This window comes from Anopheles marshallii, chromosome 3 (genome assembly GCF_943734725.1).
Source record: "Anopheles marshallii chromosome 3, idAnoMarsDA_429_01, whole genome shotgun sequence".
Taxonomy (NCBI): Eukaryota; Metazoa; Arthropoda; class Insecta; order Diptera; family Culicidae; genus Anopheles; species Anopheles marshallii.
This window is the reverse complement of record NC_071327.1, coordinates 52,911,194-52,983,282: the sequence shown is the minus strand read 5'-3', so window position 1 is coordinate 52,983,282 and position 72,089 is coordinate 52,911,194. Positions and strand designations below refer to the sequence as shown.

At 42.8% G+C, this 72,089-nt stretch overlaps 3 protein-coding genes and 1 non-coding gene across 4 annotated transcripts in view; 2 read left to right on the top strand and 2 right to left on the bottom strand.

Moving 5' to 3' along the window:
• The window catches only part of LOC128713433 (rho-related BTB domain-containing protein 1), a 10,334-nt gene extending 3,502 nt beyond the window's left edge, over window positions 1–6,832 (top strand). Inside the window, exons 2-14 of the mRNA XM_053808293.1 lie at window positions 1,166–1,269; window positions 1,352–1,757; window positions 1,831–2,012; window positions 2,151–2,303; window positions 2,371–2,488; window positions 2,558–2,695; window positions 3,532–3,555; window positions 4,828–4,941; window positions 5,014–5,184; window positions 5,264–5,506; window positions 5,573–5,837; window positions 6,408–6,618; window positions 6,692–6,832. Of these exons, the coding sequence (XP_053664268.1) occupies window positions 1,166–1,269; window positions 1,352–1,757; window positions 1,831–2,012; window positions 2,151–2,303; window positions 2,371–2,488; window positions 2,558–2,695; window positions 3,532–3,555; window positions 4,828–4,941; window positions 5,014–5,184; window positions 5,264–5,506; window positions 5,573–5,837; window positions 6,408–6,595 (2,106 nt within the window). The 3' untranslated portion in view covers window positions 6,596–6,618; window positions 6,692–6,832. The remainder of the gene's footprint in view (window positions 1–1,165; window positions 1,270–1,351; window positions 1,758–1,830; window positions 2,013–2,150; window positions 2,304–2,370; window positions 2,489–2,557; window positions 2,696–3,531; window positions 3,556–4,827; window positions 4,942–5,013; window positions 5,185–5,263; window positions 5,507–5,572; window positions 5,838–6,407; window positions 6,619–6,691) is intronic.
• Window positions 6,833–12,731: 5,899 nt separating this feature from the next.
• LOC128713432 (inositol 1,4,5-trisphosphate receptor) lies at window positions 12,732–24,936 on the bottom strand. The gene is made up of 15 exons (XM_053808292.1): window positions 24,836–24,936; window positions 24,522–24,708; window positions 21,907–23,832; window positions 21,506–21,837; window positions 21,131–21,429; window positions 19,413–19,691; window positions 18,675–19,169; window positions 18,208–18,551; window positions 17,431–18,135; window positions 15,104–16,980; window positions 14,865–15,034; window positions 14,364–14,780; window positions 13,951–14,288; window positions 12,943–13,881; window positions 12,732–12,872 (listed from the first exon to the last, which is right to left on the bottom strand). The coding sequence occupies exons 1-15, from the start codon at window positions 24,934–24,936 to the stop codon at window positions 12,786–12,788; spliced, it is 8,496 nt and encodes a 2,831-aa protein (XP_053664267.1). The 3' UTR covers window positions 12,732–12,785.
• A 13,216-nt stretch (window positions 24,937–38,152) lies between these two features.
• Window positions 38,153–38,225, bottom strand: Trnat-ugu (transfer RNA threonine (anticodon UGU)). Its single transcript has one exon. It is a non-coding gene; the product is annotated as a tRNA-Thr (tRNA).
• Window positions 38,226–48,920: 10,695 nt separating this feature from the next.
• On the top strand, window positions 48,921–61,102 carry LOC128713661 (retinoblastoma family protein-like). Its single transcript, XM_053808523.1, has 9 exons — window positions 48,921–49,085; window positions 56,888–57,024; window positions 57,101–58,532; window positions 58,615–58,792; window positions 59,010–59,279; window positions 59,865–59,989; window positions 60,061–60,564; window positions 60,658–60,843; window positions 60,929–61,102. The coding sequence occupies exons 1-9, from the start codon at window positions 48,921–48,923 to the stop codon at window positions 61,100–61,102; spliced, it is 3,171 nt and encodes a 1,056-aa protein (XP_053664498.1).
• The last annotated feature ends 10,987 nt before the right edge of the window (window positions 61,103–72,089 follow it).

Below are 72,089 nucleotides of genomic sequence, written 5' to 3'. Positions count from 1 at the left end.
AATTAATTAGCTTTTAATTATCAGTCATCACATTTGAATTTCAATGTGCATTTATAATCATTTACATAATAATGCGCAGCAAGCTAAGTTGAGCTAAAGTTAAGTATTTTGTTGCACTTGGCACAAATGTCTTGTATTTCGGTTATTTTTAAGCTTGTTATTTTTTTTTTGACAGTGTGTCACTGTGTCGTGTTTTGGCTGTTTGCGCCTGAAGATATGCAATATATAATTTTCCTTTTTTGTTAACATTTAAACCAACATTTTCCTATGTTAAGAGGTGTAAAAATATTTGTTTAAAATTTTAGGTTCATTGACTAATACTGCTAGACGATGCAAATGGGTAATAAAAATGGTAATGCCTCTCCGAATTGCTTCCATAATTTGATACTTGCCAAAAACGCTCGCAATTAGCGTACCGTGAGTAATGCCCTAATTAGCACTACAATGGTGTGTACGGTACCGTATTTTCGGGTCAGAAGATTTGTCACGCTCGCATGATCATACATCGCGCACAATTATGACCACAGCTATCGCCGGCAAACAAAACGTGTTTCCAGAGTCGGTTGTTTGGCTGGAGCCGATGATCATAACTAGAACCGGGAGGTGGGAATGATTAGTATTCCAACAGGGCCTGTTTTTTATTTACTTTATATCAGCGGAACCGCATACAAATGGTTGCTGATCGTGCACGTCGCTATTATTGTAGCTAGGGTAAGTTTTGCTGCTTCGTACTTTCTGTAACGCAATATGGCGCAGCGGGAAAATGCATTGAATGCAGTTTGAATCTTTCGAGTGGGTTTCTTACTCCGTCGGTTCTAAAGCGATGATGTGTGAGTCAAATGATACGTAAAGATGGTGAAGGCAGTGGATCGTGGTGACGAGATCTTGTATCTGGCCATTGCCGCATTGTGGCGCTTGAATGCTTCCACTTCAAGAAACATTAGGATGCATTAATCTTGTTTTATGATCGTTTCGCGCATACATTATTCCGGTGAGACATTTGTTGATCGATGGGCGAGAAGATCGTGCAATTGGTGACGCATCTACACGATCATCAATAATAGTTTTTAATGGAGCGGCCCCTCTATATTGCAGAATGTTCCGTTTATTATTAAAAAAATCTGCTGTGCAATGGATAACTGACTCGAAAATTTTCTATTTACAGGTCCTCGAACGTTCGTGGGAAATTGTGGACGGTGTTAATGTTTCGTTACGGCTCTGGGACACATTCGGCGATCACGACAAGGATCGACGGTTTGCCTACGGACGGTAAGCATCCCAGTGGGAACTAAATCGTCATCATGATCTTCACTTGCAATGCATTCTAACAGAGTTCCCCGTTCTTTTCCAGCTCGGACGTGGTGTTGCTATGCTTTTCGATAGCAAATCCCGTATCATTGCGAAACTGTCGCGCCATGTGGTACCCGGAGATACGGAAGTTTTGTCCAGACACACCCGTCATACTGGTCGGCTGTAAGAACGATCTACGGTACATGTACCGTGATGAAACGTATCTGTCCTACTTCGGTGAACGAAGCCCGTTCGTTAGGGCGGCGCGCAAATCCGATCTGGTAATGCCGGATGAGGCACGGGCCGTGGCAAAGGAACTAGGCGTTGCCTACTACGAGACGAGCGTGTTCACGTACTTTGGCGTGAACGAGGTGTTCGAGAATGCGATCCGGGCGGCATTAATTGCGCGCCGCGAGCATCGTTTCTGGATGACCAACCTGAAGCGTGTTCAGAGGCCGCTGCTGCAGGTGAGATACTTTGCGATGGGATGACATTTCAACATGTATTTCATTAATTGCTTTCCGTCTTGCCCATTTACAGGCCCCATTTCGACCGCCAAAACCTCCGCCGCCGGAAGTAACCGTTATTACCGGCACGCATACGAAGGACATGCTTAACATGTTCAATTCCCAGTGCTATACAGATCTAGTATTAATTGTCGGTACTATCCGTTTTTCCGTACATAGATTTATGTTAGCTAGTAGTTCTAATGCATTTCATAGGTTAGCAACAATTCCAATTACTCTCGCCGCCCTACCCTATCCCGAACGAACATCGAAATCTATTAAGCGGTGCGCCACTTTCTTCTTTTTTCCATGCTTTATTTTTCGGAACGGAACTGTGGACACATGGCGGTGTAGGCTATTAATGATGGACATCAGTGACATTGGTGCAAGAAGCAGCAGTGAGTCTAGTATGGTAAGTTCGACGTTTGGCGAATCGACGACGGCCGATTTTAACGAGGATACAGAGTGTCTAATACGGCTCGAGCAGAACAAAGTGGCTCCCAATCGGTAGGTGCATTCGCTTGTAGTAGAAACGATCCACTCACTAACATTGTTTTCTCGTGTTTGTGATCAGCATGTGGGAGCAACTGAAACGACGATCCAGCTATCAGGCATTGCCAACGGTAGAACCGAAGAAAGATCTCTATCGGGAATTGCATCATCCCGTGTTTCAAAGTATTAGAGTATTCCAGGTAAGTGTTGGAGAATTGCCTTTCAAGGTTGCTTTTTGTTAAACGAAGTTTTACTCTATTTTTTTTTAGATTGAAAGTGGAAGACATAGCTACACGCAAACGCAGACAGTCGTGCAAATTAGCAAGGTGATCACACCGCAAGCAATGCAGCAGTGTTTGAAGTTTATCTATACGGGCACGATCGATCGAGACTGTCTCGATTTGCAGGTTAGTTCGCACAGCCGCCAACTGCGCTATTACGCTCAATCTCTTTCATTCATCGAGCACAAAAAAGGAAAGCACAATACAATACGAAAGCAATCCCATTTTGAATTCTGTACACAATGACCCACCGCTTTCAGTAGTTGTGCTACACAAAATTTTCTTCAAACGTTCACCTCTTTATTCACCTGTTGCACAGAGAGGTCACTGCTACATCTCCGCACCAGACACATTTTCGATCATTAAAAATAGATTTCTCTCCTTTTGTTTCAATATTAATCTTCTCTTTCCTCTTTTTCTTCATCTTGTATCGCAAACGTTTTTTATTTCATAAAAAGTGTACATAATTTTAATACTTAATATAAGTGGAGCAAAAATGCATGTTTGTCGCTGTTTGTCATCGATTATACATCTATTTTTTGTTGTTGTGATTGTTTTGTTTGTCGCTCGTAGTTGGTTTCTGTTACGTTTGCTTTCCGTATCCCATCGGTTTACGTTGTTGTATTTGCCGTCTTCCTTTATGCCCGTACTCATTGCGGTATATTATGTTAAGATCATCATATTATTTTTTCACTCGACCACTTGATACCTGCGAAAGGTTCATACATCATCTGTTGATCGCCTAGAATACGTGTTTTTTTTGTTTTAAGAGCAAACTTTGAGCAGTGTTAAAATGTTTGAAACATTCCGTTTTTCCGGATTCCTCCTTTTCCCTGCATTTCCCTTCCCTTCACGCTGGTTGGTTTCCCACAATTTATGTTGTACATTTTCTTCTGACTATATTCTTCACTTTTCGCCCACGAAATATCTTCACCTTCTGCCGCTGCTCTTCAACGCTGCAGACTGCGTCGATAGGATTGATACTGGTAAATGCAAAACAGAAACACACGAAAAAAACACAAAACAATAATAGTACAATGCGTTACAAGAATGCCATGTTCTTTGTTAAAGATGGTTTTGTTTTGTTGGGCTGAGTGCCCGCTGCACTAATGCGCAGCAAGACTGTAGAATAGGTCAGCATTAACGAAGCTAATTTAATGCATTTTGTTGAAAGTTGATGAGTTATGTGTTTGTATTTTATTTTATTTTCTCCAAGTAATACTTTAAACCTGTTGGTTGTAATGTTTTGTTGTGTTTCGATGTGAATGGGTTGTATTGCAATATGGAAGTGGCAATGCGGTGTGCATATCGCGATATCCTTCTAACAGACAATATAGGATGCTTTTAAGTTTGCTTGCCAAATTCGGTTTGCTATTGCCAATATTTGTTAATTGTTTTCGGTTGCGTTTATCTTAGAAAAATTATTAAAACGACAAACGTTTCGCTTTAATATGAACAAGTAAAGGAATACGATCAATCACTGTTATATGACTAGTGATTTATTTACTATAGCTTCTCATACTGCTAGTGCATTAGACTCTAATTTGATTCGTGGCAATTTGGAAGGATCGCATCTGTATTTAAAAACAAAACGATTTTTTTTTTCAATAAAGGTTCAATTTCCAGCAGTAACAAATTTACTAAAATACGTTCCGTTTCGTCAAATTGCGTTGACTCCAATACTGGAGCGCAAAGGAACGGCTTCGCCATACAATTGTGATCCCGGAGTATTTGATAGCATATTCTTGAATCGGACCGGTTTTTTGAAAAGTTTGTTTAAGGTCCGACCAATAGTTTCTCACGCAACTTCATTCATTCAGATAACTTCAAACAGTTCAGGAAAACAATTTTTTTACCTTTCAGCAGTGGAAGTTTAATTAGATTCGAAGATGAGAAGAAAGATTAATTATTTACTATCTAATAAAAACTTAAGTTTTAGCAAGAGCATAGTGGTTATGTACTGTTAAACGCCACGGATTAAATTATGAATCTAATATCCCTTCTAATGCACCTTTAATTAATCTCTTTCTAATAAAGTCTTGCTGTGTAAAAAAGAACTTTTGTCTGTCTTATTACAAACAATGGTTTTGTACTCTTTCAATAGTTTCGAATCTGTTTTTCTTATTTGTTTTAATATTTTGTTTCGCTCCTATTCTAGGAAACTTTTCGTAGCCGTTAACTTAGCTTTTGATGAAATATTTAAGCTTTGGAGGAAGAATGTAAACTAATCTCGTTTGTTCAATTCTACATTATTGCAGGAAATACGACAAGCGGCTGAATTTCTGGAGCTACCCCAGCTGATGGTGCTGCTGTCCAACACGCAGGCAAATCAAAGTTTCATGAACGATGAAACGATTCAACACTATTCGACGGTAGTAACAAAATTTGAGTTAGCTGAAAGCTTAGATTACTAAAAAAACAAAATTTTACATTTTCCATTCCAGTGCATGAAGCAAAATTTGGAGAAATATTGTGTTCAGAACGGTATCTTTGGTGATATTACGTTCGAGCTGGACGATGGCCATATGAAGGCGCATCGTGCCATGCTGGTCGCGCGCTGTGATGTTATGAAGGCGATGCTAAACGGCGATTTTCGCGAGGCGCATGCCAATTTGGTAGGGGTTGTGGTTTGTGGTGCACGACTACCAAACCTTTCTATTGTTTTGATTCGTCTATCACCTTCTTGCCCAACAGATCGTACTTCCCGGTGTGACGGAATATACCTTCCACAAGCTGCTGTGCTATCTGTACACCGATGAGATACCGCCCATCTCGGCGGACAAATGTCTCAACCTGCTCGAGCTGGCGAATCGGTTATGTTTGCCCCGGTTGCTGAACCTGGTCGAGTGCCGTGTGATCGAAGATTTGCTTCGCATGTCACAGAATGAAACGAGCGAAGCGGTTGAACACTGTCTTCGGCTACTGGAACCGGTGAAGGTAATATTGTATATTTTCTGTTGTCGTACACTTTGGTCAAATAGTAATCCTTGTGTCCGGTTTTAGCTGCACAACGCACACCAGCTAGCGGAATGGTGCATGTCGTATCTGTGCGTCAACTACAACAGCATCTGCCGGCTGTCACCGCGCAGCCTGAAAAGCCTTCATCCCGACAATCAGGACTATCTGCGGGAGCACCGTTGGCCACCGGTTTGGTATCTGAAGGACTACGACTACTATCAGCGCTGTATGAACGAGATGAACCGCGAGCTGAACAATGGCAAAAAAGACTGTACCGCAGACGATAAGGGATGTCTGTGCTTTTCGGGAGGTAGGTGTCCTGTGACATTTTTAAACGGACGGTAAAGAGTTACACAGCATTCATGCATCTCTAGAGTTACCTGATGTGGATATGTGCGCGTATTTTAGAAAAAGATTTACGCATGTTTAGGCACAAGCTCAATTTTTTTTTGCACGGATTGATTTCAACGCGTTATTATTATGTTCATTAAGAAAAAGGCCCTTTATCTTTTTTTATTCTACGGATACAATCATATAAAAAATAAGCTACAAATCACTCGCTATTGTATTTCACTAAGTTTATCTTTATTAAACCGCACGTCGCTAGTTTTTATTTCTAATTTGTTTTTTTTTCTTTTTTTCCCCCTTTCATTTATTTCCCACTCTTTATGTTTTTTTTTAACTTCTTCTGATTACCAATCATTTCCCTTGTTCTATTTGTGGATATGTGTGCATTAATTTAATGATTTCTCATACGATACATCATTGTACATTCTACTCATGTATCGCTCATCGTCATCATCCAAATCGTGCACATAATCTGGGGCCACATCACATTCCGCCTTGGGAAATGGTTTTCGAATTGTCCTACTGGGAACAGTGTTTTTCTGGCTATTAGGTAAATCGAAGCGTTCAGCTGCTACGGCCAAATCGGCGATACAGGCGTCCGGTAAAGGGTCGGCCACTGCCGGCAACGATCAGCAGGACGCAGTTAGCACCAGTCTCTTCCAATCAAACGCCAACTCGGTCAACCAGCTCGATCCGGAACACGATGCCGGCGATCTTTGACATCCAGCCGACGGCCCGTGGAGGTAACAAATGACTCTCTCATAAAACTTTCATACTACGTTGCATCTCAAGCAATAATCAATCGATTTGTTTTAGATCGCTCCGCTTCATCGTCATCCTGCCGGTGCTTATCTGCTTCATCTGCACGATCCTTAGCATCCTGATCATCTTCCAGATCTATACATAATATTTGCTACAACGGTAGCCACCGTTGGACGGCTATTGACGAAGGTTAGCCGAATAAGATTCGTCCCGGCATAGAGAGATTGTCCTTTGCATTATCACACCCTGTCAAAACAAATGCATCACGTAACGTAAAAAAAAATCGAATAGGCTGATTGAAAGGGTGGAATAAGCCTTTCTGTCTTGATTTATCTTAACATTAATGTCCCTTTCACACAAAAAAAAACAACCCCCAATCATACAAACACACGGGTCCGTCGAGAACAACGCGTTGGAGCATGTTAGTAAATGTTAAACTTAAGTTCTCACACACACTGTAACTCGTCGCAGTGGGAAAACGTGTGGGGGTTCTTAACTATGACTGGTTCACCTCTCAGGAGACACACATTTGATACCGCGGATACATCCTGCAACTAGGATGCGCCCCAAAAAGGCCCTCAAATCGGGTGTGTATTTATCAACTTGTGCTAAGCATTTGGACGCTTTTACTGTGGTGCCGAAGCGAAGTAAAAAATACAGCATTATGATGTACTGTGCGACATGGACGAGTACGCGAAGAAAATATATTATTTTCTAATTCTTTCTTTAAATTTTTCGTTGTGTAGACATGTTTTGTATGTGCATGTTCGGCAGCGATTCATCCATATTCGCATTTTCGTTTATCGATTCGAGCGAAGCATTCCACAATGGCATTCATACAAAGAGGGAGTATAACTTTGCTACACTAAACAAACAACAAAAAAAAACAATCACCGAAACGTACGTAACAAAAAGCAAACAAACCAAACGAACAAATTAACATTATTCTTATAAAACTCTTACTTTGTGTTTGCTCTTACAATTAAGTAATAGAAATATTCATTGCTGAATTATTTCACATCACTTCCATCAATACCAAAACCTGTAAAACAAATCTTATCGCGATCGGCCAACAAAGCCACAGCAGGTTTGTACGTTATACTATGGTGGTGCAGTTTTTGTTTTACAAAGCAAGCTAATATCGTTCTCCTTTTACGATTATTTTACATGTAAGTAACGATGTATAAAAGCAAACAACATAAATGTGTGAAAAGAATATACACTTTTAACACTTATTTGTTCCAAGCGCGACGCTACGAAAACGGGAAAGACTTGCAATAAAAGTCGCATAGCATGAAACAGTGCGTGCTTTATGTTTGAGTTCGGTGAAATAAGATATTATTTTTATGTTTCATTTTTTCGAACATAAATTGATTTGTTCAATAAATATTACGTTTATTCTGGTATGTTTTATTTATCTTTTTTTATCCTTTAAAACCTTTTATTTTCTATTTTTTAATTATTTAATTGCGCCTCACACATATACAGCCTGTGACAGATTTACTTCCTTGTCAGAGCAGCTGGTTCTACTACTGACAGATAGTGAAATTTAGTTTAAACGACGGTAATAGTGGTAGCGATCCGATCGTAACGTGTCCGTAGACGATTGTAAGCTGGCTTTCGATCGATTTCTTAACGTAACTGATCCATCTAGGGGGTTGTCAATTGTAGGCGCTGAACGGCATTAGTCTAAATGTGCAGTGCACCCTTACGTGGCATGAGGGGAGGGAGAAAAATGGTGCCGCTACAGTTCGTTGCTTTTAGTGTAGAACAGATAGGATAAATGGTGGAAGGCGAAACCTTAGCAGAACCGGGAAAGGCAGAAGCCTCATAAGTGTAGTTCGCAACTAGTAGTTACGAGTGTAAGCAGCTGTAGATGAAACGTGGCAAATAAGGATGACAGTGAAGCGGAAACAGAATAAAACAACAGCCAAGCTAAAACGCTATGGAAACTGCCTCATTTTTTATAACGAAAAATAATACAACACACGCATTTGAACGGTGGTAGTATGAATGGTAGCAGCACATGAGTAGAAGTTTTCGCCCCTATGCCATTTTGTCCTGCGCGTTTGTGTCTACATGTGTGTCTGTGCATTCTTGGGGGATGAGTAAAGAATAAGTTAAGGCTGCGGCACAGCAACCTTACTCCAGCAGATGCACGCACATTCCTCAACCGTAGCATGTAAACGATAGAGTCTGTCGGGTCTGTAGTAGAACAGGGAGCTTACAGATAGAAACTGGAGCTTTTGAGCGTCTTGCATAGCCACTAAGGAATGATTTGTTTTTAAACACTATTCCCGTGATACAATTTCTAGCTTCACACCCACAAGCAGTAAATAAGCAACAATTGAAGGAAGGAACCTGTTTATTTGAAACATAATTTCCGAGAAAGCATAAGCACTCTACTAAGCTAACACTACTAAGCTCGGGCTAATATGATGTCGCTTGCAGACTTTTAGAACGGTTGCACACACTAAATTTTGAAAACCGGTTCTTTATGCGCGCCATGATCAGGTTGCAACGTTACGAAAATGCGCTCCTGTAATGTAGCGGTAGTGCCCATCATTTTAATATTGTACATTGTTCATTTGAATGGTTCGAAGAAGGTTTTAATTGAGGAATTCAAAGGAAACCAACTATTCGAACTAAACTAGAAACAAAATTTATAAGTTTTATTCGTTTTTTTTACTTACTCTACCACTAAACATTTCGAAATAATTCCAAAATTGTGTACAAGATTTAAAAAAGAGGCACCTACAGTTATGTTGCACACTGTATTGAATCATTCAGACCGTGCTTTTCACACTTCACTTTTTCCTATCGTCACAGTTATAAAGAAAGAAGAAATAAAAAAAAACAATAGAAAGAAAATCTCTTTCTCTGTAGACAATTCCTTCCAACACTCCCGTACCGTATATATGCCTGCCCGATGGCTAAAAGCCATAAGTGAAGACTAAACCGGGAGTATAATATAAAAGAAGCGAATAAAAGTTGCTTACCACAAATCGTGATACATAGAAAGGCAAGCATTTCACATAAAAAAGAGGCCAAAGGGAAGTAAATGGTTTGTGCGATCGATGGAGCAAATTCAAGAGCGAACGTGAGGTGGTTATTGAGCAGCAATGTAATTGCACCTATACAAGGGTATAAATTCGGCTTTTGTGTAATATAATAAAAGGAATAGAAATGAGCATTGTAAATGTCGCTCTACTAGCGCAGCACACACTCAGCTGGTGAATAGAGGAGAGAAAAGATATTTGCTAGATTTGAACGGTAGTTGATTAAGCTGATTAGAATGATAGGACACCCAACAACAGTATTGTGATTAATCCACTGCGCTCTAGCATGATCGTAACGATAGTGCATAAGATGAAAAAGAAAACGTGGCATTTCCCGAACGACCTACTCTAGCAGCCCAAATGGCTTAAACTGATCGATCGTCTATGTAAATAGAGTACACACCGGGCAGTAGTTAAGGTAGGAGAATCATAGAACACTCTACAGCAGCACTAATGAGACTGTTTGTGGGTTTTAAGCATAACGATTCTCTCCGTCTCACGATTCATTCGCCTCTCCAGCAGCTCCCTTCTCCTCAAGCCGCTGATGGCCGCTCCGTAATTGTAATTGTAATGACCAAGAAGCGCGGTGCAAGCGCGATCAAGGGTGATGATACACAACAGGAAACAATTTTGCTTCTTCCTCCTTAATACTGATGTAATGTGAATTATTTGTCCTAATTAACACATCCGAAAGACACGATCCATGCAGTGCTATTGCTCTTTCTTTCCACTTACATAAAAACACGCAACACTTTTCTTCGTTTGTTTTTGCTCATTCGGTTTGCTTTGTTTCCCTTACAATTGTTTAGAAGTAAATTTTGTAGAATAGATTCATTTATACTCCCTCACTCTCCCGTACACTAATTTTCATATCTATTTTGCTACTATCATTTTTCTCTTTTGCTAAGTAATGTGTTTTCTTTTTTGTGTACAATGAGCTATATATCTTTGCATTTCCAGGTGATAAATATAACAAGAAAGTAGAGAAAAAGGAGTTATTTTTTTATAATAAGAACATAAATATTCATAAACAGGAACATAAAAGATGTAATGTAGAGAAAACGTTTAATAAATATGAATTGTTTAAAGTTTTTTTTTCTTCAAAAAGGGTAATTAATTTTTGAAAAAGTTTACTTCAGGAAAGATTTAACTTATGCTTCAGAAACGATATTTTTTTTTATCATTGAGTCGTTCATTAAACTGGTACAGTTCCTGGCCCATATCACCACCTCATTCGTTTTGTGGTGTGAAACATTATTTTACTCATCAAATCCCGTTTTTATATTTCATTTCTCTGCGTTTTTATTCCCAGCTGTGTTCGGTTACGGTTTGATTACGCTCAGTTTCTTTATCACGTGGCAACATTATTTATTCATAGGGGTTGTATTTATTAATTTAATTCATTATCATTCCTCCCTCCCCCTCCCCCCTTTTGTTCTTCACTAAATAATCGTGCTCTTAAAGTACTTTATGATATACAATGCAGTATTGACTAATCTAACAATAGTAACGGTGACACAACACTAGTATTTGTTTGTTTCTCACTATGTAAAAACGCTTGGCGGGAAGAACGAACCATCAATCAGTGCTTTGCAAGGCAATTTATTTTAGTGACACGGTATAATATATGCTAAACAAAACGCAACATTTTGTACAAGTATAACAAAACAGGCGATAAGTAACGAAATTGAAGGAACAACAACTACACCGAGTGTGCAAATTGGATATTCATAAAGGAAATATGCATTCAGCACAGTAGAAAACAAGTAACAAGTGCGCATTCAAGTTTAGCGGTGCGATGCGATGTGTTGTAAATACAATTGATTACACATATTACGCTATGCTTGTGATAAAAATGAAGCGAAAAAAAACCGGATAACAATTATTCGTTGCTTTACGTTGCGCCGGTGCTACTTAAGGTTTAGTGTAATACGTGTAACTTGCTTTAAAAGGCTTTCGGGTTGGGATATTCCTATTCCTAGATTGCGTGAAGTGGACAGCTATTACTTACACACTAAATAGACTTACACTTTCAAACAATCACAACAAAGTGGTATAGGCGGTTACGATCCTTTTGTTTGTTTGTTTGTCTGTTTGCCAGTAAACGCAAACTAGGCAGCAATTTGTTTCGAGCGAGAGTAGATAAGAAACTATTTAACTAGAGTTAGAGACACTCACAATCACAATTATTGTCGAAGAAAGTGGGATTTCGAGTTCGTGTGTTTTTTGGGTGAAATGGAATACGTTCCTTTCGCAGCTCTCAGTGGCGGGAAACAGTGAAATAGTACAACAAGTCAGTCTAGGGGGGTTTTTCTGTTACTAGCGTGGGTATACATAGGGATATTAAATGTTAAAAGAGATTCATCCCAAAGTCACGGTTAGTTTTGATTTTAAGCGATAGAGACAACAGCAACAGGCAGATCACAAACAATTCAAAATGCGAATTCGAAACAGAAACACAATCCGCATTTAAAAACGGGAATGATTTTCTTCACTTGCTGTTCACGTTTTTATACACACTGAAGAAAATTGCATGCCTTGCAAGCGTTTTGTGAGTGTGTGCTTTCTTTTTAAACCGTACCGTAATTGTATTAGTGAACGGGTTAACTATTTACGTTAAGTGCTTCTATAACTGCTTTTAAACTATACCATAAATAACATGCAGCTTAACCTACACCGACCATCATTACGCTTATTACGTTTAAACGTTCTAAAAAGACAAAAGTGAACGTCTCGATTTTCCTTTTCATCAATGATTGAGCATCGAGTAAACAGCAACAGGACATTTAATTCCTTACCCAACCATACATGGGCAGACACGGGAAGGCAGTATCTCACCTTCGCTGACGTCTTGCAAATTCTTTAAAAATAATAAAAGCGTTACCAAACACAAACACCAAACTAAACACAAAAATCAAGCACACAGTAAGACAACTGAGCTTATCACAAATAATCGTCCGCGTTTCTGACAATTCCACCAGAGCGTGCGCGTGTTGGCGAACGTACAAAACAGACCGTACGGGGGCTGCATTTGTTTAGGCCATCAGTTTCCGACGGCCATCATCACCGAGCAGCGCGGACGATGAGCATCAGAGCTGCGGGTAGAACTGGTACGAGGTGGACGTGGTTGGGTTGAGCAGGGCGTGCCTTTGCCGCTGTTTGCGCTGTTCCGTCATCTGCAAAATTAAAGCAAGTATGCAATTAGACTACTTCACACGACAAACTCAGCAAGGTTGCTTTTGTAACCTTATTCTCCAGCTCCATTATCTGTGTCATCAGCTCTCGCACCGCAATGTGGTTCGTTTCGAGCAGATTCTTCAAGCTGCGCAGCTCTATCTGCTCACCATCCCCGTCAACCGCTGCCAGCGACATCGCCCGCAACCGTGGGAACCAATCCTGTATGTTTGCCTTTACCATGGCGTGCACGTAACTTTCCGGCCCGGTAAACTCGGTCGGATCCTTCACCTTGACCAGCACGATAAAGTACAGATAGTGCCACATGTTGTGCTCGTTCTTAATGTGCTCCTCGAAGCTGACCGTCTTGTTATCGAACGCGGAACGATTCAGCCCACAGACGAAGCAGGTGTTCTTCAGTATCAGCTCCTTCTGCTGCTTTTCGCTTCTCAGATCGGCAAACGTATCGATGATCACACCGAAGATCAGATTCAGCACGATAATGATGACGATGAAGAAGAACAGCAAATCGTAGACGACACGCGGCACGAACAGCGTTTCCTTTCTGCTCGGTGCGCGCAATATGTCGCCGATGCCGCCACCATTACGTAAGCCCTGATTGAGCGTCGTGATGATGCACATGATCATCGAATCGCAACCGCGCTCCTTCATTTCACCGCCGTCATTCGAATCGGCCAGGTCGCTGCCGGACGTGGGAAGCTTGGAACAAGTTTGCTGAACCACTTGCTCCACTACGTCCGGTGGCACCATGTGGCTGACGGTTGACGGTTCCCCATTACAGTCGGTTTCTTCGGTGGAAGATGAAGTGATACCGTACTCTTCATCGACGGGCACTAGGAAATCATCGCGGAAAAACATGTACCCAATGATGGAGAACATGTAGACGAGGATGAGCGCCAGGACGGCAGTTAATATGATCGAGCGTCCGTTGCGCGTTACGGAGCGTATTACATTGAGGAGCGTTTCTTCCCGATAAACCACATCGAACAGCTGTAATGAAATGGTTCCACAAGTCATCAGTACTACGTTAAGGGTATTAGAGCTGTTTAAAACACTTACCAAAATGGAGAAGAAAAATGGATGTAACAGTACACCGAACACGCAGAACAGCAGATAGAAAAAGTGGTACAGCAGTTCCGCGTCCGTAATGATCGACACGAAATGCTTCTCCAGCGTACCATAGTTGCCCATGAGGCTGATAATGTGCACACCCTTCATGATCACGGTAATACAACCCAGCAGCCAGAGTGTCGGTTCGGGACCGCAGGAAAAGATGAGCCTTAGTATCAACGCCACCACGAACGTCCTAATGCCCGACTGGCGCGGCAGTGTAATTACGATCGCTAACGACACCAACATCACCATCCAGATCAGTGACGAAAGATGGAAGCTTAATTCTGACGAGAAGAAAGGGAAAACATTAGAATAACCTCAGCGAAAAGCGTTTGCACTACTCGGCTGAGCATCCCTACCTGGAAGTGCATTCTCAAAGGGATAGAAAAACGCCACAATCAAGTTGATCAGCACGGCCAGATTGAACAGAATGTTGCTCCACAGTGACATGTAGCTACTGACCCAGAACAGGGCCGGCTGTCCGCGCAGCTTCTTCTGCCACTTCATCTCGTTAAACATTGCCTCGTGTCGATCGAAGAAATCTGCCACCTTACTGCCCTGATCGTCCCGTTCCGCCGTGTTCAGCACACGCACCTTCGTATCCTTCGTCAGGTACTCGCAGATCTCCGGAATCGGAAACACGATCTGCTCCAGCGTACGATCGTGCCGAACAATTTCAATCTGTGCCGTGTGGGTCTGATAGTACAGCAGTGCTTGATTTGTTTTGCTGTTTGCTTTGCTCGTAGCGCTACTGCTGCTGCTACTACTGGGCGGTCCTCCACCGAGACTGCTCGGATTGGCACCGGGGAACGTGGGCACGCTGGGCGCAGCACCGTTCCCGGCCGTGCTGCTGTTATAGCTATCGATCTTTAACAATCCCGCCAGCTCCTTATTATGCTGTGCCAGCTGATGGCACAGGATGTAGATGTTGTGACCGACTTCCTTCGGCGATACACCGACATCATCATCATCGTGCCCATCGTCACCGAGCTCGTGCCGTAAGCTCCCGTACCCATCATCACTGGCGCCACTTCCACCGGTTCCTCCACCACCTCCAACACCACCGCCGCCACTCCCACCGTCGCTCTGATTCAGCAGCATCAGTATGTTCTCATCCTGATGGTACGCTCGGCAGGCTACTTCAACCAGCTGCTTCGGATTCATGTTCGCTAGGATGCGTTCCGCATTCTCACTATCACCACGCGACTCCATGATTGCCAGCAGTAGCTTCGATGCATTGTTTTTCAGCTCCAGCACCAAATCCATTCGATTCTTCCCGAGCGGATTGATGTCATTCAGGATAAGTGCGGTTATGATGTCCAACCCGTTCGATTCATGCGTTGCAATACAGTTCTGATTGTCGTGACACGGTCCCTGGCAGTACTCGGTGAGCGTTTCCAGCGTCTGGTTGATCAGCGACACGTTGTTTTCGTTGATATAAAGCCCAAGCAGTCCCAGTCCACCGGTCGTCGAACCGCATATACAATCCAGAAACATAAGCGTCTCTGACACCAGGTTATAGTTCGTCTTGTTGTTCTGATTGCGCAGCAAATTCTGTAGCTCGGGATTGTGATTCTCGCAGAGTAGCTGGAGAAAGCGCAAGATTGGCTGCATCACAAGCACTTTGTTGGAAAGTTTATTGTTCTCGTCCTTATCCTTATGCTTCTCGAGCTTCTCCGCCAGGATGTCTTCCAGTGCCGAACTGCCGATGCTCATCATTGAATTTTCATCCCCATTATCCGAACCCGTCCCATCGGAGGTAGCCGCAAGATTGCGCGCATTTATGTACGACTGTTGCGTCATCAGGGCAGCATTCTGAAGCTCCTCCTTAAAATCTTCCGTAATGACGATCCCATTTACCTTGTTCACGTTCTTCCGCTGGCCTATCTTGTCCAGATCCTTTCCTTCCACCTTGCTTTCACTCGCCTTATTCGCGGCCATATCGGACGTGTTCACCGTTACGGTTGACTTGATTTCCTGTTGTGCATCTTTCATCTTGTCGAAGAACACCTTAAAGAACGATTGGCTAAGATCGTTGCTCAGGAACTTGTTGTACATTCCCTTCTGAATGATGGGGTTACCACCCTCTAGCAGCGCAATTCCCAGCTCGATCGCTTCGACGAAGATCGACGGCGAGTTGATGGACTTTATTACCAGCTCAATCACCAGATCACTTGCTCCCTCCTTGTCCAGATGGTTTTGTACCTCGTGCAATGTGCGTCCGGCCCGAATGAGATACTTCGCTCCCGGGCCGTGTGATACGCTTGCCAACGGGCTACTGACGACGGCCGATACGTTGACCGGTTGTAAGACGGCTGGTCCTACCGCTCCCGGAAGCGCTGCTACCGGTGCCTGTAGCGTAAAATCGTGTCCAAAGTAACGCTTCAGCAGTATCGTACGCAGATGATCGCCTTTATCACCATAATCACAGTCGATCGTCATCATCTCTTTGAGCGTTTTCAGTATCTTCACGCACAGCTTCTCCTCCTTCTCTTCGAGTAGCTTCTCCGTGTGCTTTATGAGATGCCGTATGAAATCACCTGTTTCACACTTTTTGCGAGATTCCGTGTTGAGCGGGAACAGTAACTCCGAGCGATAGAGGATATCCACCAGCAGGGACTGTTCGGCTTCGACGAGCGGTTTTAGTTTGTCTTCCAGCAGCGAAACGATATCCTGCAGACCCTCGATAATGCTACGATCCATACGCATAATTTGTGATTGTGATCGTTCCATTTTGGTTTGTTTTGTCACCAACAACCATTTGCTGGTTTGGCGCGATAACATAGCCGTCTTGTTGAACATCTTCACTACCTGATTCTCGAGATCGATCGGGATCGCTATACCACGCGGTTTCGCTTTTTCCGACAATGTACGTATACAATTTTCCACGTTGAAACGCTGTGACGGCGTGAGCCCTTTGCATTGTGTAAGTTTGAAGGAATTCTGCAGGATCTTCACGAAGATAAGCTGCCGTTTCTGTGGAGATAGAGTGATGGAGAAAACAAAAAAATTAAATAGTTTATAATTTTGTCACTGAAAACGTCCATTACGAAGCGTTCAAATTGTAAAATAAAGTGAATCTCTCTAGCGGTTTTTTCGGTTCTATCCAATTGCAAATTCTAGCATACATTCGATCGCATCAATACTAAAGCACACAATTTCTTGCCTGACTGAGCACCAATTTCTTTAGCATTGGTAACCGAACTTCGTTCAAGCTGTTTTGTCGCAACAATCGCTTGATCTGATAACGCTGACCTAAGATTAATCGATTCAGTTGCAGTTCCCAGGCGCCAGGCGATCCCTCCTCCTCGACTCGTGGTTCTTCCAAAAGTGTATGCTTCTTTAGATGTGTAATCGTTTGGGGAAATAATATCCTTTCATTACCAGAGCACTGAACAGAATATTTCAAGCACCCACAGTACTAACCTGCAAAGCCGTGCTCTGGTCCGAAAACTGACTATTGAAGAAGGTCGTCAGAATGTTCATCACCTCATTGCAGACGTAGTTCTCCAGCTGCCGGTTGGTGAATGAACCACCCTTCACCACATTGTTAATATCGATCAGGAACGACTTCTCGAACAGACACCACATATGGTTGGAGGAATAGATCTCCTTCACTTCCACCTCCGTGTCGATGTAACAGTGGCACAGGAAGTCCACGTACGCTACCTTCACCTCCGGAATACAGTCCGGGTGCGATATCATCGCTACGATGTCATCCAGCGCTAGCAAACTGTTGCACTTAATCTCCGTGTACACGTTCTTTCCCATCGTACAGCAGGCAAGCAGCTTTACCAGCTCGATATGGTACATGAGCGGGCTCGAGTCGGCAAGCGTACCCGCGCTGTACGATCGCATCAATTCAACGAAGTAGTTAAATGAAGCTTTATCGTTGTAGAAAACGAGCACCTCCTCGCCGGCGTTGACAAGCTCCTGCATTACCATATCCTGACACTTGCGGATGAACTGATTCTCCGCCTTGATGATCGTCTGCAGGAACTTCAGGTACTCCACGTGACGGCCGTGTATTTCGATACAGTGCACAAAGTGTTGCACCACCTTATCGCTCACCTCATTGCAGAGGTTTAGATTATCCTTGAAGATGGCACACACCGTTTCCGCCTCGAGAATCTGTGAAATAACGGATGGTTGTTACATTTATGTTCCCACACACAAACAAGATCTTGCACGTGATCATCTTACCCCAGGATTTAAGAACAGATCCAACTGCTTGTGCAGCAGTATCTGATTTTGCTGATTTCCCAAGCAGAAATTCTGCAGGAATTCGTGTGCCAGACGCATCAGTTCATTCATGCGGTAGTCATCCTTTTCGTCGTACGGGATTTGAAGCAAATCCAGCACAACTGTGTGAACTCCAACGTTTCGTAGCAGACGTTGTTCGTGCTTCCGGGGCTTCACGAAACCATCCGGTCCGGTCGCCGTGATGCAGAGCTTGTTCATCCGTATCAGTATCTGTTGAATCTTCTTGTACTCGAGCGACTGTTCCGGATTCAACTCGGGACCCTGGTCAAAGTTAAGCTGCGATTCTTGTTTCACCAGTTCCGGTTTACCTTTCGTATTGCCTGCGCCCGATTTACTACCACCTCCTGTTCCACCTTCACCCTGCTCATTGCCACCCTTGCTTCCTCCTCCTCCATCACCACCTTCACCACCTTCTCCACCGCCAGCAAGTAAATCATCCGTCTGTTTCGACTTGTACACCCACAGTTCGGACTTTTCCACACTTTGCCGCAAAACGTCCAGGTCCGATTTGATCTGCTTGTACGATTCTACATCACTGTCCGATACGAGCAGCTGCACCTGTCGGAAAGCGTGCAGCACCTCATGACGTTGACTAAAGTGTCGGAAAAGTAGGTGCAGCGCACCGGACACTAGGGCCGGATATTCGTGCATGATGAGATGTAACAGTACGCGCAAGAACGTGCGCCCACCTTGACCGTCCAGATCGAGCGGATTGTAGGTGTCCTCGGTACATCCAAAGATACCTTCCGCCTGATATCCGATCGATTCAAGGTCAATGTTTTTCTGGCGCAAATTTATATTCTCCGCAGTTGGTGGAAGGGTACTGTCCGTTTTGGAAGTGTTACTACTACTGTGTCCTTCCGTTACGGACGTACTCTCGCTGGACATCGTACCATGCCCTTCTGAGGTAGAATCCGATGTGTTCGTAGTTGTCGTTTCTGTCGTAGTGCTACTCAACGTTAGTGACACTTCCGATGTGGTGTCTCCTCCGATGCTACTGTTAGCGTCCTGCGGTACAGTTTCGGTTGGCACCACCACTGAAACCGTTGGAGACGGATCAACCGCTGTAGCAGGTACAACGGCACTTGGTTGCACGATTGTTGGTGCTTCAGGAACGATAACGGACGGTGGTAGTACCGGTAGACTAGCAGTAGATGCCGTTTGCTCATTTTCATCAAATTCGCGCTTGAATATCGAAAGCAAACAGCTTATCCGATAGTCCAGACGAACGTCCAGAATGAACTGTAGAATTTCGATTATCTTCAGCTTCGTGTCCATTACCAGCGGGTATTCTTTCATCAGCTGCGAGACAGATTTGCGATGCTGTATAGTGGGCGATACGATGGCGGTCGAGATGGGACCGAGGGTAAGCGATGTCATCACGGCACCCATATCACCGATGCGCCGTAATACGCCTCCTTCCGCTGGAAAACAGTTTGCATAGAAGCAGATTAATATTGCCATCAAGTTACAGAGATCTTTTTCAAGTTTCTACACTCCATAGGAAGTTTTATAATTTTGAACACCATTTAAAATACCAATTAGAGGAAGTCACACGCACACATCTAGATGTATAAATTAAAAAAAATGTATAAATTTCTATTCGTATATCTTAAATAAAAAAGAAAATAAATGTTTCAATTAGCTATTCCAATTGTGCAGTTGGAAGCAGCTCTGGGGACAGAGGATAGAAACAAAGATGATGTCAAAGACAGTATCATCCCGCATATTCTACCAACGTGTACCGGTCATAGGACTAGATAACGTCCATACTATCTGGCATAGATTCAATTATTCTCAAGAGAGATAACGAATGCCCGAAATGTGCGTATCGTTGTAAAAGCAAACGATGTTTCGTAGGGATGGGAATGGGTAAAGTTTTGGTGCAGATTATGCCATTAGACGCGTGGTGCTTGGGAATCACGGCGGAACATGGAGAGGATAAAATATAATGAATGATAATCAATAATCACATTACCTAAACGACTTAATTATGTTCCGAAACATTGAGAGTAGCTTTATGTGATGCGTTAATAGAAATCAAGCCATTTTGGATACCTACATCTTGTGTATATTGTGTACAGCCATCGGTTTGGTTTTGAGGGTACAATTAGCGAGTGCAACTACGTCTACTTTAAAACGTCAAAGCTACATGCAACACTAACCCCAGCAAGCACACAACATCAGAACTTACCGCCAGCATTACCACCACCTCCACCACTATCATTGCTCCCAGGGCCACTGATGTTCGCTTCCGGTATACTACCGGAGCGAAACTTCGACACAACCTTCGTTGCCTCGATGGCGGCCAGTACGGCCACCGTTGAAGCGGACCGGTTAAACTTTTTCGGCAGCCCAAACTCAGTCGTTAACAATACCCCACTATCATTAGAATCTTTGCGTACGTTCGTGTCCTTACTAGCCGCGGACGCCGGTACCCCACCACCGGCTTCATCTTGTACCGCGATTCCGGGCACTGACGTTCCCTTTTCAGCCGCTGCTGCATTCCATGTTGCAAAATACGCGGGCGAACGTCAGAATGTTAGTCAATGAAAGATGGTTGCGAATCAAAGATGAGTGCGTGCAGTGAATGAGACCGTTGCGCCAGAAGATGTATCATGTGTCGTGTACTAGGTTAATAACAAACATTTAGTAAAAGGCGCATAATAAATACCAAAAACAAAAAACCTCGAACAAACAACCTCCACCGACGAATGCAGTAAGCTTTCCGAACGAAAAAGCAATTAATGTATAACCTGGTATCTATACTAACATGAAGACTTAAACGTAGCTTAACAGTAGTAATGAAGAAAATAACTGCATTGAAAAAAGTGAGTCCACAGCCGCAGTTTCACACACTTACAATCAATATGCCCTGTCGGTAGTCCCGTCCCGTCCGCTTCACTGCTCGAAACACAGTCCAATATGTTCAGCAGCGTTTTGGTGAGGCGCAACAAATCGCTAAAGCTATAAAAGCCGAAATAGATGAGATCACGGGCCAACTTAACCACCTCGAACGTCAGCTTGTTCTGGTCCTGGTCGGCGAACCACATCTTCGAGACGACATGATTGCACAGATAGTCCTCCACGAAGGCGATAGTTTTGTTGAAGCGTGCCCGTACCGCTTCCTTATTGCTGTCCGGTTGCTTTTCGATGTCGTAACTACCAGAAGAGAAACGAAGCGAGATGTTACGAGACCGCTTCAGATGCCACCGTAATTGTACACCCTCACACTTACTCATTAATCGACATGACGGTCGGTATCTCGGACCAGAGCCGTGCGTACTTGACCGGTGTTACCGGTTCCTGTGGGTCGCGATCGACGTGAAGGTGTAGCATCAGCCGACAGAACGAAGCACGCAGATCGTACGGCACAGTCTTATCGGACATGCAGCGCAATATCAGATCGATGTCGAGGTGTGGAGAGAGATTGTTCAACGCAAGGTACTGCCGGTTGAGGCACATGTTGGAGAACAGGTTTAGCTGGTGGCGATAATAGTCGAGAATGGCCGTATCGACTGTACGTCCGATCTTCAATCCCTGCGCAAGTCGGCTCATTGATTTCGATTGCTGCAATGGTTTAACAAACAATCAAGCTGGGCGACCACTACTTTGCTCTTTAATTAAGAATTCACTTACCGTTCGATTTTGCCACATCAGTACCACCTCGTATCGCTTCTTTTCGTCTAACTTTCGCTTCCAGTTTGGGGCAGACGTTCCTTTCAAGTCGCCATCACCAGGCGGGACCCCAGAGCTCGATTCATCCACTTCCCGAATTTCGGTAAATTCCCGATTACCGCGCTCGAGCTCATTCAGATACCCGAGCGGATCGTCATCCACCTCTCGCAGGAACGTTTCAATCAAAATATCGGCATTCTTCGTGCTCAGTACACTCTTGCAGATCAGCTCTTGCGTTACGGCAATCGCTTTCTTGTTCGAAACACACAAATCGGACAGATAGTCCAGAAATCGGGATTGCCAGCTTTGCATGTTCTTGCGCACCAATCCCACGAACGTTTCAATCTCTGCGGCCGTAATGTGTTTTTCAAGCAGTTTACGATTATTGTGCAGCAGGGCGGTAATAGTGTCCTCAGCCAGAATGTCATATCCGATCTGTTTCTGCATCAGCCCAAAGTGTTTGGCGATGTACTCCTGATTTTTGCGGTAGTCCTGTTGACTGAGCTTTAATATCCGGTAGCACAGTCGAAAGATGTTCTTGAACGGTGCATTCTTCGGATCGCCCAGCTCGTCAATCTTCAGGAACGGGCCATCGTTGTTTTTCGTCTCCTGAAACGGACCCTGCAGTATCTTAAACAGCTGCTTCAGGATGTACTGTTCGCGCAGCAGCTTCTGGCGATCACGGTTCGGATTGTTGATCGTAAGATCGAGTGCGTCCGATTTGTTCTGATCGTTCTCCTGTCCCGCAATGAAGAATACAATGTCCTGCAGGAGTGCTATCAAAGATCGTCGCTCGTTGGAGGATATCGTTCCATTTTCGAGCTTAGTGCTCATCGCTAATAGCAACTTGCAGGCATCGTTGGCAAAGTCTAGATCACGCACCTCCACCGGAGACACTGGGATCAGCTGGAACGCTTCCTTATCTTCCTTGATCGCCGAACAGCCCACCTTCGACATTACCGGTTTATCATCGTCGATATCGATCGGGACGGAGGTCGCATGTACCCAGGTGTTGGAGCAGAGATGCCGCAACCGTACGTAGCTCGACTGTGGCACTAACCCTTCCGGCCTGGTAATCGTCGTCGAGTCGAGCTCAAACACAGACGCAATATCGGTCGAGTGTGGTACCGGCACCAAGCGAAACGAGTCACCACCCTGCGGATGGCTGGAGCTGCTGGACTTTTCCGTCCGCGAGATATCTTCATCGATTTCCGCCGCCAGATAGTAACCCGTGGCCAAATGTTTGAACCGAAACAGTGAATTCCAATGGCCTGCTCCACCGCGGCAACTGTCGTGCTGTACCACTTCCACCTCCCACAGGGCTTTACTGCTGGTGGCCGCAGTCGCGCTACTTCTACCGGTCGTACGCAAAAACACGTGCTGCTGCTTCTTGTACTCGTCCATCGTGAGGAACTTTTCCTGCTCGGCATGAAACAACCGCACCACATCGCCACCCTTCAACACATCCTCCTGGTTTTCGCGCTGCTCCATGAACAGCGTTATCTTCCAGGAGGTGGAAGAGTTCAGCACGTTCACCTCCTTGCTGCCCGGGTTGTCCGGCAGTTCGTAGGTGGCGGCCACGTGCAGATTCTGTCGGTTAGCATTCACCGGCTTCAGGATGACCTTATCACTCACCACCACATTGTCACCGGCCGACCGTAGCTTGTAGAACGGCATAATGTAGAACCAGGAACCCTCGTTACCGTTCGCGTCCAGGTACACGCGCATCGCATTCTTCTCCAGCAGTGCCGGCAACCGGATGTTAACCGTGACGTACTTGTTCGATTTGAGATGCAGCAGCTGGACGACACTGCCGTACTGGACGACCGTGCCGAGTAGCTTCTTGTTTTCTGACTCATTTTGTTTCTTCTCTATTTCGGCGGCATGCTGGTGGGGGATGGGAAGAAACGAAATTGGTTTGAGAGTCAGTACGAAAACTTCCCAACCATCATCACCTGTTGGGCGTTAAAACATCTAAACTGACATGCAAATGATACTCTGGGGAGGCATTAAACTTTTAAAACGAACTCATCGCCAAAAGTTCCACTGACACTCAGGGAGTTGCTCAACAAGACGGAAAGTAAGAAGAAAGTTATGAACAATTTTAAAGTTGAAGCGAACAGTTTCGTCATTCTTCTTTTCACATTAACGAATTGGACACGATTCCAGCTCGACTCAGTGGCAATTGGCACTTGGCGAAATGAGACCAAAATTCCCGAAATCATCACACTGCTAACTACCAGTGGCCAAAAGCAGTAAAGCGATAAACGTGATATGTTTGTGAATTCTGAGTGTCGATAATTTTCAAGTAGTTTTTAAGATTAGATTTAAGCTTTAAGAGGTTTTAAGAGCAACCTATAGTGGAAAGGATAGCAAAAGAAAATATTAAGGGATATCAATGCAGACTCTATTCGAAGTCATGATTCATGATTTATTAGGCTGAATAAAGCACTATACAGCTAAGTTATTATTGCTGCCTATATCTTTTCTGGAAAATACATGCTATCAAAACCTACCCCGTCAGCCTACAGAAACGAGATTGATAGCTAAAAGGAAAACCGAAACAAAAAACTTACGTGCAACCGCTTGAGCAAGCTCGTGTCGGTGTTCGTTGTTGTGCTCTGTTTGGCCGCCTTCCAGAACTGCTTCTGGGCGGAGTAACGATTCATGGGACATATTTTGATGAGACAGTCGCGAAACTTCTCCGGCGGATCGTTAAGATCACCTGCCCCGGGACACACGACCACGCGATCATCGACCAGGCTTGAATGGAGAATGGACAGGCACGAAAAATGGTTAGAATCAGGTTACATGAACGACAATTCACGTCGTAACAAAAGCTCCAAGTGTCTCCAACAGCTAGCAAAACACAGCACAAAGCGAAACTTACCCGAGGGTACTAAGAAACCCAGACACGCTTCCTTCCGAATAGAGGGACACAATGTCACCGAGATGCAGGAAGCTCACCGATCCAATCGTGCTGTCACCCATTGTGTTGGTTTGTGTGTTTCTGTGCTCTCTGTATCTCTGTTACGGACAGAAATCGCTCCCCCCCTTTTAACGGATTTCGCCGAGAGCGCTTGTATTGTTTCTTCAAGCTGATTTTGCTGCTTCGGGAAAAATGAATAAGGACAAATCGCAAGAATCCCACCCTGTCGGCTTTGTGGGGGATTAGACCCCTAACCGGAAGTCACTTAACCTATCTTTTCCCTTTCGTTTCTCGAATACGCTTTCACTAGCGATTGTGTGATGTAAAAAAAAACCGAGGACACTCAGTTCTATCCGAACTATCCGAACTAGCACTTTGTACGGCACTTTTTATCTATTCACTTTACAACATCACGGATCGATGGATGGTTTATTCCAGTGGTAAAACATCTGCAAGAAGAAAGAATAAAATAAGGTTACTCATAAGGAATTGTCTCGGGAAAGACTGCATAAGTGGCATCAAAAGTAGCATTTGGTTTGGACGTTTTTTGTTCAAGACGGTTTAGCGCAAATAGATGTATGGTTCAAGCGAGAATATATGCCACAGAAAATGACAGCGATCATAAAGTACAGCATAGTGCAATGAATATTTTACCCAATAGCAGCACCACCTGGTGGAAAACATGAACTTTGGAATCGTACCGGTCGTAAAGTACGCACCTATTCGATGACTTAATGTTCCATATGGAAAAACAACAGAAAACGGATCGAGCGAAATGTGTTTCATTTCTACGGGTAATGGGGAAAATAAAAGAAAATACTGTGCCATAAATTCGTTTTCCACGTTTTGAGTTTCGTGGAAAACAGTTGTTGGGATGATAAACCGAATTCCAAGAAGTATATGCGGCTATAAACGACATTCATAAACCATATGGCGACGAAGTGTGAGTGTTGTTTAGGCGAATAATGGGCAAAAACAAATGAGAAACTCTGGCTAGTAGAAGGAGGTTTTGATTGTCCAGCAAGAATTGTTTTATGAAATTTTAAGAAATAAAGATCATTTATTGATCGTTATACATACACTAACATTTGCATACTTCATCCTGAATGGAGGTGCATGGTACTTTTCGATTTGAACGATTAATTGGCTTTTGTATTCATATTTTACTTTATTTAAAGATCGACACGTTCTATACTTTATCTTTAAGTGTATTGATGCTCTTTTTGAGTTTGCAATTTTAAGAACATAAAACCCCTGTTAACAAATGTAAACAGTCCGACCGAGATTGTTATACCCAGCCGATCGAGGTAGCGTTATTTGCCGATAGAGAGCGCCACAGTCGACTTGCAAAACCCGAAGGAGCCCGAAGCAGCGTTGGAGCGATGACCGGAGAGGCTGGGTTGACGACCGAGGATCGCATATAAGCACGTGTCGGCGCTCATTCGAGCCTCTTTTTTGACTGGCAAAACAAGTACAAGTGAATTTTTTAAACCTGATGTACCCTGGTGCCGTAACGGGTACCGAATAAGCGTGTTAAAAGGACTTGTGGTGTCGAAAGCGAGTATTAAAATACATTCGAAACAACATTCGAAACATTCGAAAAGTCTGTTGCGGTAACGCAACAACCCCAATGAATGTTTTTGATTTTTTTCATATTATGAAATCATGTCCATTATCCTTTTTCATCATTCCGACCACTCACAACAAAAAAAAATGAATATTTTTGGCAGGTTTCCAGCAGCTCATCATCAAATCGGTCTGAAACCCAAATGAGGAAATGATTGAAATGGTTCACATATTGATATTTCGACATTTCAAAGACTCCATACACTTTATTGACAGCTGTCAACAATTGTATTGATTAGGGTTTTTTGATATCTGATATCTGAATGATGAGTTTATTTGTCGCTAGTTGCTTATTGATTATTTTGGCGTTATATACCCTCAAATAACGGAAACTAGCACATATTAGATAGTTTTCTTTTAGCGCCGGATCGGACCAAAATCCCATCCGGACCAATCCCCGGAACAATCGTAGGCAGGACTGACTATCTAGATACGAGTAAATAAAGTGACAGAAAGCCAGAAATGACAGGACTCTTGAGGTTGTTCATTGATTGGATGGTTCTTTTAAGCCTTCCTCCTGGTGGGCTTTTGTGCCTATGACTCCTCATATGACTGCAAGGAGTGTACATAGTACATGCACGTCGGTTTTGCTTAAAAATGTGAAAAAAACCGTTGAAAATGTGTCTTTTTGTGTTCGTATCAAACTTTCTAAACTAATAGAATTTTCTATAAACTAATTATTTAGTATATTAAATCGAACTGAAAAAATAGAGTATAGAAATTAATAAAAAAGGAGCTTGAAAATTTGTATTTGAAATTAAATTAAAAAACAGAACAAACATTTACCAAAACAAAAAAAACCAAATGAATTATACCGAAATCATCAAATAAAGGAATATCATTGTGATGTGATAAATTGTCAGAAATATTTATAGATATATCAACGATTTGGATTCGACAATAATAAAAAAAAAAAAATTGAATATAATAACAAGCATTGTGATCAAATCACTGATGAGCTACGTAAAACAAGTAGTTCGCATCGTGATTCCTTTGTACGTAAAATGCATAATAAAGCCAAACGCCAACTTACCGATTGACTGACTTGATTTAAATAAATAGAACATCATCACCTGCGGCTATTGAGCGAAACTGCTCGAAAGCAATGCCCCCCCCCCCCCCCCCCCCCCTCACGGGCACGCGGGCACCAACAAGCACAGCAGATAAACAAACAAAAGCTAACGAGTGAATGGATTTATCTCGCGCGAGATGCATTCGCGGGCAGCACCACCTTGCAAGGAAACTGATCACACCTTCGACGGCGTGTGTGTGCGAAGATTGCGTTCATTGCGTCAATCTCCATCGTGCTTTTGCGGTTCGAGCGAACAGATAAATTGGAATCATTGAATACGATTAGCAGCGAAAACCTACGTCACGGAGCGCAGTTTCCCGTGTGTGCCTGTCCTGAGGTTATTAAATTAGTAAATAGATTGAAATAAGAAAACCTAGCGATTCTAGCAAGGTGCACAATAAATTCGCTTTCCATTCGCGATATGAAATTCAAACCAGTTTAGATGTGATTTCATCGTTCCGAACGAACAATTCATCTCCGAGCCAGAGCGGCCAGAGCGAGGCAGATCGAGGATATAAAAATCAATCGTAAACAACGATTGATTTCAAATCGATTTTGATATCGTTAGAATCCGAGGCAGTAAAATACTCGCAAACCCCGAAAAAAAACCCCCGCAGAGGTTCATAAAAATACCGTGTCTGTTTGCAATGTGTGTACATGCTTTTTCTTCCATTTTTCACCCAATCTCAAGGTTCGCCGGATATAGTCTCTTCCTTGGAAGTCGGTTTAAAATGGAGTTCTCGTTTGACCCTAATTATTTGCTCGTTGGTAGGAAATTGAGATGAATCTGGAGCGTGTTTCCCGTGTTCCCCAATTCCCTGCTAGTTGTTGGGAGGAAAAACGGCAACGGGATGATTACAATTGCTTCTCACTTTCTTTAATCTCCTGTTGGCCATTGATTCAATCTGCCCGTGGCATTGGCTTCAAGTCGAATTTTTGGATAAACATTAGTTGAGCGTCAGCTATGTGGAACCACTCTGCTTTGGTTTCATTCCCTGGAAAACAGGTTGCAAGAAATACAAAAAAAAAGATCAGTTCCGTGTTTTTTACCGGAGCCATTTCATTTGTAGCACAGCGCGCCCGGGACGATCGAGTCGGAATCGAAACTCCAAAATAGACAACCGTGACTATCTAAACAAACGCTTCGAAATCGGGAGGAAGCTTCGTTTGCCTGCCGATGTGTGTAGTGGCGTGCAATACCTACACAGCAACCGTACTTGCACACATTGTACTGTGGTTTGCTAATGCTTCGACCTGGTTCGTACAAGGAATAATAAACATTTTTACCCACACAGTGCCAGCGTGCAGCGTGCGGAACAACGTCGTGACATCATGGCGAGTTGGTGGAGATTTCTGTCCGTTCAGTGAGGACGGCTCCGGGAAGGAGGAAAATGCGCTAGGAGACCGAGGGTTGGTGAGTAATTGGACATGATTGTGCTAATAAATCAAGCTAGCAAAAGGTATTGGAGGAGGATGGAAGAGTTGCGAGATGGTTGTTGGAAGTTTTTATAATCAACTGCAATCGGAAAAGGAGAAGGAGAGTTTGCTATAAAGGGAAAAACATGTGAATTACCGTGATTTTTTTATGAGAATCTCTTAGAAAATTAAACATAAATGATGTTGTAAAATAAAATTGAATGCATGTCAATAATAAGATAGTCACAACACCGAATTATTAATTGTTTAGTTATTATAAAAATCAGTTCGAATATTTAACAAGAATAAAAATTAAAACTAAATAAATAAATAATCAAATGATAACACATCATTTGAATTATTCGCAACACGTATAACATTTATCGCTCCATCAAACCCGGAACGAACAAACCAGATTTCATATGACCTACATCCGGCCGGACCGGGCACGGAAGTGACCGGTGTACGAGCAGATAGGGCAAGAAAAAAATCAATAACCGATTTTCCCATCACCAGAACCAAGGCAAGAGAACGGAATCGGCAAACATTCTGTTGCGCTCCACTCCATTCATACATGCACACACCAACGACCCGTCCAAATGGAGACGCATGGTCACGGTTTCACTGACGGTTAAGTAGTGTGGCGCGTAGTTTATAAACATTGTGCACAAACGAACAAGTTACAAGTGGCCGGGCGATGGGGTTGTTTTTTGGATGTTTTGGATGAAAGGGAACCCCATACCGAGTGGAGTGATCCGTTTCGACTAGCTGTTTAACATCTTTTGCCGCCGGGCAGGAGATCTTGCCCGTTAAAACCGGGGATCGTGTGTGTGCTGAAAGTTCAGTAAACGATCAATTGAACATCAATTACGTCCAATTGAGTGCGTCGGTACGTTTGGCACAGCCCGGGCTTCAATTGATCGTTCGTTTTTTGGGATGCAACCGTGTATTGAAAATGTTTCTAGTGAACCTAGATATGAACAGTAATTGATACGAATGCAACAAAAACCTTGAAAATAAAAGTACAAAAATTAGAAACAGTGCTTTTATAAAGCAAATTATCAAGAGCTTATTTAGCAGTAAAAACTTATTAAAAAAGGATAAAAGCTACACTACAATGTGCTGAGAATCTTCCTTTACATTTGCCATTCCTTCCGCATAGCAGCCACTAGACAACAGTAGTCAGTTTCATGCTAGTTTCATGATATGCCTTTACTACCATCACGAACACAATGTATTCGGAAAATAGGGAGCCAACGTGGGTTGGAAAAAGTGTTCGAACAACCACCGCACTGTACGGTCCTCGATGTGTTTCACAACCATTTGCCTATGCCTAATTGGCATTTCCGTATGGTTTCCGTGCTTATTCCCTGCACGTTACGTTCAGTTTTTATCCCTGCTTCCGTCCATTATTTCACCGTACAGAGCGACTACCACTGGCAACCTTGTGATGGTGCGGTGTGAGCATTGGTTGTTGCAACGAGTTATGTTGTGAAGTGCAGATTATCTAACGGTAGAAAAAAAATATATACACCAACACACTCTATTGTGTGTATTATACGCGTCGGACACGCTTTTACAGGGATGTTCTCGTTTGTCAGCATAAACCATAGTTCTGAAGCACTGCTCCGTTGGAATGATACTACTCGGACCAATAGTGGAGTAAAAATAGACTAAAGTTTCTGGCACGGTAGCTGCTCAAGAGTGGTTGCATTCCCCGGCAGCTTGCATGGTCCAGCTGTCAAGTGCAAGATAACACACGTACGCCGCTCCTTTGTACTGCAGCGAGCAGTGACTAGGTTATAGGTAGTTTCCCAGCAACATCCAAAGATACACGGGAAATGGACGAATCGATTTAAGCTTCATTCGGGAAGTAGAGCTGTGGAGCTTTATAGAACCCGTTTCAACAACTAATTCTCCCATACCTCGGATAGAGAAAATCCAACACCAGCAGGAACTAGCCTTGCGTTACCTAATCGCCAACAACCACCCGGTTTGATTGAGCAATTTCTCACCTTTCGAGGTATGGAAATGGAAAGAGCTCACGCTTCACGCACAGGCCGTCAGGTTCGAAAACCGAGCAACGTACACAAGCACGTTCGCTCCGAAAGCAGACTACAAATGTGATCATTAGAGGACAGCTTCTCGTGCGGCTTTACCCGATACCAAGTTCCCTGTCACCGGGCAGACGGCATCAAACTTCAACCCGGGGTCGTCTAACAGCAGGAAGTCACACATCAGAAGCTTCACCGCACACCAGTGACCGGTACCGGATCTCGAATCACGGTTACGTGACCACAGCCAGCCATTCGAAATCGTTGACCAGAGCAACAAGGCACCATCGGAGCAGGAAAAGAATACGACTCCACCGGGAAAAGCGTTGACTGACTGACGGGTGACTGCCGGTACTACTCCTCTGCGCTGGGATCCACACACCAGACCCTTCGTAAAGCTTTACGGTTATTACTGTGGGGAGGGTGGAGCTTTGTTTTGTGGGGGAGGTGTTCAGCTATCATTTTGCTCGCACAAATGCGTTGTTATCACGTTTCTATTAGGCAGTGAATATGAACCTTCCGAGCCGGGGGTTGCTTTATTGTGGACCAGCACATCGGCATACCATTACATGCGGTTGGCATCAACTCCCACCAAAAGGGGGAAACACATGTATATTTCACATTCAAACTGTAAGCCAACACCTTGCGGGATGGATTTGAGCGCCAGCGAGAGAGTGAGAGGGCTAAAAAAGGGGCTGAAGGAAGCGAATCGATCGAATTTTTACGCGTGGCCCTTTAAAGGCCGCTAGTGCGCGTGAATAACAATTAGGTACGACGGTTCGAGATAAATAATACAGTATCAAATTTTGCCGCTAAGCACTTGAAATAAAAAAGTCATCATCTTGAAGCTTTTAAGGTAAGAGATTACAGTAATATTATTACTTTAATAGTGAAAGTAGGCACTCAAAAGATGAAGTCTGATCGATGTACGGACATTCTTCACGGCCATTTGCATGAAATATTGAATAAATGAGTCTGATTTAATACTTATCAAATTAAAGACTATATTTATTGTCCTACTCATGCAGGATTCTATTTCAACTATCGTCTACCCAAAACCCAATATAATTTAACTGGCGCGATCTTCTGTTGCATTTCCAGAATACATGTACAAATATTTCAACCATTTCTGGGGCAATTAAAAAACATTTCATTAAAATATTGAAGATGAAAACTTCGGGGACCATCTTCTTTAAGCCGAACCAGATCATGGCATACGCTGAAGACATAGCCATCCTTGGTATCTACGTAGTGGATGCTTACCAAACGATTGATTAGACGCGGAATTCTTCGGGTTAGAGATCAACAAGGCAAACCCCCAGTTGATTGTAGGATGGGACCACTAGCGGCCATGTCAACAAATCCTAACCTACGCAGGGATAACGTACAGGGGACAGGTCAGCTCCGACATCAACATTGATGTTGAGATACGTGTTAGGGTGCTGGCTGCCAGCCGAGCCTATATAGAGCTTGTATAGTTCCAGTACTCACATACGTCTCTGAGACATGGACTTTGTGTAAAACTGACGAACCCTCTTAGCCACATTCGAGAGGAAGGAATATTGTCCTCGTATGTGTGAAAGGACAATGGAGGAGTCGCTACATTGACGGGCTCACTGTCGTTCAGCGTATTAGACTTGCTAGGCATCGTGGGCTGGTCGTCGTCATGAGAATGACACCGGACGTCTCAGCGCGTAAAGACCTTTGAGGTCGTCCACATGGACAGAGGAGGTCTCTGCTATAATCTACACTGAGGATGTTTTGCGCCTGCCGATTAGAAATAACCCATAACACGTTAGATAAGATTTATGGCTTTTTTCGCAGAATGAGTGAGTAAATCCTAACCATCAAACCTTTTACAAATACTACCCACGCGTTTTAAACATACAGAAGCTTCCCCCACCAGACACGCAAAGCTTTTCTTTTGCATTTGTTCTTGGGCAATGAAAACAAACATGAAAGCTTGCAGAAAATTTCCCAACATGGAATTCTCCTACGGCCCAACGGATCCGTTGGCATTCTCTTTGAAGCTTCTAGCATGCGAACAACGTAAGAGGAAAGCAAATTTGCATTTTCCATTACGTGCCGAACATATTTTTCTCCATCGGATCCAAAGGATCTTTCCCCATCTACAGCATGCACGCACACAGAACCGCGCTCATTTCCTTCCAGAAACATTCTTCTTCAATCTGTTTTAGATCTGTTTGCTAAAGTTCCGTTTACGCCTGTTCGTTTGAACTTTTCCTATAAAAATCTGCACCACAACGGGGCGTTTCCTTTCGGTGCAAAAGTTCACCCCAAACGGCCCCACGTGGCAATGGTAATGATGATGATGATGATTATGCTTTTCCTTTCGCGCTTGTTCGGGAGAAAGAATGCTGCAGTGCCCTAGCTCATGCTAGCTCGAAAATACATTTCGTTGTCCATATGAAGACAATATTTTCATTCCCAAGCGTACTGTGCAATGGTTCTTCTTTAATTGTACGCTAAACAATCATTGTTAAAAAGTATTTATTCTTCACCCAAAGGTGCGTCGTCAGCATGATTTATGCACTCTTGTAAATAAAAACATAATCTTCAACAGCTTCCGCGTATTTTTACTGTGGGCACTTTAATGGCTCCTAGTTATAAGGCTCACTGGGGGCAAAAGATAGCACAAACACGGCACGATAAAACATGTCTACGATTTTACTATCTGTCAACAACCGGCAGACACGCAACACAATGCTGGAATTTATGAGCCGCACCGTAATCAGGCATCCATTCGTTTCCCAGCCGGAAGATAGCGCAAATGGCGGAAGATAGGCACATAAGATAGATCCCAATAAGGCACCGCAACGCAACACAATCTTTCATGCTTTCATCGGCCATAATAAATTTATCGACAACATTCATGCCCAGTTCCACCCCATTACTGTGCGGAAGGTTCATCGCGTTGAAGGCAATATGATTAATTTACCACCCAGCGAAGGTGACACCGGTTGAACAGTTTACAACATTTTAATCCCACCGGGACAGTCACCATTAATTATTTCCAGCAGGCCTAGCAGCACACTTTGTTTGTTTTGCCAACTTTCCGCTAGTTGTGCAAATCATTTAGCCGTATTGCCACCGTTTGTCTAGCGAACATGTCCATTGTCTGACCGAGTTTTCCATGGGTTTTTTTCAGTTCTTGACCCTGTTTTTGCTGTCGTCCAATTACAAATTTATAACGATTAACGTGTTCGTGCTGTTTGTCGCGCATTTTACAATTGCCACTGGGAAAGCGGGGATGGAACGGATGATCCTGTGCGGAAGCTTTTATTTTGCCGCATTGATATTGGCTTGAAAGTTATTACACTTAAATAGTTAAGGTTTTAGAAATTTATAGTATGACAACAAAACTAAAACTAAACTAACATAAAAATCAATTTGGAAAAACTTTGGAAGAAAATACGTGAGAACGAGATCCGAACCTTTACTGGACCATTCAAAGGTTTTTGAAAGATCACTTACGTCAAGAATTGTGGTTACTTGAACTAATCAGTTAATGACTTGATCAGTTCATGACTGAAACAATTATCCACTCAAAAATCTTACGATATAGTTACACAGTTATTCAACTTTTTTAACAAACAAAAATAGCTACGTCCTTTTAAATCCAATTTAGTCGTACGAGATAGCACCTCATCATGAATTGTAACAACATTTCTCGGGTTTTTTAATCCTTTCTCGGAAATCTTTAGATGCACTTTCGGCTACCCAACAAAATTTCACTACAATAAAGAGAATCCTCAAAACGTTTGAGAAACAGCTTGGGAAGATAAAGAGATATATTTGGTCTGACCAGAATGCTATTGGAAGAAGCGCTATAATAATGATTGATAATCACGAGATGTGAGTGACACCGGTCGAGCCGTTTAAAAACCATCTTTTAAACGTTCTGCCAAAACAAAATATAAAAAGAAATGGTGAGTCGAATGGCACCCCCATCCAATAAACAATTGACAGACGAAGGAACTTAACGTTGGGAGGTTTCTAGCATTTTAGCTTCGGGACAAAAAGGCAAAGACTTTAAGGCAGTTGTATTGCCTGATATTTGCTAAAGTAGCTCAGCATGAGTAGAAATGCTGTTTAACTTCTATTTCACGCCTTACGGTCCATTTTCCAACAGTTTTTTCGATTTTGTTTTTCGTGGCTAATAAGTTCTTACCGTACTCTTCTCATCTTACAACCAGCACTCTCAAGCCAATTGGCGCTTCAAGAAGTAATACCACTCGAATTGCTGCTTATCGGCGAGCAAATAAACAAATAAACCGATCCAACCCCCTTTACGCCTACGCAACCTGGGACAGACAACGGCGTTAGATTCTCCAGGTTCCAGATCGAACGCCACAAAAAAACCCACCTTCCCCCCCGGTACAAAACGCATGGGAAGTAAATTGAATTTTGAAAATGGAGGCGGTTTGGACAAATTTCCCGCACCACTCGCCCAGGATGGGCGAAAAGAAGGTGTTACGATCGGGTATCCGGTACCCTAAGGGGGGGAAGAGGGGGGCGCAATTTATGAGCGAAAAAGTTCAATTTCCTTTTGCCCACTCGTTCCCATCAGGCAATCGTTTGTGTGTCTGTGTGGGGGATTTTTTTTTTGTTAATTTCGATGCAACACCGTGAACCCGACCCGGAATGATACTCGAAGCCGCCGGGTGGATTTCTTTTCGTGTGCGCCCCCAGAAGTTCTATCGAACACCGGATCTGGCATAACCTTTGAACATGCTCCGCAGCTACTACTGTTTCATCTGCTTGGTGAATCGAAACAAAACATAAACAAACAATCGACCACGTGAACATCGCGCTTTGTGCCGCAAACCTGTCGACGGTGCGCCGCAGATGTTTGCCAACCGTTGCCACGAACTTTCGTCTTTGAACCACGCGTCGGAGGGTTAAAGGGTGGGAAACATTGGAGCAACATATCTTTTCATGTGCGCTTGCTACAGGTTATCAGTGCGGTTGGGTCGTTTTTCAAGATGCAAAATCAACTTTGCTACAGGTTGCTGGTGTCGTTTGAAGAAGACAAAAGGGGAACGATATGAAAGAAAACCCACCGGGTGTATTTGCTATTGTTTCCACACATTCTCCTAACCATGTGGTGGGCAGCTCGTTTTACATGTGTGTGTTTTAATATTACCCTCTGTTCCATCTGCCAGCGAAACAGAAAGCGATATTATACCTACATGAAATACAAACACAAAACAAGCTTCTCAAGCGTTTAACGCAAAATATTGAGACAAATGTAGCGCAAGAGGCATCGGCATGGGCGTAATAAATCAGGGATCCGCACACAGTCATACGAAAAGGGATCCGTTGATAGAAAACAATCCCAAAAACTGCGGACAACATACCCCAAAACGAATTTGTGACTGAAACTTGTGACTTTCAACTCGTTGAAAATAAACACCATATCGGACCAAACAAAACAAGGCAATAGAATTTAAATCCCGGGACCTGGGCGTCCACAAAATTTTGTCCAAGACGTCATTGCAATCATTCCAAAGATCTGCAATATTTTCCAAAAGCTCGTCGATTTTCACGTTGTTTTTTTAATAGAGGGATGTTCATATCTGAATCAGAATAATTTTTCAGTGCTTTAGATTACACTTGGTCATTTTGTATATTACGTAGCTGCTGCAGCTCAAACAGTTCCTTGTCCGAAAAAAGAAACTCTTGACCAGCGTGTTAAAATAGGAAAATTTAGGCTCGAAATAACAACTATCATGATGTCAACACCATGCAAGTCCTAAGTGTATGAATATATGTAATTAAAAGTAACATCAATATCAATACAACATAAGTACATAGCACATACATATTTAATGCTGAAAATTTATATTACAACTTATTGGACACCCTGTATACATCAAACTGCCTGTATCAGTTCGTAATATGCAGAGGATGCAAATATGTCCTTCCAAAGTTAAGCCTGCAACATTCCTGGAAGTGCTCTTTTCAACAATATATACTTGACTTTCGCTCCAACATCGTCTTGTTTGAAACTGGTACAATATAGGAGGTATTCGAAATCCTGGAATTTTTTAGTCAATTTCTTCTTTCCTCTAATCCCATCACATCTTATCATTAATTACTATGATGACTGTATGTGAACAGAGAAATTACTATTAATCAACTTATTTTGGCTTCGATTTATGCGCTCAAACTTTGTTAAACCCAAAGGCCTTCATTACCGCATCACGAGGAAGCAAGCTCAATAAGCTTTGAGACCGACCAATCAATTGGCGAGGAAAATATAATCTGACATATCTGGTGTTGACATTAATTCACAAGAAATACAACAATTCCTGGTAGCGTGGTGGTGAGATCGTGCTAAATAAAATTAACTAGCAGCGAGAAAAACTTTGCCGACCCCTGCTTTAAAGGGCAACTCATTATACAAAGTAATTTTCTAACCAAAGTAAGTTGCATCAATTTAAATAAAATAATGAAAATACCAACGAAACCTAGGTAGATCCATAACTTGCCAGAAGCCAAAGCTCGTCTCGTGGTTAGTAAAAACGTTGCAGAGCTCAGCCTAAAGAAGAGCAGTACTGTAATTCCAAAACGTTTAAATTATTCATACACCGCAAGAACAGTGCTAGAATAAGTCTGAAAAACAGCAGATGTCTACTGTGCTATGCTGTTTAATTATGCATTTTAATTACTTTCCATGGTGGATCGAATGAAGACAAACACTTGCACAAAATTGCAGCTGTCTTCTTACAACAATCCCAAGCATAAATGAGATAAACACATCCGAGTCCGAAATTGGAAAAGGTGTATTTATCTTATTTGTAAATCAATTTAAAATTAGCACTAGAAATGGTAAATAATTATAGAAATGAAATTAATTGTTTTCCATACATTTGAATAAAACTCTGCATTAGATTAACAGCAGCATGAATTCGAAGAAGTCCAACGAGAACAACAAAGTATCGTGCCATCCCGTAGTAAATCACCCGAATTATATTATTCAAGAAATACAATACATATTTTTATACACCACCTGTTGAGGTCTTTTAAAACTCCACACGGTCTTGTAAAAACGGAAAATTCTTAACTATAAAAATATACTCTTCCTGCCTCCTGTGAGAATCGAACTCACGACCGCTGGTTTACAAGACCAGCGCTCTGCCAACTGAGCTAAAGAGGCTCTGATAAACGGAAGGCTCTTCACAGCCAACTGATTCGACTCACCTTCATACAGCTTTCCAGCAACAGCTGTTCAATCTTGGGAGCCTCCAGTAAAATCGCTCCGATTGTGCTTTTTTAGATCATCATCACCGGGTGCTCTATTTATCTAGCACATTTTAGCGCTCTATAACACGCACACAGAAGCACTTATAAATGGTGGTGTCCCAGCGTGGACTAAAGTCGTTATTCTAAAAAAACTTGAAATTTAGCTCTGTATTTTCGTGTTATTGCGTCTGGTGAACGGTAGACGCATACGAAACCTGCCCAACCGAGACCGATTACCGAAAAGTATACGTGCTGCTAGAATTCCCCTACGTCCGTCTATCATCTATTGAGGACGATGAACAACGGCGCTAACGAGATGCGAGGCCACCGTAGGGTCACTGGCCAAATGGTGCCACAAAAAACAAAACGAATCACCCGAACAATTCCCGAGCCAGGCAACGAAATGAAGAACTTGTTAGTGGCAAACTATCGCACGCACGCACATAAATTCAACCTAGTCGTACTGGGTCACTTCTGCAACAAACATTCCTTTCGACTCAAAATCTACCTTTTGCAGCGAAAGTAAAGCAACACACGGTGGTAAAAATTAATCTTGTGCGAAAAATATCTGCACATGGACCGTTCCTCTACTGGCCGACCAACCGACTGATGAGACGCACATCGACGCCGGGGACGCAAACGAGGACAATCTTTCGTCACACACATCCACTTAAACGCATTTGAGACGGTCCAACACAACTGCACGGAAAGAAAGGAGTGCATTCTTCGGTGGAGAAAGTGTGCGATGGTTACATGTGTTTTTTTCCGCCACAAAGACTTATTCCTATTTTTAATTAAAAAGCTGTTGAAATCATTACACAGACAATAATGGCAGGTTGAAGTAAGTGACCCGAATTTTCGGCAACAGTTGAGAGATTGTTGGGTATGCCTTTTATTTCAAAACAAAACCGATGCAACTTCACTTTTCCAATGCAAGATTAACGCAAAGAAAATTAATTATTGTTGGGTATAGCATTTGAAATGAATAATTTGTATTCAATGTGATAATCAAATTGGATTATCGAAGCAAGAAGATAAGAATAATATTAAAAAATACTTAATATGTAGAGTGCGTGCCTTACCATTCCGATTATTGCTGATTCAAAATGCATATTTAATTTGTATACTAATCTTATAAAACGAAGCAGTTCAACAAATCAACTCCCTTAGTTAAATCTTGATCGGGTTAATGAATTTATTTTCGCGATGGTCATTTGTTTTTGCCATTGTTTTAAAATTGGCCGATGGAGAGGAATAGTATTTGTCTCATACACGCCCCGTTCGTTTGCCGATCATCCTGCACCGTCAGAATGACATTGACCTACAAATGTGGAAACAACTTCCAATGTGGACAACACCTTCCGAACATCTTCGGTTGAGGGAGGGATTAATTAATTATGTTTGATATTTGATTACATTTTTCCCTTGGCATCAGTAACTTCAAAGATTCTTCGGATGGGATGGCTCGAAGGATCCTTCCATGCGCTTCGTGAAAAGTGCTTCAATGCACAATTCCAAAATATTTGCCAACGCCACAATTTTGATAATGGCCAATGTGTTCTCTAAGCAAATTCTGAACATTCAATATCAAAGTCAAAGTTTCTTCAATGTTTCGACATTGACACCGAGAGCCAAAAACGGGTGGTTCCAAGAAGCCAAATGCTCGTTATATGAATATATGGTTAAAAAAGGAAGGTTAGAAGGTTGATAAGTTGTTTACCTCTGTTTTATTTCATGAGTTTTGCCGGTACAGCACTAATTGCTAAGAATTGGACAAGTTTAGATATGATAATTACACAATAGAAATTATTCTTGCCAATCTTTAACGCATTGGTGTAACAAAGCAAAGCTTCTAGCTGAACGAACAACTGTAAGAGCATCAAAATAAATAATAACCGAAATTGACACGACAAATCATTTCCGTTCTTGGCAACGATTTGTGGAAATCCTTGGCTATGGGAAGCCTTTTTGCCGTACAATGAACCTAGTTGTGTTTATGACCATCCTCCGCACAAGGTCACCCTCACGGAAACCCCAAGCACCACCCAGGGCAACGGGCCAGTGGGTGTAAAAGTTAATCAAACCCAACGATGATCGGCCCGCCCGAGGAAGCGCATCAGCAAAATAGGATATCGATCCGAACGCCAAGTCTCAGTTCTGGACCACATCCAGCTTCAACAAGGATATGCTTGGGTAGGGTAAATTTATGGATTTTTAGTTCTTTCGTTGTTTTTTTTTTTGCTGTGCAGTAGAACAAGAATGGATCGGATCGGAGCGAGAGATTTAAAAGAAAATAAACAACACGTTTAACCCCGTCGTCATCATTTTCACCGGATGAAGGGTCCAGTGTACTAGCGAGTGCATTTTCCTTGTCTTGTTCTTTGGCTGATAGATTTGAGGAGATTTGTCATGGCCGTGGGATAAAGGATCCTTTTTTTCTACTTAAAAGACATTTTCCGGTTAGGGTTTTTGGATATAAACTATCTTTTCAAGGCTTTCCATTTGATCATTAGGTGGGAGAGCTGGCTCAGGTTGTTGATATTTCTCGTTTAGTTTGGAGAACACCCAAACATCCAGAGCCCCACAGTTAAGGAGATCAATCAAACAGTTTGATTGAATCATCTCTAACAAAATATAAGATATCAAGGGTCCACTTCAACGCAACTCCTCAATTAGCTACGCTTTGCCACGCTTACCAATTGCCAATCGGCAGAAGCGCCACTTGAAACCACTTTTGGGCGAAGGTCATGACACATTAAAAGACACGTATTAAGTAGCTCGATAGCACTTACACCACTCTTGTTCTATCCGTGCGATAATGCGATGATAAACCTTGAACGTGCCTGCACAGACAGATGCAGCCGGATCGAAATTCCCAACCAAGCCCAAGGTTAATAATGCTGACCACACACGCTAAATTACACCCATTGCATTGCACTCCGTTTTGGACAACAGTTTGCCAATAAAATGCAGAACATTACCGAGCGGTGCTTTGGTGAAATGGTAAACAAATAGTGACTAATGCTGGGTACGCAGAAGGTTGAACATTAAATCGCAAAACATACAGCATGACCATATAACCAGCTGAGTCGTTTGCTTGGTGGTATGACTGTTGCCTCGGTTTACTACACGTGGCGGAAGGAGCTCTTATCAATGTAGTTTGTTTTTATGATGTTTTTTTTTTACGTTGTCTTCTTCGCTGCAACTGGCACTTTGCGTAGGTTTTTATTGGTCAACCGATGTTCGCGTATGTGCTACACAAACGAACTCACCAACACGCACAACACGACGGTCGTTGCTGTGAAGCATTTATTGGGATTTTTTCAGATCGGCAATGAAAACCATATCGAACCTATGTTTTCCTAACAGCCAAGAGGAATTGTTGCTGATGGTTGATGCCAAATGCACACAGCAATGGGTGCGTTGTGTTATCACCTCAATACCAGGGATGAGTTTGCTGTACCAACACCACTATTCCGAGCGACCGCTGGGATCGATTTGCAACTCGCCGTTTAACAACAAACAACGAACCATCTAACCACACTGATAATGATTGCAATTACGGCCCCAAACAGCATCACGCGGACGCCATTTGTTTGGTGGATCGATGGGCAAAACTCACCGTCGGCCTCGGTGTTCAACGCGGTGTAACGAATCGCAATACGTAATACCCTTTTCTCACCTTCGATCAACATGGATTCTACTTGGTTGGAGAACAACCGATCGTCAATGTTGAATATTAGAGACATCAGCTTATGCCTCAAACTATTTCTAACGCAGCTTTGCCGTGCGAAAATGTAAAGTTTTGATTAGTGTAAAAAACTAATCTCAAACAAAATGTTTGTATAATTTTATGTATTTCTCTTTTATATTTTATGTATTCTTGTATCCCTTTATCTTGCAGGGATCTGGTCTTCCCAAAGGTGTAACTAAGCGGGTTAGTGTACTCAAAAAATTTACATGAAAACCTTACCTAATATATCTTTGTGTTGTCTTTTTCACGGTAATTTATGATCGAAATACTGATACGTCGTTCCAAAATAAGAAATCGATTTGCGAAGTAGTGTCGGAACGGTCCGAGCGCGATGGCAAACGGAAACATTTTGAACTCTGGTTCGATTTGTATAGATAATTTTTTCAATGTTGGCGAACATTTTACCGCAATTATGGTGCGTTTAATCTGATTTTTGTTTTATAAAAACCAACTTTTCATTTTTCAACATATTAACAAAAATCCTATGTAGTAGTGACGTGCACAATAATTCAAAACAAATGAATAATTTTAATCTGACTAGAAAGTGGGTTAATTCAAAACTCCAAGAAAGGTTTTTATAAACACTATTGTACTTTAAATCATTCACAGTGAATTAAATCAGTCAATAACAACTTTGATTTAACTTACGATTTAACGGTGATCATCAACTCATGATTTAAAACATGATTTAACTTTCAACACATAAATTAACAAATGAGTGAGTTAACTGATGATTCAATTCTTCAAAGTAATCATCAAAACACGATCTAAATCATGATTTAATCCATCCATGAGTTATTTAACACATGAATGCGTTACTGTGGGATTGATTTTTTCGCTGTGGCCAACACACTTTATCACCAATACACCCTCCTTTGTCCCTCCCGCTCGTTTATGAGTGAGCTAAAGAGATATATCTTTATTGTGACTCATTGACGTAGATTAAATCCATCAAATGAGTTTGATTTCCATTTATTAAGATAGAACTACTATCTACTATACTAGTATCTATTATGACAATAAAACTTATTGGAGATAAAAAAAGATTTACGTTCTATTTAAACAATGTAATCTCATCCTTGGCGAACATTAGCCAATCAACAGGTTGGCTTCAGAGAAGCCAACTGATGTAGCAGCCGAATGAGTTGCCGAATGTAGACCACAACTTGCAGAATAAATATAATTATTCTTTTTTTCATACATTCATTGTGTTTCAAAACATCTTTTTCTGGGAAAATCATCTTTTTTTCTGGCCGGTAGAGTATACTACCTCCTTATTTTTTTTACAATTTATAAACATGTAGTATTGTAAATCATGTTCATCATGATTTCTAACTAATCGAACCCTTAGCGAAGTACCCTTTTACATGGAGTAAGCGTTAGAAAATATTAAAAAAAAGAACGAACTCACGGTAATTCTCACGGAAATTAAACAAAGCACTTCTATCGTGAATCTATTAATGATTCCTTTACATTCTCAGGCTGTTAGTGTCTAAACAACTCAAAAATGTGTAACGTACACCGTTCTTTAAAAAACGCTCAAGTACACCTTTATAGTATTTTCCATTAATATTAAGATGTTGATAGCAAAACTTTTTTTGGGAAGAAAGGTATGATTTGTGACTAGTGTAAAGAAGAGCAATATGTGATGTAAAGCTTTGTAAAGCGCAAGTCTTTGTAATACCCTAAAAAGCTTTAAATGAGGAGCCCTGTTGAAAGGAGTTTTCCAAACTCCCCTCGCTACTGATGATGTAACATTGCACATGGCATTTCTACATACCTGCTAACAGCACAGCTGTAAAGAACCACTGAGCCGTACTCGGGATGTGTGCTCTGGTGCTTAAAATTTCTAAAGTAAATGCATTAAATTAGAAAGAGAAGTACCCCAGTGGCAATATCTAAACTCCACTGAAGCTGATGTTACTCGTCGCATTCTCGTCGTGAAGCGGCATCGAGCATGACGTACGCAACCGAGACGTCGCACGCGTAAAGTGGTTTTTACCGTTTTTGAGCGAGGAGAAAGAACTGTAGCGGGCGCGGGGTGGCACAAGGCAGGAACAGTTTGCGGTCGTGATGGAAGGTAAAAAAAAACAGGGTGGCAAAGACACACGCTAATGAATGGATAAACAAACTCCGCGGCCTGGAGATCGATGGATTTAGCCGTGTGAGATGAGATGAGAAACTTTACACCAGCCGATGAGATGAGCCACAGTTGATGCTCACTCGCACGCTTTACACGATAACGGAAGCATCAACCCCCGGAGGCGTTACACGTTAAGCATGCGGTGGCTGCTGCGGTGGTGGGGACTCCACCGGTAGAACAAAACAACACACGCAAAAAAACAGTACGCACACACGCGCGAACACCTTTCACAACAGCACGGCTTGCAGCCATTCGTGTGTGCGTGCACACACAGCTACGCACACTTTCGTTTGAGACCTTCGATTCCGACAAGATTCCGAGATTCCTCCGATTCCAAGCGACACTTGGACTGGAAATTGGTCGATGGAAGGCAACGGATAAAGGGTGAGAAAAAGCTGTCGGAGTATGAAGGGGGTCGTCACCCAGTAGCACACCTTTTAGTTCTCACTCACTCTGGCTCGGTTGCTAGTGACGGCTCACTTCTGGTCGCGTTTCATTCTTTCACCAAATGGGAACGGGATCCAACCGCGCACACAGATGATGGGGAGCCCCCAGAAATTCCAACTGCTCCAGGCCGAACTTGAACCGTAATTGTGGGGTTCACACTCCCGAAAATGAAATATTTCTGCTGGTTTCCGTTCACTTCACCATTGGGTGAACAAATATTACTCCGAAAGAACATGGGGATTGCTACGATCGTACTCCGGCCCTAGCAACGCAGTAACACGTATGCACCGCACACCTGTAACACACGCCACAGCGCGCCGTGCACTGCAAAGAAATAGAACCCAAAAAAAAACACGCCACCAAAACCACTTCTGCCGTGCACAATCACATTCTGCTACACCTGGGGCCTGTACATTTTGCCATCTACGTATGCGTACACGGATGCACTTTTTTGGAGGTAGGAAACACAGCCTTGATGGAGCCCGTTTTTGTTTCCATCCCCACAGCTTCAAAAATACCACATTTACATGTTTTTCTCTACAAACTGGTCACCATCAGCTGTATTTGTGGATTCAAACATGGAGCACTGTTTCACTTGGTAGGAATCTTAAAGCCGTAGCTGGAATAAGCGCAACCACCCTTGCCGTGGGGGATGTAACCTTTTTCCCGCTTACTTAAATCCCCCCACTTCCCAATACATACACAACGATACTATTATCAAAAACACACACGTACGCACTAAAACTTACATTTATTAAGTTTAGACAATTTTTACTCGCTCTTACGCGACACATTCACTCATTGCTGGATTAGCAACATTTGAAGTAGCTTAGAACATAGAAATGAAACAGCCGACGACACACACGCGAACGGGCACGTCCGCGCGCTACGAGAGACGAGAGACAAAAAACAAACAGGTTGAGAAGAGCCAGTACGAAATCACGTTTGCCAGGGGCTAACAATAATGAACAATAAGATTGACAGCTCTCCGACGGTATGCGTACACGTGTGAGGTTGTGTTTGTGAGATGGAAGCGGTAAACTTTGCAGGGTTGTGTACCGTGTGTACGCCAAGATGAATCAACCGTTACCTTGTGTGGTTTTTGGAATACGGTAAGTAACGTGTAAAGTATACTACGATTTATTGTACACTGTTTTCAATTGTACACATCATGGAAATTGAAATGATAGTAAAGAACGACAAACTTGTACGAATTCGTACTGTGATTATGTGTGATAATGGATGAAATGTCAATTCTATTCTATCCTGGACACAATTTACTGCACTATGGTCGTGAATGGTAATGTTTTGTTTGAATTTTTGTTTCGTCGTACATTGCATTGTACATACAAAACGTAAACATTCTAAAGAACAATGTCATAAAGTTCTTGAAAAATTTACATTTTCTTTATGGAGTTCTTTACCATATTTGCAATATTTGTTGATGACTTCCGAAACCCGAATAGACGGTTGCTGACATCAGGGTTAGGGGAAAATGTCCAGAATTGCCTTGCAAGTTTCCATTGTTCGCTGTTGTCATCAAGGCAGTTGTTGTTTTTATTGGTGGCATGAATTTTCCCGCGATGTTCAGCTGATGGTGAATCATGTTTATTTTTTTTAACCCCACGAGTATTATTATTGCATGCACTGTGTCGTTCGGTTTTATAAAAAAATAGTCGCCTTGTAACAATTGGCAATCCAATGAAGCCTATCTTGAACAACAACACCAATGAACGCAAACTCGAATATTTCGCCCATAGATATGCGATAGGTGGGTATTTTTTAACGTTAGGTTGTACAGGAAATATGATTTGGATGTTGTCGTGCATAAAATATGGGTTGTTGAGCAGCGTTTATTGCTTACATTCTCCAGACGGTACGATAATCGTTATAGCATATTTGCGTTTATGCAAAAGAAAACCTTCCTCAAACATTAAGTCCACTGTTTATAATGAACGAATATTTGTGTTAAAAAAAATATAATCAACATCACAATAAATATGCTGTTGTTCAGGCAGGATTTCGTAAAGCGCTAAGTTAATACCGAATGACTTTGCTTTAGATTTTATTTGCAGGCCGACACCATACAACGATAAATTTTTATTGGATTCAAATTCAAAAGGGAGATGATCTGAAATTGGCAGGGTCGCATGTACTAGCTGACCATATAATTGTAGTTTATGGGAATTGAATTGCCTTGCGTTCTCTTTTAAAAGCTTTCGTAGCTCTAAATTTGCGCTTTCCCATTTTTCAAGCGCCTCGTTCAACTTTTTTGGCGTGCAGTTGATTCGGCAAGAATCGAAATTTTTTTCCAAACAACTTTTTTTCTGGAGTCAATAAGGTTTCCTGTTTCGTCAAATGACATAAAGGATTGTTTTGTATGAAATGCATAATGTTTTCATGAATAGGTGCAAAGTTGTAGTAATCATTTAGTTTGAAAACTTCCACAGCAGTATCCTGATCAACGATTTGACGTATTAGAAAATCACTCAGCGGTTTCGTAAAATCAGTGAGCAGATAGCGCTGCATACTGTCGTAAATATCACGAATGTTTTCGTTATTGATATCCACCTCCGCACCGTAAATGAGACGCAGCAGCATCAAACACACTTCTGGATCAGTGATGGGCAAAACCACTTCTTTCTGTTGTGCCTCAACGAAGCTACCCGAAAACTCGGAAGCCGTCACCAGACAAAATTTGTGAGCGTTTGTGAAACAAAATTTGTGACTGCGGCAGCCGCGTATAACTTGTGTGCCACCTCGACGGTGCTCGGTTGTCAAATCTCCTCGCCTGGCTTTCAAACAGGCGCTCCGCGGAAAAGCAGTTTTGTTCAAGACGAAACAGCCGACGCGGAATGCGTATGACAGTCTGCCGGGGCAGATTTGAAAAATTTTCACCTGGTTTCTAGTTCACGCATTACAATAGTGTTTCTTGGCCACTCTTCAAAATGGCATTACAGCAAATGGCAAACTAGTGAATGCATTCTGTAGTGTGCCAATCTCATCTTGACCGTACCGCACCGTATGTTCCATTCAAATTCATGCAGTTCATTCCGCCACGCAATGTTTCGTTAGTTGGGGAACCGTCAACTGTCAAAATTCACCGCGCATCGTTTCCGCTATGTGTAACCGCGGACTGTCGATTGTATCTGCTGTCATTGCCAAAACGTCATTGCGTTTGGTCGCGCGCCCAAAAAAAGAAAGAAAAAAGATCAAGCATTCGTGAAGCTTTTGCTTTCGCGCTCTCGCGTGAAAAGAAAAATGGAGAAAACTAGTGTGGTGGATTTCGTTGTTCCCTGTACCGGCTTCGCTAATTTCGCCCCCGAACTGTACGCACCGCCCCAATCCAAGTGAGAACGCCATTTGCCGACTGTTCGGAGGGAATTATCTGTGTGTGAATTATCCCGCTACTGCACAAGGCGCGTAAACACCCTCGAAAAGACGCGCAATTCGCAAATAGACGTCCGCACCCTGCGCCCTAGCTGTCATCAATCGGTCGCCCGCGCTACCGTACCGATACGTAGGGGCCACCCTTTTTCCCGCTTCCATGGTGTGCCCGCTTTGGTGTCAATCTTTTGGGCGACAGTTTTCTTGCGCGCTTTCAATGGAGCAGCAGAATCATTTGAATGGCAACAGCTGAAGTGAAAAGATCAGCTCCAACCGATCAACAGTGCAACAATAACTGCAGCCCATTGCCGTCCGCGGTGCGTCCAATCGTTTGCGTATTGCAGTGCTACATGCTGCGGCTTTAGGTTGTATGCCCTTGGAAAGATTTGGGGTTCTCGCATCGATGGACTAACAGCACGATACACGGTGTTTTACCAGCAATTCCCCAAGTGTGAAGGAACGATCATAGCCAAAAGGTGCCTTTTTAGTGTGCTGCAAGTTACGAGACAGCAGGAAAATTCATTTAAACATTACTAAACCGTGCGTGGTACAGTGCAGCAAAAACAATTTCCCTCGAGTGTGTTTGTTGTTAGGCTTGCCCCTAGCCGCGTTAGAAGGGATGCTGCTGTCATTTGGTAGCAGTGAGTGATCAACCCACCTTTGCTGTGTGCGTGCTCAAGCAGGCAACGATTGCAGCGGAAAATATCACGCGAACTGCATAAATGTGTGACGGAAAATCGTTTTCCCTTTGAATCGCGAACCGATCGTAATCGTTTCATTTATCGGTATAGGAGTAGAACATTAGACTATAGAATTCGCAGTAAATTCTACAATTTTTTGAAATAAATCATCAACGTGCAATTACACACACCATCATCATGTCGGCAAACGAGGAAACGGCTCCGAATCCCCCGATGAGTGGTGTGCGGGAAAGGCTTCGGGAAAACCTTAGGGAAATTTGCCGTTCGCTTAACATCGATTCCAACACGGAGCAGTCATCGTGGGATGCGATCGAGACTACTCTCGAACAGTTCGAACTTACGGTAAGTGTAGTACACTGAAGCGGTGTTCTCATTTGTTAACTTTGATTGCATTAGTGCAGAAAGGTAGAATGATAACATTTATTATAGCCTCGCATTGATAAATTATATCAATAGAACATTTGATTTTTTTTCTTGCTCGTCCTCCGGACGTAAGACCGTGTGGTGCAAAGTGAATAACGTTTGGTCCCTTTTATGTTGTTCGTACCCACGTTTGCTGTCACGATCGAGTGGTGCGTGCACCTCGACGGTGTGTTGCTCACAGGTTACTTCGTTAAGAGCGTCTACATGTAGTTTACATTACTCTAATTTAACAAACATATTTCAATATGTCCTTTGATGGCTTGTTGTCAATCGTACGGTAGGAAGTGCATCCCCGTAACGTTCTAAATCATGTAAAATTCTATTACAATTTTTGTCGTTTTGTGCCCTCATAACGTGTTGTGATTGTGATTTTCCGTCTCGTGGCATCCTTTCCGATCTCTACTCCCTTATCATACTAGTAAAACACATTTTTTCCCAAGAAAAATGGTGTATATATGCAAAGTGCATTCGATGGTGTTTTTCTTTGTTTTAATTTATTTCATTACAGTGATGTTGCATAATCTCATTACGCGTTACAAAAACGGTGAGCTTGGAGTCGACGATCACGCGAGACAGAGAGGACTTTATTGGCGTTCTATCACGTTTGTGCCCTTATATGGTGATTCTTGATTCTACACGTGTCCCTTTGTTACGTACACACATCGGTGCGATGTGCGAAACACATGCAGATCCTTTGCCTAAATGGTTATTGCTTTTCATCGCTTATCGAACTTTTGCCGTTAACTATTCCACTCGTTCCAACTTTAAGGCTATCCGAAAGTGCCACACAAGTTCGACCGAAGTTACCAGCGGGAATGAAGCAATTACTAGTTCCAATAAGTGGACTATCTCTGGGAGACTTGCATTTGCATCTGGTAAATGGTTGTAGTGATTCATGCAGGTTTCGAAAGCGCTTTCCCGGCTACGATGTTTGACTACTTGAGTAACTAGAAGTAACAGTCCTGCAATGATGCTGCGCCACCGTAACCTTACCAAACAATCAATAGAAAAAAATTCCTTAACTATTACATATTGTATATATACTATACTATACTATACTATATATATATACTATATATATAGTATATATACTATATACTATACTATATTGTATGTATACTATTATATATTGTATAAACTCTACAAAAAAACGCTCACTCTGTTTCTCTCGCTCTCTAATGTGTACTGCTGTTTCGTGTTTGGTGAATGGTATCTCTTTCTTCCTTCAACTAAAGCATGCGAGAGCGTGCGGGAGAATAATTCTCTACGAATTACATTCTCTCTCTATGTCATCTCTTTGCATTTACATCCGTCCTGTAATTTTTAGGACTTTTTTTAATAATTTATTCATTTCTTTTATTGTTTTTTTTTGCATTTTCAACATAAAACATTGCTTCTTGCATCAAAACTTCAACAAATTCCGACTAGGTTTTTTGCGACAATTTTGCACTTTTCGAGTTAGAAAGTCCGTGCGAGTCATTATTAACTGGTACACCGTTATACGTGGCTAATCAGCAAAAAAAAAAAAACCCCGGTGGTTTTCTAAGAAAACCTCGTATGACATGCGATTATGCGGGATTGGTTATAAGCGCCAAGAATTATCATCACTTGACCTTACCTTTAGTTACCTGTAGTTACAAGCAATATGGTCTGGCCGTTCCTTTAGAGCAGGGGTCTTCAAACTACGGCCCTCGAGAGCCTCCAGTGCGGCCCGCGACACTATTGCAAATTTTATCATATTAATAAAAATGTCTAATTTGGGAACGTTGTAATATTTTTATACAGTTCAAATATTAATTTCTGTAGTAGTTCGAAACATTTAATACCAGAAGTTGTGAAAAAAATCATGCTCGAGAGAGCAACATCTCTGCGAATTACCTCTGTGTAAAATACAGGGTTTTACAATAGATAGATTATGACGAGCCCAACTTAATAAATCGCGTAAGCTTATAAGATCTTCGTGTTTATCTTGTTTGTTTGTGCGTTTCGGTAAGTTGGTTTCGCCATATCCTATCTAATGTAAAACCCTGTAATGTGAAAGTGGCCCCCACGCTATCATAGTTCCAACCAATGCCGCCCACGGGCTGAAAAGTTTGAAGACCCCTGCTTTAGAGTAAAAAAATAAAATAAAATAAACTTAATGATCAGATCAGTAAGCTCCACAAATGTATAAAGATTCATATGCATTAATGAATCTGGAACACAGAAACGATTTCGAACGATCAACACAGAAACGATACTCAAATGGTATGCATGTGATCGAGTGAAGACTAATTTCGCGAAGAAGCAGCAAACTCTGGTAGTGATCTTTTGCGTGGACATACAGCTCCAGATACAATCGCACACAAGTAGCAGTGTTGCTAGGTCATTAGAAGCAGCGAAATATTACCGTCCAATTTCTGTGCCTGTGCATACTGCATTTAGAACGACACATTAGCTTGGAGTAGCTGCACCGCATTCCTACTCCGACCGGTCATGTTTGTCCACACCAAAAACACGATAACAGTATGCGCCAAGCAATCAATCCGCTTGGCAAATGTGTGTATACGGTTTCTAGTTCTATCTTACCTTTCCGATTGCATCGACCGAATGACGGGGCGGCGGACGCGCTGGGTGAGTAAGTGGAAAAATGCACCAGCAATGTAGATAAGGCCAGTGAGCAAAAGCGGCTCTACTTACGCGTATGGCGGCCCGCTTCCCATGCGCATGTCTATTTTTCGACCGACTAATCGATCGCTTCTTTTCGCATGCCCGTTTCACTACCGGCCGGCTCTGAACTTTACCGTGACCCTCGTTGCGTTTTTCGCGTCCCTTGTGCCACACAATTGCGTTGCCGTTGGTTTGCAATCGTGAAGTGGTGGAGGTTCGCATTTGGTGCATTAAATTGAGCACATTGCCCCCATGGTGGTGTGGTTGGTTTTGATTCCTCTCCCGAGAGCGTTCGTGTGTGTGCGGGTGCTCGGTTGCAATCACTCTAATTTCAATATCGCTTCTCCAGGGTTCTTAATGTGTAATTATAATGCTTTCCTTAAAGTCTCATCGCTCCACAACCCCATAACATGATGTTGCACTATTAATAATTGTCTAGTCTCTTCTTTTAGGTTGCCTGTTTGGTTGGCCTTCCGTTGGGGAGCAGGCTGTTGGAATGTATGCGGCTGAATTCTTTTTTTTTGCAAGCTACCTAAAAAATTCCATTCGCTCAGTTCTTTAATCCACGTGCAGTCAACCAAAGCTTGCCAAAAAAGGGTGTTTTTTTAAATTTTATTTTCACCTCGTTTCACCGTAATGAGCAAGAAAACGATCTTTCAAGATCAGAACGAGGAAAACAACACCGGGGAAATAAGGTACGGGAAAAGGAATGGCACGAACTACGTCAACAATACGGCAGCGATCGCGATCGGTATTAAGTCGATCATATCATTTGTATCGCGACGCAAACGATTTATAGTAGTTAGGTGATTAACTTGAAAGTTAGAAGTAAAGTAAAATATTTTTTTTTGTAACAACGGTGAAATCTTCTGTTTTTCCCACTTACAGAGAGAAAGTCGCAAGAGTGAGAATTAAATGAGTAAGCTCCTGACAGTATACATACCAAACATCTAACCGTCATTTTATTTTACATCGGCTGATAAAATGTATACACATATTAAATAGATCTTGACCTGCAGCAGATGATTGTACAGCACAGTACGAGGCCAGCAAGACGGACTCAGTTTTTCTATCTGCTGACGAACGGTGTAAAAGCCGTCCCCGAGATTCCTCTTATAAGCGATTTTTGGAAATTAGGCAGCTGAGTTAGTTAATGGCATAAAATGTAAGCAAATCAGGTGTAAAATTGGTCTAAAATAGCTTCCTCTGTCATATATATTTTTAGTTTATTTTAATGTATTCTATAAAAAAGTCGCCTGGTTTGCAGAGAAGGAAATCTGTACTAAACAATCTAACTTTGAAGTATAAACGATTTTACTCCCGGATTCGACTTACGCGGAAATTCGAGATACGCTGATTTTCCCCGGTTTATAACGGTCCGCTATGATAACGTATCTCGGGAACTGCCTGTATTTTAAAAGTCTGTTTAATTTGCTGCTGCTTAATTTTGGTGTGTGCCACGATTTTTTTTATAACGATATTTGTTATTTCGTAGCATACACTCGACCTTTAGTTGGGAAGGTATCTGTAAAATGATTTCACGAAAAAAAAAGAAAGACGAAAACAGCTTTACCGTTACACAAAAAAACTCATACTATCCTTTTCATTTTAAAATCCGCAATGGGATGCCCTTGCAACGAGAACCTTTCACCTTATGGTGGCCCTTTTTACCTAAAACCGTCTAACAGCTAGACGAGGTTCCTCAGGGAATTAGAATAAGATCACAAGAGTAAAAAACTTTTTTTCCGGATTTTGAACCACGTAAAACAGGTCCCTTTTCGACCGTAAACCAGCAAGAAGCATGAAGAAGAAGGTAGATTAGGATATTGTTGGCGTGCTTCAAGGGTCAACAGAGTACGCAAAAAACGTCCTCTGTCTGGTTCACTTTCACAATATGTGCACGTGTGCACCTTCGTTGGTGCATCTTTTCCCATGCACGGGAAGGCTAGCTGATCCTTCCGGTATATTGTACGATCACGGTGTACCTGCGTTGCACTGTACAATGCCCATGTGTGGTTTAGTTCGTTGCACCACGAGGAGTGCAAATGGCAATCCAAACCGTACCGTTTTCGCGCCATTCCACGTGTGCTATTTGTACAAGCATTTTTTTTTAAAGTTATTCATGACGAACAACCAGTGGCAACTTACTTTCAACCAAACCATCAATCGTGCGCGTGCTCGTCTTTTGGATGGTTCTTTTTTTGGGCCAAGTTCCCTCGGATTCTCTCTCTCTCTCTCTTTCTCTCTATAAGTACCACCCTATAGAGCAGGGATCGGCACGCCTTTCACGTATAGGGTCAGAAAGTTGAAATAGGCATTCCAAATGAGGCTTAAGATACATGAAACAGATGATATCATAAAACTAGTGTTGTGCTCCATAAATCGTCAAAGAAGAGTCATTCATATGAATCTTAAGTGAGGAGTCACCCTAATCAGGAATCGACTCCCAAAAGATTCATGAATCCTCAGAGTGGTGTGGTGACGGATCAAGTCCCTTTTGCGGCCTTAAGCGAAATGGCAGTTGGGGTCCATTTTTGGTAACTGAAGACCGGGGAGGGGGAGGGGGAAGAGGAAGAGGTTGGTTGATTGGCATTAATTGGAAGGTCATGATGGTTGGATCCATTTATGGATCCTTGAGGATTCATGAATCTTTGAGGAATAGTGGTTCTTAGAAGATTCATGGTTCTTTGAGGATTCATGGTTCTTTGCGGATTCAAGAATCTGAGGATCCATGGTTCTTTGAGGATTCATGGTTCTTTGAGGATTCATGGTTCTTTGCGGATTCAGGGATCTTTGAGGATTCATTGTTCTTTGAGGATTCATGGTTCTTTGAGGATTCATGGTTCTTTGCGGATTCAAGAACCTGAGGATCCATGGTTCTTTGAGGATTCATGGTTCTTTGAGGATTCATGGTTCTTTGTGGATTCAGGGATCTTTGAGGATTCATTGTTCTTTGAGGATTCATGGTTCTTTGAGGATTCATGGTTCTTTGCGGATTCAAGAATCTGAGGATTAATGGTTCTTGCGGATTCATGAATCTGAGGATTCATGGTTCTTTGAGGATTCATGGTTCTTTGAGGATTCACGAATCTTTGAGGATTCATGGTTCTTTGAGGATTCACGAATCTTTGAGGATTCATGGTTCTTTGAGGATTCATGGTTCTTTGCGGATTCAAGAATCTGAGGATTAATGGTTCTTGCGGATTCATGAATCTGAGGATTCATGGTTCTTTGAGGATTCATGGATCTTTGAGGATTCACGAATCTTTGAGGATTCATGGTTCTTTGTGGATTCATGGTTTTTTGAGGAATCGTGGTTCTTTGAGGATTCATGAATCTTTGAGGATTAATGGTTCTTTGAAGATTCATGGTTCTTTGAGGATTCATTGATCTTTGAGGATTCAAGAATCTGAGGATTCATGGTTCTTTGAGGACACATTTAACGGCAATGATGATTCACATACAGTTATGCGATGATGCGTATATACAATGTTAAGTTAGTCGTGGTGAAGAGATCTTGTGTTATTTATGAGGTTCAAAAAACCAAAATTTTAATCTTTCGTCAAATTGCGGGACCGATAAAATCTATTGGTTTTGCCGGATTTTGCCCGCGGGCCACACTTTGCTGACCCCTGCCCTAGAGAGACCGTTGGTGCTCGTGTGTGTTTGTTTTGTGGGATGGGATAAGAAATACTTCTCGCATTCCTTCTTTACACTCTGTTCCGTGCTATTTGGATGCAGCGTCATGGTACGGCTGGCGTGTGCTGCCGAGCTGATTCCACATTTCGCGAACCAGCGAGAAAAAAAAGGAAGGAGGTCAACCATCGTACAAGAACGGGGTTTTATGGTGTGACGTGTTCCGGTGTGTTGCCGCGTCCGTCACAAAGCGGCACAACAGCTGTAACGCGACTGATATCGTGTAATATTGTGCGCGGGAAAAATGCGCAAGTATGTAGGCAGTGGATATTGACTGGGGCGGGGAACGAGCTTGGGTTTATCTTCGTTTTTGTTTCATGTTACGTTTCGGGTTTGATTTTCGTGCTGCCGGTCACATTCTGCCAGTGCAGTGTAAAACAGCTGTTTCCGGACGGGATTCCTTTTACGGTCGATGGTGGTGTGTACCTTGCCCTTGTATCGTTTACGACAATGTGAGCGACCGAGACAGAGAGAGAGAGAGAGAGAGAGAGAGAGAGAGAGAGAGAGAGAGAGAGAGAGAGAGAGTGAGATAATTTCGAATATTTATTGCATTAAATCAATTGTACTTTGCTTGTCACTTTTCTTAAGTAAAAATAGCACCTTCAAAGGGATAAGAATCTTGTTCACTGGTTCGGTTACATTCTCATTTTATAATAATTAATCTACAACTCTTATTATTTTTATTCCCACGGTGGAAAAGTAACGTAAATACTCATAATATAGTATTTCCATTAAATCCCACTGAGTTGATCAGATGTCGCTAACCGCAGCACGTGCACAGTATAATGCGATCCGTAGCACCTTTCTTCTTCTCGTCCGTTTACCCCCCTGCACGGTGCATTCTAACTAACTTATCAAGCCCAGACTTAAGCTATGCCACTATACTGCTGTATGCAACATTCAACCACATTCGCATGAATGCGCGGCCAAGGCAAGTGTAAGCAATAGCGGCTAATGAATATATACCAAACACACGGAGGGACTGCGCGCGTCTTTTCACGAGCATAATTGATGCCGATCTCAAGCCATTTCGCGAAACTTGCGATGGGCTTAGAGGGTTTTGCAGAAGTGGTTAAATAATCGTGAAGCATCGATCGCGAATGGCGTACAGAAAGTGCACGGTGGAAGACACGCAACACATAAAAGATATTATTGTACGAGGGGGAAACCATGTTTTCATTCATAATATGCAAACAAAATGCATCCCTGTTGGTGTGGTTCAAAGGGAAGCATTATGATGATTCATTTCATGCCTTTTGGGGGGTAGCGAGTACCAGTAGTCTCAGGGAGACAGCGCTATTTTCATGTGTAACGATGTTGTACTTTCATAAAACTAATAAAGCACTGTTTTTTCTTTGCTCTTTTCCGCTTCACAGGGCAATCCAAGGCACTGGATATGCTGCGCTCTTTACGGTGAATGTCTTAAGGAGCTTCCTGCTGTTGGTCATCCGGGTCACTTCGTACAGGGCAATGGTGTTAACATTACAAAGTTGCTGACGCAGTGCAATATTAGGTATGGTGTATCTACCCCAAAAACTCATGTCCATAATCTAACAAATTTACATGCCATTAATCCCTCCGTACCACAGCATCCAGGATTTCTTCACCATGATGAAGTATTGGGCTGAAATTCGTTCGCTGCCCGGTCACCTACAGAAGAGACTGGATAATTTGCTTCACGGTTTTTCCGTCTCGATCACCGTGTATACCGTGTTCTGCGAGATGTTTCCGCGCATCTTCAACGAAGCGAACATCGTACCGGATGAACCGAAGCGTAGCAAGAAATCGAAACCAAACCCGTGCTCGTACAATAAGCTGCGCGAGTTCTGCTGGGTGCTGTTTCTCAACGTGAAGGAAGAGCACAGCGAGCAACGGAACGATCTCGCCACCGCCAAGGATCTGTGCGTGTGCGTATTCGATCTCATCTATATCAATCTGGTTGCCGAAGGGCGGATGGATCTGATCAATCCGAAAGTGCTGAGCGAGGGAGGCAGCAGCTCGGTGGATGGTACGACTGCTGCGGCCGAAGCAGCTATGAGGGTAAACTTAAGGGAGCAGCTGTGCAAAGAGTACGCGACCTCGAGCGAGAGCGTGGACTATACGAACCTTAACATATTCCTGACCTCACTGGCGGGAATGTTGGAGGCGAATGAACTGAAAGGTACAACGGTCACGGACCTGTACGGAATTAAATTGGCCAGTGAAACCTACACGGGTCTCGTTTCGGTGCTCAATTTCGAGGAAAATAATAAATCGCTTAACCGTCGCTACGAAAGTGCCATCCTGAAGTGTGGCATGTTGGACGAGCGAATTGTACTCAGCAGCCGTACGTCACCAACGAGCCAACGGAATCGCTGGAGTGATAGCATTGCAAGCCATCCGCGAACCCCGCTTAGCATCAAGTCGGGCCGGGCTGGTGCGATGAGCGTCAATCGGATCGGTTTCGATGGTGGTCGAACCGTCGCAACCGGTGGTAGCGGATCGGAGCTGTCAACAAACAGCTCGTTCCACGTGCGCGGTACGCTCACACAGTTGATGAAGAAAATCCAAGGCCACCATAGGGGCCAACCGCGGGGTAATTTTCTAGTGCTAATGAAAAACTGTACCCCTAGTCCGCTTGATATCGTGCTGGAGCACGTTGCACGGATGAGGAATCGGTTTGTGGAGAAGCTAACTAAAAGTGAAGGATGGCATTCACGGTTAGCCGAAAACCGATTCGATGCGATCGAGGGACTGTATTATCGGCTGCTGGAAAATATTATTCCGTGGGAGTTGAAGAAACGACCAACGATGACGGTACCGAAGGTGATCTTTGACCTATCTACGAACAGTATGTTCAACGAGACCGTGATCGTATGTGCGGCAGAAGTCATTTTCTTCCTCCGCCAGGAGCAGCACAATTACCCCTGGATACTGGATGTGTTCGGCATGGAACCGTTTCAGTTCTTCAGCATCATCGAAGTGACGGTATCAGCGAACAGTGATATATTCACGTCCGACATCGTGAACCATCTCCGCAGGGTATGGATGAATTTCGAAAGGATGAATACATTTTGTAGTGTTATAAAATATCCATAGTTAAACATTTACCGTTTGTATGTAGATTGAGGAGCAGACCGTTGATTCGCTAAGTTGGAAGAGTTCCTCGATGCTATGGGATTGTATGGAGAAGGAAAACTATAAAATACCATCCAATAAGGATGTTGAGATGCGGGCGGAAATAGCAGGAGTAACGCCGCTGAAGAGTGATTCCATACCCAACACACCGAACGGTACTCGTGGTAAGTTAAAAGTAGCTAAAAAAAAATAAACCTTGAGTGCGAAACCTGGGTCAGGGAAAAACGTAGGAGAAGTACCATAATTGGTGCCAACGGAACTGGCAAATATCGGTAGATAATTATGTCCCAAAGTTAGACCTCCTTCGTGCGTTTCACTCAGTTGAACAATATTCCGGAATCTCGAATAACGAGCGATAACGATTATCTGTGCCTCCTCTAGCCGGCAGCTCATCCGGAATTGCAGGTTCCACTGCCGCCGGTCCTTCATCTGCGATGGTAACTTCAGCAACCGGGCGTCCGACACCTCATCCCGATTCGGCCAAAAAAAAGCTGTTTGTTGATCCTGCCGCGACGCCATCAAAAATATCACCGGCATCAGTGACAACAACGTCCAATACATCCAGCAACAGCGTTACTGGCACTGTTGCAGGTGGTACTGGTTCAGGCACCGGACCATCTGTCGCGTCGTCCGAAGTGGCCAATGTGCCAGGTTTGTGTGCGCATAATCTCACGCATTCCGTATCTTGAATTCATCCCGCTTCATCCCGTCACATTCAACTGCAACATTTCATCTTTCGCTTGCTTTTCTATGGTCCTTTGCCTAATCTGCTGTACAACCGTTTCCCCGGGTGTGCATAGGTGTTTCCACGCGATCAACTCACATGCATTGAATGACTACAGTGAGCAAAACTGTGTAATCTTAAAATGCTTGCGTTTGACTGTTGGTGCTGCTTTGATTAACCATCTCATATTCCTGCTACATTTCTCTCCGTGATGGTATAAAGAACAAGAGATAGTATTACAGGTTAACACAACTAGCATGTCAGGACAGTAGAACGTTGGTCTTTCTTTCAGCTGAAATTAACAAATTATCTTTTGAAATGAAATCATACTGGCGACCATTTATGAGAGGTTTCATGGAACGTTTTCATAGCAATATCATGTATCAGCAATATCACAAACGTGTGAACTTCACCATTGTTATATAATTCATCTACAATTAACAATAACATATTTTCGGTGTTCGTTATTTTCTGAAAACATAACTAAAGTTTCCTTCTTTTTCCACATACAGGCTATGTTATCAACGGAAGCAATGATTCCAAGTCTATCTCATCCCTAAGTTCTCCTCAGCGTAGCATCAACGATCATAATCCACCTTCGATTGAAACGCGCCGGTTGAACTTTTTCTTCCGCAAGGTACGCCGAGTTCATTGATAATACACTCGTACGCCGTTTTTGATTGTGCCTCTTGTTCTGATTCTTTACAGATGTACCAGGTCGCGTACTATCGGCTGTGCAATCTCTGCCAGAATCTCGGCATCGAGTCGGAACCGACCCAGAAGCTGATCTGGACAATATTTGAGTTTACGATTACGAAATGGTCGAAGGATTTGACGCGTGATCGCCACTTGGATCAGCTGCTCATGTGTGCGATCTTCGTGACGGTACGCCTCAAGAAGTTATCGAACACGTTCAAACAGATCATGCACTGCTACTTGAGTCAGCCACAGGCAAACAGCTCCATCTATCGGAGCGTGTTCATTCGTTACGAAAACACAACAGCAGGCGAGGTACACACCAACAAAGGGGACGACACAAATGGCAGGAAAGATGAGCCGGCAGGTGAAAACGAACGGTTGCCAGTGACGGAAATGGGAGGCACATCGGTGCAGTACGGTCGGGAAGTATACGGTGATATAATCAAGTTCTACAACGATATCTATGTTAGGAAGGTGTATGATTTTGCCATTAAGTATATCAACATTGACGTGGTAAGTGTAATCTGTAGTTGCGTGTATCTTCTTTGATTTGTTTTAGACTTGTATGTGTTTCAATCGATTCATTCAATGCTTTGTTTCCATTAGTCGCAGGAATCATTATTCCTCTCGCCTACGCCCAAATCGCAAACACGCAACATACAGAAATCACCACGCCAGATCAGCTCCGGCATAAATCTGTACGTATCGACCACAAACAAGATTAGCTCGTTGCAGGACTCACCGAACGTTCGCGTACTCACTTTCTCTTCGAGCCCTGGACAAAGCCCAACGGTACGTGCTGTGTGTGTGGAAGATGCGTATTGTAAAATCTTTCAAAAAAAAAAAACTAATTTGTATTTTCCTTCTCCTAAACCAGATACACGACCGTAAGATACCAGTATCGGCTCGTGACAAATCAGGAGATACGGTTGTTCGCAATAGAGCCGAATCAACCGCATTCGAATCAGGTTTACCATCGAAAATGAGGCGGCTAGATAAAATCCATCAGGATCGGCAGCACCAGGATCACGAGTCCTCGGAACACGAATAGAACCTGATGAAACCTTGCCACCGTCAAATTCAGATTAACACCTTTCCCTCCCTTAATCCCCATTTGTTGGATGCGTCATTTCTGTTTTTTTTCTTCGTGTTTTAACGTACGAATTTAAGCTTCCAAGACCAAGACGGGACAAATATCGGACTTTCTAGGACAATTCGGTACTCATAGTGCATACAGGTTTTCGACTATTCTTATTTTTTGTTTTAAGCTGCTGAGAAGGACATCTTCTCCTGCAGATAAAAGCAGCCCTGGTGGTAGTGCAATTTATTGGTTCACTTCCCTTTTCTAGAACAATCTGCTCCACGCAGATAGAATTGTGTGCATGTGTGTGTTTTAACTGATCGAGGATATGATGAGTGAACATAGGAATTTAGGATTCGTTGACTGTGTAATGTTAAGTTTTTAATCCTGTTGCAGTAATTTGGTTCTGATTTTTTTTGCTTCGAACAATACGACACATTACTTGGGAGTAATGTTGGGGTTATGGTTTTAACTATACTGTTTAATATCTATCCTTTACGCATTATTTCACTGTTTTAATCTTTTTTCCTTCACTGTGCGCTTTTACTGCTTAGATTGTTGAAAATCAAAATGAACCATACTTGCTGACAATAGTTTAGAATATGTTTTAATCCGCTTTTTGTTTCGTGTTAAGGCTAACATATAGATGATGGCATTACGTTGAGATTAAATGACAAACTTGATCTTTTTTGTATGTTAACAATTTCTAAGCGACAGAGAGGAAGATAGGAATTGGTACTGACTGCACTGGTGCACTCTACCACTGATAGCGCCCTACCGTGCGTGCGGTTCTGTCCCATGCTCATCCTTCCTGAACCCCTTACTGGCGACAAGTTTTGGTGGATCTCAAAGTTCGGTGTCTTTCATTATTGTGATCTTCTTTTTTCCATTTTAAACGTATTCAGCGTTTGTACTGCGTGTACATGCGCTTTGGCGTATAATGTATGTTTATATGTATATGTATGAGTGTGTGTGTGTATAATGTATAAGTGTGAGAGGCTCGATTTTTAGCCCTTGCCAAACATAGACTTTTAGTAGCAAATCTTAATAATTTTATAGCACACGAAAAACATGCCCATCCCCCTTTTAGTGTTTAGTGTCTAATGTTTATTTATTTAAAGCAACCAACCTCTACTTACACTGGATTCATGCGCAATCTATCCACAAGGATCATATCATGTTTAATTTGTAAGCAAGACAAAGAGAAACATAGCTGCGACCTATCGTGAACTGATTGCGCTTTGATCCGGTACCTTTTATTCCACCGGTAGGCTATAAAATGTGTATGAAGATATCCGACCTTGTAACAATATTCAGGTGCGCGACCGGAAGATTTTCTCTGCCGGATGAGTGAACAAATCAGGTATCTCCTCATTGCATCTCATTGCGCGAACATAGATTTGCAGTCGATTTTGCCACGCTCTGGCGTACACAAAAATAACGTTCTGCGTGGGCTTCTTTCGATCGTATAGGTTGGCCACGAAGAAAAAAAACCGGATATGTATACCCGACCCCAGTCGTTACAGGGACGGCTGATGTACGTGTGCAGTATTACACAATCTTTTTGCCACTTTGTTTGGATTTTCATTAGTAGATGAACGAAATTTTACAATCCCATAACCGAAAATAGATGCATTCAGGAAGATGAGAACACTGGACGCTGGCAGAATTATCGCAGGGGCAGTCGGAGGGCGCTACGTCGGTAGTATCATAGTGAAGAGATTGATGGGAAGGTATGAGAAATGGAAATTACGACGAACGCATTTGTAGAAAGTTGTCTTACACACTTACTGTGGTTATTTGAGTTCATAACCAAATAACACCCAATAAGGATTAGCTACACTAGACTAGCTAGAACCACCAGACCTGCTAGGCTTACTTGAAACGTCGACGACGGAGCTTTGAGAATATGCAGTAGTATGTAAAGAAGTTGTATATTAGCTATTGTGCAAGACTTGGTGACAGCAAGCAAGTTGGAGACAGCAGCGGTCTATGCCTGCCATTTCTGGCTTTCTTTAACTTAATTTACCCGTAGCTAGATAGTCAGTTCTGCGTACGGGGGATTGATATGGTTGCGATTTTGTTCCGGTCCTTTCGTGTGAAGACTGGCATCGCTACCAAATACACCATCGGACCACCCCTATTGCGACGTGAGAACCAGGTTTAAAGCTTAATTTGCGCACCCTGCAGAGATAGGGGATATTCAACAGAGAATGGCATACCATAGTCGTTCTCGTCAAAAAGGACCAGAAATGTTATACTTCAAACTATTGTAAACAACTGTCTTCTTCGACTTGCCGTAACGAAATGCTAGGTCATGCGAACTAGCTGGTTGAAAATTGTTATCAGTCCTGTAGTTTACGAAACCGGCGTAAACGGACCTGTATAACTTATTTTATCTGCAAAGCTATCTGCTACCTAGTTCTTACTTTTTGGCCATTAAAAGAAGTCCTGACCTTTTTTTTACCATTTGACTGGTGTCATATGCCTCGTCTCGTCGTGCCCAGATTCGATTCCGAATCTCCGAATTCGATTCCGAATCGATCCGGTTCCGTATTTCATATGATCGCTTCTCAATATCTCTCTCCCGACAACACCGACCTTTTTCAGACACAGACAATGGACCAGATTTTCATTAAGTTGCCACCCTGCCGTAAAGCAATATACATCTTGCCCGTACGGTGCGCATTATGCAAAGTTTACCTTTAAGTTACAACATTAACACACTAACTGGTACGGCTAACACTTTCATTTGTTACACTGCTCATTACACTTCTGCAAACCGCATTGGTCATTCTCATTGCTTCTAAACTTCATTACACGTTGCCCTCGGCGTGCGTATGTTTGGGTTTGGGTTTCTTCTGCAGTACGATTACACCCTCAAGTGGTCTGCCATTTATGGCATTCTTTAACTTTATGCCTCGTGGCGGGATAGTCAGTCCTGCGTTTGGTCGGAATGCGATGTTGTAACAATCCAGTCGTGTAGAACCGTGAGTTAGTAATCGTCCTAAATCTTACACTTTTCATACGTATGCTTTATCCTCCCAACGTGTTACGTCTGTTGACCATCGACGAATTGTGATTTTATATGTATGTTTTTCGCTTTTGTTTAAATTACAAAATAAAATCCCCCCAAAACCTCTCCACACCATTTACTCATACCTGTGCATTGCCGTTTCGTTTACTTTGCATTTAACAGTAGCTTCCTCTCATTAAAAAAAAAAAAAAAACAGTTATAAAAGTCATTTATTGTGCGTTAAACATTTACGATGAACAATATATATATATATATTATACACACGAAATGTACAACGAAATGCGTTAAACTATGTTTTTTTACCCGCGTGATGACACTCGATCCTGGTTTGTTGTGTTTTGTTAAGGAATCCAGCAGGAATCTTAGCATAACAAACACCACTGTGTTGCTTAGGAATAAATTAAACAAATATGTTTTTAGCACAACAATAAAACCTCTTCGCTTCCCTTTTTATAGCGATTACAGTACAAACTGCCGTTGGGCCATAAATCACTGATCTGGCCCGAAGGGATAATTATTTCTTTGCTTTATTTGATGTTCTTGTACGACATTTGGTACACAAGCACGTCCGCGGCCACATATAAACGCACGTGCCTGCGGGATCAAAATCTCCGTAGCCGTTTGTTTGCATGGCGGGCAAATGTTTGTACAATTATTAAGAAAGGGAACCGCATGTACCGAAGGTAGAAAGTAAATGCACACAAGTAAATAGCTGTAAACTACGCGAGTCATTCAAACTTGAGCAAACAAACGAACAAACAAACAATCGGGAGGGAGCACTTGGTGCACTATCCCCGTACACGCTGTTGATCGGTTAAACATTGGGCTGCGCCTGTTGCCTCGCGAGCATGTGTTTGGAGCACATCGACCGTTCTATGCTCTTATGAGGCGCTCCCCATACGGGTGACCCGCCTGTTCTCGGATTCTGTTCCGCATAATTAAGTGTCGCCATCGCTCCGTGGCTGTGGGTGATGAGTCACAAACGGTGGCGCGACAGAGCCTGCACAATTGTTGCAACACAGATGTCATCATGCATCATCGTACAAGAAGGTCCTGTTCCGGTCGGGTGAGTGTTGATAAAAAGCAGGTCATTCTTTTAAGCTAACCAGCGGGCGGGGGTAGCAAAGAAGGCCGACTTCCTACGGTTTGGCATTAATAGGATACGTATTAAATCATTTCAACTCGATCCACACGGGAAAGGGAACTCATATCATAAGTAAACGGACCTGTTCGGGCTCGGGCAAATGGCCGGGTAGATTCGTGTAAAGTACAAAATCATGTATCCCGGGTTGTGTTGTTCCATTTCTTCTTCTTTTTTTTTTGTTTGTTTGTTTCAACATTATTTAATTCAATTTCCTTCCGATTGCAGGTTGATGTTTGCGTTTCTCCCGGTGCGTCGATACTTGCATTTCCGGGGGTACCCTTCAAGCCGAACCATTCGAAGCGGAAATGAAATGAAACCGGTATGGAGGATGGTTTAAAGTGACAAGATGGAATGGTTGTAACGGAGTGAAACGAAAAACTCCCTCTAGGAAAGTGTGTGGTGTATTGCATTGATATTGGAATTCCAATCATTCCATGCAGTTTTATGCTTACTGCTCCATCTGTGCAATTGTTTATTCGTTCTCCTTTTTTAGATATTTCGACGCTTTAAGAAATGTACGCAATCGATATCAGCTAAAATTTTATGCTTTTTTGCTCAATATAGCGGAACGGATATATGATTTTCATAGCAGTTTCCGGTTCATTAAAAATGCATAGAAACTTATCAAACATTTCGTTTCCTTATCTTTGAAAAGAACGGCAAAAACTGGGTCTCTGATAAAGCAAGCATGGATGGGGATGGGAGCAAGCGTTAGGAGTGGCAAGGAGACCGCTTGATACGTTTGACAGGTTGTTTGCATGTGTGTGCAAGGAAGGAATCGTCAAGAAAGACAAAATCAACTGACCGAACCCCGAACGACCCGAATTGTGTCCAGCCCATCAACCTCACCGGAAAGGATCAACTTTTGTTAACCTCTGCGCCATGCCTCTCCTGCTGTTTGCATTCTTTTCCCCCGTGCCGAATAGATGCAGACGGCACGTGTCTTACGTAAAAAGGTACTTTAGCTGTTTGTTTGAACGCTAAACGGAAGATCCGTTTTGTTTTTTGTATTTTTTTTTGTTTGGCCAAACATGAAAGTAATAAAAAAATAATGTACTTCCTGTAGACATTTTCTTTAATTTGTTACGTCGTAAAGTTTTTTTACCGTAAATGTGAAATAAAATGGAGATGGTGATAGTTGCAGTTAGGATATCTTAATTATTTTTATGATTACTTCCACAGGTTTCTTTCTGGAGCAGCTTTCTGTTTCAATTAACCTTTTGTAAACAATTGGACATACCGAACAATAATTGACGCAGTACAAAAAGTTTAAAGATTTACCGATTGTAGTAGTATTATCGATTAATGTATTCGAACTTTCACTGTATAGGAGCAAAGACATGGGACCTTCAATAATATTTACCCAAAATTCCTCAATATCAAGCGATTACATAAAGTGATTACATGATTACAAGTGAGTAGTTAAGCGAATAATACATTCTGAAGTAACAAATAAAGTAGTCTTTGAAGTGCAATGTTAATGTTTTTTACATATATTGGACTACTTTTTGTGCGGCTTGGAGGGTTGGAGATGCTGGTCGTTGAAATGCACCAGCTGATAGTGTGACTTTGGGACTAGGAAGAATTTTCGAAAGAGTGGAAGCTGAGTGTCATTCACCCAGTCTATAAAAAGGGCGACCGGCTGGAAGGCTTCGTGCCATAACAGTCCTCAATGACGCCTAGAATCCTGTCCCAGATAGTGTACTGCAGACTTACGCCCCTTGCTATGAATTTCGTTGGCAGTTAGCTACCAAGCTGGGTTTGTTGGAGGCAAATCCACCACCGATCAATTTTTTACTCTTCTACAGTTCCTCCAGATGTGTCGAGATCCTTACTTGTTCATCGACTTCAAGGCGGCCTACGATACTATAGATCGGAAGGAGCTCGGACGTTGATCCGGCTGTTAGAGACCACCATGAAGAGGTGCAGTGCAAGTTGATAGTATCCTAATATGACAAGGCGACAGACTCTACTTTCTATTCTTCAATATTGGAAGGTGTCATACGACGTGGGCCTAGGCAACGACATCCGTGGCACGATATTCTACCGGTTTCTCCAATTTCTTGGCTTCGCGGATGGCATTGACATCGTTGGCCAGAAGACAGTGAAGGTGTGTGAGGCGTACACCAGACTCAAACGTGAAACATCAAGAATTGGATTGAGAATCGATGCGACGAACCCGAAACACCTGCCGGAGGTACAGAACGAGGCAGCGTATCAGTTGAGGGCGACAGTCTCGAGGTAGTAGAGGAGTTCTGCTTTTGGAACGGTGATTACTTAGGACAACCAGCGAAATCCGGAGATGCATTGAGCAGGCGAATCGTGCATACTATGCGTCTCATCGTCTGCTGATATCCAGAAAACTTCGAGACCGCAAGAAATGTGTGACACGAGTCTTATGGAGACGAGTGGTGAAAACCGGCAGAATACGATGGAATGTTACGAAGATGCCGGACTCATGCCCCACCAAGAAGGTGTATAATAATTGTTGACCTGCCCATGCCACGACGACGTGCTCCTTCGTGAGCAGTCTATGTCCCAATTTACAAACTCTTCGCGTTTATTGTAAGTCACTGTATGGGTCATCATCCTCGTCAAACCATTGGATCCCTCGTTGGAGGAGTTACCGAATAAACATTAAACATTAAATACTACTTCCGTTTTTCGGAATGTAACCTTGACACGTGGGGACCCACCTTATTGGCTTTGGGTGGCATTATAAAACTCCATACCAAATTTCGCAATTTTTTCGAATGACATCGACGACATCGGATGTGTTTTAGCCGCGTTATGTGAGGCCACAAGGTCCAACAGGGCAGTACATCAAGCAACGTTACGATTCCTCAGGTAGCTGGTAAAACATAGTACTATCAACGCCAGAAAGCCCTGTGAATCAAAGTACTCCAACAAAGCATGAGACATATTACGTATTGATAAGTCTGCTAGTCGCCAACAGGCATGATGCCTGGGAAATAGAAGTTAAAGACGCTATGGCACTTGCCTTCTTAGTCCATAATCGAAAAAAGGAACAAAGACAGAACTCAGATCAGGATGTCCTAGGCGCGCATAGACATCCTGGAGTTGGTGACATCCAAAAGCAAAATTATTTCTTAAAAAGTGGCAACAAGTCATTAATGATGCATAATCGTCTAGGAAAAGTATGCCGTGGAAAGCATAAAACGATCGTTTTTTTATTACCATTGTAAGCTTTTCCCAAGCAGCTTCTAATGCCCAACACGAGTGTGTGTCATATCTAGGACTTCCGGTGAGTCATCTGATTTGTGATGAGGAAATTAATTCGTGAGTCACCGATACGGTTGGCTCCAATCTGGAAAAGCATGCTCTGACAAACGAGCGGAAAAACGGATCCCGTGGCAACTTCCGCCCGGCCTGCTAAGACATCGCGCAAAAAGTCAAAGTCACTTGTGTGATAAATATTCAAACCACTCAAATTAGACGGCAGCGCAACACCGGTGGATGTACAAAGTGTGGAAAAGAGGGAAACGAATGGTTGCCAGAGTGGACCGTACGACCGTATCAACATGTGCCGGTTGATGATGATGATGCCGATACATCATGCTGGAGTAAGCACAACCTTCGGGGGGTGTGTGGGAAAATCGGGCACGGTGTGGGAGGGGCACATGTTGCTTCCGTCGAGGGTTACGAAATTGCGGGAAAATCGATACAGAAGAGATGGAAATTGGTGCCGGCTTGTTGCTTTTGGGTACACAAACACACCTCAGGCGCGCCCCGGCCAGTGGCGGTGCGATACCGCATCGTACAATATGCGGTGGGGGAGGGCAACGTGGATACATTTAGATCGATGGTAGCGAAACAAAGCACAAATACGCACATAAAATTGCAATCACATTTTTTCCGGTTTTTTTTCCTTTCCCCGGCGAAAGGGAAGATGTAGTGGTGGTGGTGGTGGTGGTGGAGTGTGGTCCCCAAACGCGTCCTTCAACATGACGTTTATGTGTTTTTCCATTTCATCGCCTACTTGTTTCCTCTTGTTTTTTTTTTATTTATTTCAATTCTATCCCTTTGCCTTCTCTTTCCTTCTCGTTCTTTCTCACTCGATGATACTCTTCATCTGTGTCATTGCAGTTTTCCACCGTGTGCACAGTAGTGGTGCGGTGTCCTTTCGATGCGCGCGACAACTAATGCAACTGAATGCCGGCCACACCCAGGCAGCTTGCCAGCGGAAGCTACCCGTGGCCATATGGTGGTTAGAAACTTCAGCGGGAGTCATCACATCGGTATGCTGGCGCTGCCCTGATTACACTGATATCCTTCCGATTCAGCACACAGCCACATGCGAACGCACGGTGGTGTGTGCTCCAGCCGGATTTCCGCACGGCCGGTCCAAGAGTCAAAGGGCTGATGAATAATTCATGCCGCATGATAATATTATAGGCCACCAGGGGTCGTTTTACTCAGGCGAAGCAGACGCGAAGTTTGTCAGGTCTAAGATTTTGGGGCAAACAAAAAAAAGGAACTTTACAAATGATGATGGAAGCATGTTTCATTTTCTTGCTGCACCATCCAAATTCCCGAAGGTGTACTATTCCGGCTTGTCTTTTTCTGTACCTCTCAGGACACTCTAGGAATTCATCCTTGCCGTAGACCAATTTCCCAAATGTGACCAAAAATGTCTGTCAAAGCTGAGTGTGGTGTTGAGCAAGCAGTTTGTGCACTGCCCAACGACCACGCTGGAAGTTTCCCTTTTTCGATGGATCGACCATCCACAAGCAGGATATCGGATTCAGAGTTTAAAAGGAAACTGTATCCTGTGTGTCCGCTTACCTACACCAACGCGCAACATTGGCCACGTGTACATGCCAGATGGCCTGGTGTAGTACATCCGTTGGCGCCCCTTCGCGCGATTCCGGACTGCGCAGACTCGCGCCCTTCTGCTTCGCCGTGTGCGGCACGTCGCGAGTTTCCGGCTTTTCGGCCGGCATTTTTAAGGACGACGGTGCGGTGTAGATGCCGGTGGTGACGTCGTGGGATGCGTTTTAGTGACGTGTCTGGACGATCGACTCCGAAGATAAGACCCGACGGGTGGGGTTTCCCATCCCACCATAGGGCAGACTGGGAAAGGGAATCGAGCCAGTAGTGAGGGGTTAGGATTTGTGTCGGGCGAAAAGGGTGCGGGTGTTTCCCCTTTCTCTTCGTTTACTTCAACCTCCTCACACGTCTGTCTGTCCTGGGTGGGTTGGGTGGGCGGATGGCGGTGTCTTGTCTGTCCGTTTTCACGCTCCCCGCATGGCTTATGGGAAGGTGAATTGGTGAAAATTCTATCCAGAATTAGTGTGAAGTTCAACAAAATGCTTACCCCTTAAAAATAAAAGAATGAAGGAGAGATAGCACAACATACTTATTTGTCGTTGCATACCACGAAATGCAAGTTCTTGGCTGTGTTTGTGCGAATGGAAATGTGGCCGTTGTTTGGTAAAGTTTTCCATAAAAGAGTTTTTGGCCAAATTTGCAATGCTTAGTGGGGGGAGTGCATAATTTTGTTATGTTGCGCTTTATGAAAAATTAGTTTCAATATCATGTTTTAGTTAACTTCAGAGACTTTTAACCAGCCTTCTGCACGTTTCTTGTCAAATGCATACGCTGGTTGTGAACTGAAGAAATTGGTTGATAATTAGCAGAAAAGGGAAAACATATGTTATTTTCGTACATTACCAATTACACAGCAGTTAAGGTTTTAAAATTTTCAACGGAAATTCTAGAGTTTTCCTTGAAGGAATGCGTTGTAAAATTTATGTTTGGAATACTTTTAAAGCTTTCCCAACTGCTTCTATTTGTCGAACGCTTATAGTTGCATCAATTTCTGTTGCGTAGAACATAATTTTAGTATTTTTGTGCAGCGACTGAAATGTGCTGAATGAACGAAAATGATATGGGAGGGAAAATCAACATATGAATGTATGGATGTGTTGGTACGACGCGGCAACGAATTGATTGGAAGAGAGAGAAAGCGCGATTTACGAGAGCGCACTTTATCTTTTGCACAGTGGGTTGATTTTGAACTTTAAACCAAGATCACACATTTGTCTTCAATTGTTTTACTTTAAATACGCTAAACAATCTAAATAATTTTTAGTAACCTTTCATAGCTTTATAATGAATACATTAGCTTCGTTTATTGTTGAATTCTATGATATTGTTGTCTACTAAAATAATAAATTTTAAGATAAAAATATTATTTTGACCAAAATACGTAGCATTTCTGGTTCAGTGTGCACAGTGGGATCAGTCTTCGATTGAAATGAAATGGGGCTAATAAAAAAAAACCTCTTTCTCTCTCTCTCAGACACAATCCCGAAGGCGTTTCGCGTTTGCTTTGGATCTCGCGCGCGGTTCGTTCGTGGTTCGGCTCATTGCAAGCGCTCACTTCTCATCAGACATCCTTAGCGTTCGGTTGTGCGTCTCCTGTACGTCTCCGGCTATTTTCTCAACGGCCAAGCAGTAAAAGCGGTTAATCCTGGAATAAAGATAGAAGTTGCTCGTTTTGTAGCCGGAAACCTAATCGTGTGTGCTAGTTCTCTGGTGCGTGCGTGTATCAAATCCAACTCTGTTTCGTCGGCAAATCCCCCTATTATTAGGCCCGCGTATAGCGCAACCGGTAAGATCATCGTTTCTTTGTTCATCCGCACCAGTGTGTAGGGCGACGCGTGTGTGCCGTGTGCTGCTGGAAAATTCCTGTCTGTTTTTCGTTTGTGTGCAGGAATTCATTTCTTTCTTCCTTTCTTTCTCCTCTCTCT

Bases quoted from the DNA above. Each gene is read 5' to 3' on its own strand.
- LOC128713661 (XM_053808523.1), top strand. From the start codon at position 48,921: ATGTCGGCAAACGAGGAAACGGCTCCGAATCCCCCGATGAGTGGTGTG. The intron at 57,025-57,100 runs GTATGGTGTATC...TCCGTACCACAG, and splicing joins CTGACGCAGTGCAATATTAG to CATCCAGGATTTCTTCACCA. The intron at 60,844-60,928 runs GTACGTGCTGTG...CTCCTAAACCAG, and splicing joins GCCCTGGACAAAGCCCAACG to ATACACGACCGTAAGATACC.
- LOC128713432 (XM_053808292.1), bottom strand. From the start codon at position 24,936: ATGGGTGACAGCACGATTGGATCGGTGAGCTTCCTGCATCTCGGTGAC. The intron at 21,430-21,505 runs GTAAGTGTGAGG...CTCTTCTGGTAG, and splicing joins ACCGTCATGTCGATTAATGA to TTACGACATCGAAAAGCAAC. The intron at 14,781-14,864 runs GCTATAACAGCA...GTCTCGGTGGAG, and splicing joins GGGATTGTTAAAGATCGATA to GACCGCCCAGTAGTAGCAGC.